At 44.1% G+C, this 72,089-nt stretch overlaps 1 protein-coding gene across 1 annotated transcript; it reads left to right on the top strand.

Annotated features, from left to right (window-relative positions):
• Nucleotides 1-28,175: 28,175 nt before the first annotated feature.
• Nucleotides 28,176-71,823, top strand: LOC142564631 (uncharacterized). Its single transcript, XM_075675700.1, has 5 exons — nucleotides 28,176-28,320; nucleotides 48,575-48,753; nucleotides 54,696-54,775; nucleotides 57,816-57,914; nucleotides 71,642-71,823. Exons 1-5 carry the CDS (start codon nucleotides 28,198-28,200, stop codon nucleotides 71,797-71,799), a joined length of 639 nt encoding a protein of 212 aa, XP_075531815.1. The 5' UTR covers nucleotides 28,176-28,197; the 3' UTR covers nucleotides 71,800-71,823.
• Nucleotides 71,824-72,089: the final 266 nt, after the last annotated feature.

Below are 72,089 nucleotides of genomic sequence, written 5' to 3'. Positions count from 1 at the left end.
TATGGAAGCTAGTCAAATGTTGGAATTTTCGTATTATTATTCGATAATAGAATAAGTACATCATTTTCTAACGTTTAAAAGCGTGGACACTTTACAACAGCTCCCAGACGCGGTGAGTGAGACGCAACACAGTGCCACACGTATGAGCGTGCGGCTTCTGCGGCATCGGTGGGGTGGTTCTGCTTAGTACACTCTAGTTTCGTATTACTATGGAAGCCACAACTTTTTTCCTCTATGAGTATTTGCGTTTGCAGAAGAACAAGCTACTGTTGAGTGGGCATGTATAAGCAGCTGGCACAATTTGTCGCGATGAAGAGTTAGACGACTGTGGTGATTCAGTGGGTACTCTCCTTATGCTGAAGCGTCGTCTTTCTCCCGACCTAGATTGCGTGCAGCTTCTCTTTTTAACGAATTGTGTAAGCTGAAGAAAAACAAAATGGTTATGAAGGTCCTAAGCCACAGGTGCTGGTGGGCACGCACTACTAAACCTAACTAAATCTTGTGCAAGACATTGCTCCACAGAGCTGCCAACTACCACAGAGCTAACAAAACAGGAAATCGCCTATTTTGACGACGCTTTGTTTCGTCACGCATTGCCCCTATCAAATGGCGCCGATCGCTGCGACTTAGCGACGGCGCGACCAGTTTGTCGAAATCCAGTCGTGGAGTGTCCACGACGTCGTGGTGGTCGCTGAGCGACGGAATTCGCTGTGTCGCTGACTGAAAATGGCGCCATGCGAAACAGCCTATTGACGTTCAGTGTCGCTTAACTTGCGTATAAAGAAGAATATAGGTGCCCATGCACCATTATACACCCTAAAGAAAAGCGGCTCCGCCGGCTTTCGAAGAAGCGTCGACCAAAAATCTAACGGGAACAGTCTGTGAATGGTGATGCGCGGTGGTGGCTTGTGTAAGTTCGATATTGACTGCGGCGAAAGCTTGATCAACGGCCTTGCCCCAAGGAAGGGTGGCAGACTCAGATTTCGAAACGAAATTGAGTGCTCCATGAGGCTGCACGAACGACTTGTTAGATTAGTCGTTCTACCATCTGAGATAATTGAACGCTAGCAAGCTGTGAGGCGAGAGCAAATTATTCGACAACTTTAAATCTCGGAGCGCAGTGGCAATGAATATGTCTATCGATGAGTTTCTTTGAAATCGGCAACGTGAGGGAAGTTTTATGAAAAGAAAAAGCGTAACCGAAAAATTAAATATAACCGCCATGCACGTATGTACAAACAATTCGTTTTGTTGTAGAGAAAGAAAGTCATACCTTGATTCGCTGTGTTTTTAAGCAAGTAAGGAAGCTAGTCTATGTATTTTCGGAACTATTATTGAGTTCATACTATCCGTATAACAGAATAATATGATTCATGAGAAGATCACGAACGTGACTTTGCCATTTGCGAAATATTGAGACGCATTCTTCAGACAAAAAATAACTTTTCTCTTTATGATCGGTCTCTCAAATATAAACAACCGCAAGACCGTTGTTCAGCTTCTCTAAAAAAAACGCAACACCTTTTTTATAGGTTACACAACTTAGTTTATGAAAAGTCGGTAATACTGAATTGGACAGCGAAATTTGCCGCTGCGAAGCATGTAGAAACGCAGCTGTCACAATCGGTATCAGGGCAGGAGTAAAGGACAGAATCGAGCAAGTAATTCAAAAGCCTGCTTGTAGCCTCTCTAAATCATTCGGCAAAACCTTCGCGGTCTTAACATACTTCAGTGTTGGGCTGCTGAGCATGAACGAGGTCGCGAGATCGAATCCCGTCCACGGCGGCCGCGTTTCGATGGGGGCGAAATGCGAAAACACCCGTGTACTTAGATTTAGGTGCAGGTTAAGGAACCCCAGGTGGTCGAAATCTCCGGAGTCCTCCACTACGGCGTGCCTCATAATCAGAAAGTGGTTTTGGCACGTAAAACCCAATAATTTCTTTAACATACTTCAAGATTTCAGTGCCTACGTGGCGTCTTTTGAGGCTTCGGAATCTGTGCACATATTTTGACTCTCACTTCGATGATAAACCAGTAAAATTTGCAAAAATTGCAGCAAAATTGCGAACCAGATGATACGGCGCGTTGGTTATGAAGCAGTATGAGCCGCAAGAAATGGATATGGCCTGATGTTCGAAGAACTACGACATGCAAAGTAAAACACGAAAAGAAAGTAGAGTGCACTGACCTTAGTTACTGTGCATGATGTATTTTTTATGCTATTTTATAATTTATACATTATAAATGTCAACAAAACAAAGCAGTGTTTGCAGACTGCAAGACTACTGCGCTGTACCCTTTAGCTAACTTGTTTTAAGAATATTCCATAAGAATAAACACCCAAATAGCAGAACGATCAACCTAAACAAAGCACAATCGTTGTTCAAATACTACGAATATTTCGATATACCAAGAAGGTCCCAGGATTAACAGTGGCAGATTCTGGTGACGTTGACCGAGAAATTCAAAAGAGGCAACAAATCACTCTGTGATTCGACTAACAGGGACACCGGGTAAAATGTTATGGAGAACATGACACCGCTTTTCGGCGTAATTGACCCATGGCCAGCAGCATTTAAGGCAAAAGAAAGGCTTCGGGCAATGATACCAAGCCTGAATATTTTACGAGTTCACTGGGCCAAAGACAACAGTGAATACCGTTTGACTTCGAAGGGATCCAGAGGCTGCAGCTTTATAATTTATTGCCATATTCAACTTAGAGACGTTGCGAAACTGATTCTTATATGCAGGTGTACTTCTCAGCGTCTCGGCTGCAGTTCCAAGAGGCGTACAGAACTTCACCTAGCTAATGCGTGTTGTCGCTACATCATTAGCGTTGGCATGATGCCAAACTTCTCGATATTTTTCACGGAAAAATTTTAACTGTCAATAGTAAAATAACACCAGCGACGCTTCGCGAAAAAATTTTAAACAAAGCAAATGTGTTTCTTCTAATATTTTCTTAAATATGCTCAATATCAAGCAAAGCCCAAAATGTTATCATAAGGTGAACATAGGTAAACAAAAAACACGCAGAATCTCCTGTGGGAGTTATCTAAGTGATGCGTAATCATTTGCTGCTAATCACCTGCTCTTTCGACATCGAATGCTGTGTTTGGTGTAATGGCGACAAACACTTCGATTGAAACGGAGCAATGCGGTTGTAACACCGAAATGTTAGCGGAGAATAGCATGAGCCGACAAAGAATTGTCCAGTAGTAGCAATGTTCACTCGAGTAATTGATAACTACCAGAGGATGTTAACGGGGGATGAAATGACGGGAGAAATTTTATAGTTGAAGCAATTATACATAAGATATATTATGTACACTGTCTCTTGTTACTTTTGCTTTTCTAAATCTTGAAATTGGACGATGATGCGTTTGGATGACGCCGCTGCTTCGTGGAAGATGAGCACTGGCCCAAGTGTGCTGCAGTACCTGACCTAATTCGTCAGTGTCACGTTTGGCAGAGCTCCTAAGTGGACGTGGTTAAGGCGCTCCCTCCACTCGACGCGAACAATTATCAACCCGTATAAAGAGTTCTCCGGCGGCGGCAGCCTATGGCACGGCCGCCCCGACCCTATGTTAAAAGCGAACAGCGTTGGGGACAGTGCGCTGAGTGCAGATAGCTTCATGAGCGCTGGGTTCACACCGCTTATTTCACTTTCAAGTGAGAGGCAGCACGAAGGTCAATTTGCTCGCTGCTTCGGGCCCTATTTTGAAACCGATCGCCCTACGTGATGGACAGTGAGAGATGGATTTCCACGATAAGCAGGAATAGAAATGCCTACTCATTTCAAATACTCCATGCCTAATATGTCCCTTCTGCTGCTTATCTTCCCGTCACTATTATCACTAAGAACTTTGTGCATTCTCAATGAACTAAGGGGGGTGGGTGGTAACAAACCAGTGGCAGCGTGGGGAAGCAGTTGCATTAAAGGAAAAATGGAGCAGTTCAAACGTGCCCTGTTGCAGTTCCATATACAGCGAAGCTTACGTGGCAGTGTTCACGCACACCTGGTGTTCTGGCTCAAGGATACCCCGAACGAAGACCTCTGCGATGCAATGCACCATGCACCTTTGAAGGCAACCACCGTTATAGAGGCTTAAAGAGGCAAGCTGCCTTTCTGCGCCATTAGTTTCGATAACCCCACATCCCTTAGGAGGCACAGATGCGACGATCCACGCGGCTGCTAGGCGGTGCAACACATGCGCAACGTGAGACCTCCACCTCCGGTGCCCTCTTGCCTGTTTCATGACAGTTTTATGCATCATGGCCCCCTTGCCCTCTGTATTAGTTGCTAAAGGGCCGCATGCGCAGGCCGGATTCTGTCCTCTACGTTCCACTAGTGCGTGTGAAGCAGTGGCAGACATCACTCCTAGATGGCGGCGCAGTGCCACAGACGAATGTGAGCTATTCGTCGAGAACGCACGAACAACAGCTGCAGGCGGTAGCCATGCATGGCAATAGAGGTGTAGGGGGGGTTCGCAAAGAAAGCTGCGCTTTAACTGTACGGCAGGTTACTGGAAATAAAGAGGCTGATCGCTTCGCTTCAACTTGGGCTCACACTGGGAGTGACTGCCCAGAAATGTCTTGTATGATTGACAACGCCAGTGTGTTAATCCGCCGATACATCCTGAAGCAGAACACAGACCGCAGTGCTGCAAATGGCTCGTTACCTCCCCGTGTTCGTGATAGTGTCTTGCCTCGTAGTATTAGAGCATTGATAATGACATTAAGTGTTGCCTCTTCGTTGGTACGTGAACGCTTGTATCGTCAAGGACGTGTGGACAGTTGGTCGTGTACTTCTTGTGGCTCCTGTGAGGCACTTGAACACATTACATTGGAGTGTCCCACATTCATCACACAACGTGCACTGCTAATTAAGGAATATGAACTGTATATGGATCCAGGATCATGCCTCTTTTTAGTATTTCGCCAACATGCGTATGACACCTTTTCTTGCCCTCACCTCGCACCTGAACATGGTAGCACACTATAACACATTAGTTCAGGCCTATCGCTGCCTTTCCTTCAGTGAAATCTCTCTACTTTGTCACCCACAAGAAGCAGAAAAGGTACAGTGGTAACAAAACCAGCTTAAAAATTGTAACTTGACCATCAAATATCGTCGTGGTTAATACTACAAGGACACAGTTTTGGCAGAGATAGACGCTGCGAAACGCCAAAGCCAAGCAAGAAACAATTGAAAAACTTCGTAAATATCCTCTGCCAGTGCTTCGGTGCACGTCTGATATATTCGTGGACTTGTAATCGTCAATGCATCCTTGACATTCTTTGTAACTTTCAACGTTGCCGGTTCGCGCATGTTTTATGGTAATATGAATGGTGGAGTTATTAAAGGCGCCTGACTTTCAGTACACGTGGCCATAGTGAAGGGCTGAATATGAAGCGGTCTATGATGGAGAAAATATTGGCAGCCATGTCTCTGGACGTTGGATGCACTGCAATATGCAAACTACAACGCGGAAACCAGAAGAAATGACTAGGTTTATTAACGAACTATTCAATTTGTCCTTTTCCAGCCTTTTTACTTCCAGATGTGCAGCCTTACAAGGGGTCGGCCAAATAGAAAAATCGCCGTCGGCAGGGGCCAGTATGCAGCAATGTGCATTCAATGAAGGTACATGAATCCAATGAAGGTACATGAAGATCTCCGGCACTTAAACATTAAAAATAATAATAGCAAGGCTCAGAGCGCTCTAATACATTAAACATGATAGCTTTTCGGCACACATGCTAGGTTTTTTTTCCAAGAGGTGACTCGGTGTTGAAATGATCACGCAGAAGGTGGTCACGCGAGAGTAGGACATTTCGACGTTTTCATACTCCTTCCTGTGTGCCCGGTAGACTGCTTTGCTGGTGAGTAGATAGCCGGGCAAGTGGTTCCACCTTTAAAGTAAAGCGAACAACGTAAGCAGCATGACACAAGGCGGAAGCACAAGTCTGGTCTTAGTTTTTTCTTCTCTGTCGTTTCCACTGCTCACTTTCACGAAAACCTACTTTGATGCTACATTGGGCCTCGTAACGAGTATCAGCATAGGAGGCCACCGAGCGAGCCGAAGCAACTGTGAACACATCGCGATGTCCTCCTGCATATTGACCACTTATTGGAGCATTGACGTCACCGCACAGGATCCTGCCGGGAAACTGAACAGGAACTAGTTCTAGAAACGCTAATGTATTAGTATATATAATGCTCATTTCCTTGCAAGTATTTTCTCATGATCTTTGGAAGTTGTGGGTCTTATTTAGAGGAAAAAATGAGAATTAGAAAATAAAATGTTAGGTAGACATTTAAAGTTGTTCCAGCAAGAGCGTGGCATTGGTGTAATAGATATGGCCGTCACCCAGGACGGAGGAAAAAGCACGATAATACGAATATGTATAATAGCAAGAAAGGTATATAACAGAAAAATTCCACGAGATTTAGAGACGAGACGCTGGCTAGACGTTAAAAAGCTCAAGCAAAGGGCAAGGTTTGAATGTCTTCAGCGCATGGGGCGATGAATGTTCCGTTAAATATGTGCGAAAAAAAAACAAGGACACATTGACGACAGCACTGGCGTCAATGCCCCCAGTTTTTTTTCTTTGTCTCTGTAGTAGCTAACGTGTTTGAACAAATGGCAACTTTTTCAGAATGAAGTTGTAATAAAAATGGATTGGTGTGGAGCTGGAAACCCGCTTAGAGGCTACGGTGAAAGTGGCGTCGGTTTTATGAGTCATCACGCTCACAACTGTAGTACAGAAACCCAAAGAAACGCTTCGGACTATGACACTAGGCCTCACATATTTCTGACGTTTTCATCGGAGATGAAATCAGTATGAGTATTCGTCGACTGCGACACCTCAAGATTTCTGGGGGACACCATAATGCAGTCAATAGTCGGAGTCCGCAGCCGTTTGAAGCGTTTAATGTAACTGTTACAAACAAGATTGTTATATTTCTTTTGTTTTTAATTATCAATGCTTTAGTTTCCAAGTACAAGAACAGTTTATAAAACTGGAATTTATCGGAATATCTTTCCTGTCCGCCGTGTGGAATGCTATCAAACACCGATATTTTCCGCAGCAATGCAATGTTTAAAAAATATATAATTTTACAACAGGAATCAAGAACTCTTCAGGAGCGAAGCACCGAAAAAATAATAATAAAAGAAATGTACACCTGTTCTGAGAATTTAGATTAGAATGCCCAGTACCAAAGGATACGTTATGTCCCTTCATATCAGCACAGTTTTAGAAAAACGCATCCGTTTTGTTATTTCTCCAGATTTCAAGTGAAGCTGATCGCTTCGGCCATTGAGATATTTGGGAGCGAGAGCTCGTGGGAGGGTGTCGACAAATAGCTCACCACCGTGGGTGCCTCATTGCACAGCTTCACCACAATACTATGATGATGATTCTCCTAAGCGGGCCCACCGTTGTTGACCTGCTACACGTTTCTTTGTGACTATATCTACTTTATCTGTGAGACTAATATAGTACGAATAAGACAACCTGTTTAATGGAGAGGATATCAGTTTTCTGCTATTAATTTATTTTTCTCGACTTAACAGCACTCTAATTGGTCAGTCTCGTTTACACATCAGGCTGCCGGGAACGACGACGTCACATGCTCAGGGCAAAATGCATGATGCAGCCTAATCTATGCGCAGGTTACGTTTTCGCATTATCCTTGCCGAGGACTTCAGGGTTAACGTAGAATTAAGCATGTGATAAGTACGTTATTGCCAACACTGTTCATTCATTCACAAGGGTTAACGTTCAAGAACAACAATCCGCCTATGGGAGACTCTGTACTGTTGCACTCGGGACCAATTTGGACCACCGGTTTGTAATTTAAGAACACGAGTTTTCGGCACACAGACAGAGCTTAGCACTAGACCGCTGGCGCTTCGGCCTCAGGAAGAGCTTATTTCCTTGGCCAACATACTCATTGCAAGGATGAGCGTTACCGGCCCTTGAGAGATTTCTAGAAACGAGCATAATTTTCATAAACATGGATTTAAAAATGACAATTGGATTACAAGATTTTTTAGCAGACTGTGGTTAATTCAATGCTTGCATTCATTTGAATCTGATCCGAGCTTTTGTGTTCCCTGGTTTTAGTTTAATTAAGTTAGCGGACATTATGCTTACATTGATGCATCTATGAGACTGGACTTTTTGTTTTTATGAGATGGACTTGACTTTCAGTTATAGTGTGGAATCAGTGTACTTATGTGACTGGACTTCACCTAATTATGATTTTGTTATTTTTTATCATGATTTATGATTTTTTAAATTTCTATTGGAAAAGGAGCAGGCGGTGCCAATTAAAGGTGTCATCTTCTAAGTGAAATATAAGAAAAAAAAATTGCCGACGATTACGTTACTTCCTAATGCGAAATTTGAGCGCAGCAAATAAGCTGTTTCACCTTTTCGATAGATTGAGGCAAAGAAATCGAGCAACACATGTATGCGCTATCACAGAATTTTTTTTTTATTTTTCACACGTATTCCTTTAACAAAGACTCCACTAACAGTTCTTGACAGTCATGAAGGAAGCTTTGTGGTCGGAGAAATAGACTGATATATGTTCGACTTGGTACACCAATGCTTGATTCTCAAAGACGAGATCTATACAAGTGCCTCGCGAGGTTGTCACAGCCGTGGGACGCGTTACGAGCGTGGGGAACGGGATGTTCTCCCGCATAAGTGTTAGGAAATTGCTGTTTGTCTTTATGTCAAGCCGCCACCGATCTGGCTCTCTGATTGCCACCGCACAGGGCGAACGGCAGCGGCAATTTCGGCTCGGGCGGTGCACATATACAGATCCGCCGCCACCGATCTGGCTCTCTGATTGCCACCGCACAGGGGTTGCATTGGAGGAGGAGCGAAGAAAGGAAGTAAGTTCGAGCTGGCGCTTTGACAACCGGAGACTCGCAGGAAGAGGGGGGAGGGGGGCGGCGTGTACACCCAGCGGCAAACGATGGGGGCAGAAGCGCGCGCAGCAAGCGGACAACACGATAAAGGGAGGAGGGAAGAGATAGCAGCGACTGACTGATGCCGCTGACGCCGATAGTGAGTCAACCCCAGCTGCGGAGTTGGTTTCAGGGACAACGCCGCCGATGCCGACACAAACAATATGATACCCTCGCTTCCGCAGCGCTAAGAACCAGGTCTAGCCGTGGGAAGGTGGTCACGTATTCGTCGACGTGTCGGGGCCTACGTGAAATAACCGGCGCATCGGCAACTGAAGAGCACCCTATCCGCCACACAAGAACAGGGGGGGGGGGACCCTTTCCTCCTCTTTCTGCATGGCGGCGACGGTGTTCTATGCAGTCACGTTATCTTGACTCTCTAGCGGCGTCAGCGGCATCCAGCGGTATCAGTCGGTCGCTGCTAGCGCTGGGGGGATGAAAGGGGGGCGGAGCTGGTTACGAGGCCGACGACAACGCCGACGACGACGCGAAACCCAGGAACGGACGCCAAAGAGCTGCGCTCTAAAACACACGAGTGTTCTTGCATTTTACTTTTGTTGACACGTTTAACATCTTTTACGATAAGTAGTTCTTAAGTAACTTATGTGGCATATGCTTTTATAATTACTATTTCATTGGTCCCGCTATGAAGAGCAGTGAGACAACAATAAATACCATCGGGACGGCTATCTCGCCTGTGCGCCAATCACCTCAGAACTTTATGCAGTTGTAGCTACACGTGACTCTAAGCATACTCCTTCAAAGGGACAGTGAATTGTTGAAAAGAAAACTTAAAATGGGGGAGGACATTAAATTGTCCGCAACGTTTAAATTGATGGGTAAATGAGTTACTCATTTAAGAATAACAATTGAATTGTACATTTTCTACAAACTTGTGCCAACCGTGATTCGCCACAGAAAAGTTTAGGTCACAACATGAAGGGATTCAAACGGTCATGGCACCAAATATTAAAGCATAATTTTTGCATTGAGTCAACATGCACAAATGTATGCTTCCCACAGCTGGCTGGCAAAATTGGGGTGAAATAGAACATTTGTATTTGAGATTGTATTCTTGAGATTCACGCTTTAGTCTACGAACTTAAACTAATGCAGACTAAATAAACGCATAATGGTAAGTCAGCGCGAGCCTTACAAAACAAAGTTTGGTGTATCGGCGCCCGAGGGAGTAAAAAATATATTTTTACACCACAGTGTGCTACTCGATGTGTTCCAGCCGCTTTTTGATTGTGCTGATATCCGGATATCTTTGCACATACGATGCAGTGCTTGCTATTGCAGCTGTGTTAAATCGAAAATTGATTCGGTGCAAAGTGGCAAGATGAGTTTCCAGCTTCATCATTGATTTGTAGTCATGACGTCATCACGCAGTAGTCATAGTTGAATTTTCATGACCCAGGCGTCGTCACGCTCACACACTCGTCTTCGCATTGTGATGATGTCATCATGGCTGCGTTCGCGTACCATCTTCATCATTTCTGAATCATCATGTCATTGTCGTCCGCGCAGCAAAGTCACACCGCTTTCGTAGTTCCATTCCCGTACCAGTGTCGTCGTACACACGTCGTCATGCTGGCATGCTCATGACCGATCATGGCAAGTGAGTGTCATAGCAAAGTAGGCCGACACCGGAAAAAGTGCATGCATCATATGGCTGAGCTAGTGGAAGTTTCAGAATGAACACTACAGATTTTAAATAAAGGCGACGTCAGCAATACGGTGTGTCGAACATTGCTTGTAATGCTAATCACATTGCCGTCGACGGTGATGTTGAGATAGGTTACGGAGGAATTTCTTTTATTCCATCGTGGTCAGCGAAAATACACATAAAGCACCTCCAAAGGCGATAGAAAGCCAAAGCCACCGTTGCTATGCATAAGTCATGTTCTCTCTGACATAAAGGTGGTGCAACTTATTGAAAAGGGCGCTTGTGGAATCTCGGAGGCCACTGTTCGCCGCTGTGCTGTATAGGCGTCCAGCACGTCAAAAGCGGTGTGCTATGTCCTGAGTACCCGCAAAGAGCGCAGCTGTGAACATGATCTGGTCGGGCTGTCCGCGGTGACTATGACTACGACCACTGCGACTTCCACGGAAAGGATGACACCGACTTACCTAACACTGCTGAACCCCCAAGTGCCCACGGCTTTTCATGGCGACACATTTGAAGACGTGGAAGACTGGCTGGCGGAGTTTGATCGCATGTCTGCGTTTAACGAGTGGGACAACAACGCCAAGCTCCGGAACGTGTACTTCAGCCTACAGGATGGTGGTCGCACGTGGTTTATCATTCGCGGTTTATCATTCGTGGTGTTACGCGAACGCTTGATTGAGTGGGAAAATCCTACTACTGGCCGAAACTTGCCGAGTGTGTTAAGCGGTACGTTCAAGCCTGCCGTGAATGCCAGCGCCGAAAGTCTCCAGCTGTGAAGCTTGCGGGATTGCTGAATCCGATTGAACCACCTGGCAAACCTTTCGACCAGGTGGCCACGGATCTTCTCAGCCCGTTTCCACTGTCATCTTCTGGCAAAAGGTGGACAATCGTCGCTACAGCTTATTTAACGCGGTATGCTGAGACAAAGGCGCTACCTCGAAGCACAGCTTCCTAGGTTGCGCAGTTTTTCATAGAGAGCATCGTCCTACGGTATGGCGGCCCATCGCACCTCATCACAGACCGAGGCAAAGCCTTTACAGCACAGCTCATTGATGACGTTTTGAAACTCAGATGTACGACCTATCAAATGACAACTGTTTATCATCCGCAGACAAACGGCTTGACTGAACGACTCAACAAAACGATGACTGACATGCTGTCTATGTACGTAGACGTACAGGACAAGACGTGGGACGAGGTACTCATTTACGTAACGTTTGCCTATAACACTGCTACGCAAGAAACAACACACTTCACGGCATTTTACCTCGTTTACGGCCGTGAAGTGCAGACTGTTAGAAGCAATGCTGCCGTGCGAGAACATTGATCATCTCGAGCTCGCCCAAGATTCCGAACTTTTCGTGCAACACGCGGAAGAAGCCCGTCAGCTTGCCCGTGTGCACATAAAGAAACAGATAATTGATGCGCACCGTAACAATCTCCGCCATCGACAAGTCGAGTTCCAATCTGGTCTGGTCTCCCATGCGCCGAAAAGGACTATCCGAGAAGCTTTTCAGCCGCTAGTTCAGACCTTACAGTGTTGCAGCGAATTAGTGAGGTGAATAACAAAGTCCATCCTGATAGAAGCAGGCTCCCCGATGTCGGCAACCACAATCTGAGATTGTGCGTGTTGTGCGGTTGAAACTGTACTATAGCCCCTAATATTCGACGTTTTCAGCAGCTTAGGTAAGTTTTTGTTGTTGCTCGACTATCAGTGCCTTGTGCCTATATCGCACACCAAACTGATTGTTACTATAGCCTATGTGTTCGTCCTAGGCCATCTCAGCGCTCTCACATCAAGCCTATGTATGTTTTCCTTCTTTTTGTGAAGAGGGGGTAATCCCACATGGTGAGGCACAGCAAGGGGCAGAAGAGGAGGAGAACGACGTTCGTCTCGGCATCGGGCGTCGCCGCTTACGTTTCCTAATGTGCAAACCCCTGGATCTTCATTCAGCGTGTATACTACAGCAGGGTATAGCGACAATATCATTTATGGAGGGCTAACAATGATGGTTTTGTTCGCACGTACTTACAGGAAGTATATAAAAGTAGAATATGACAGCTGCAGATCAATGGGCCATTCATTCGATTCGACATAGAGGCTTTCAATCGGACTCGTCCTAACGGCACCGATAGCGAGGTGGATACTAAGATCATGCACAGGGTCCAGCATCTTGAGAGCAGTGGGTGTGTCAGAGCGACAGACTACAGCATCCTAGTCTGACCGTGATCGTGCGACGCTCCCGTAGAGGTTCACGGGGCATTTCCCGTCGCTTCGCCATGTTGTGTGCGCCAGCATTTTCAGGATGTTCATTGTTTTCAGGCATTTACCTTTCAGATATTTGATATGAGGAATTAAGGTTAGTTTTGAATCGAGTATTATGCCTAAGAATTTATGTTCAGCGTTGTGTGATATGTGTTGTCCATGCAGCATAACATCAGGACGTCGTATAAAGCCTCTTCTTCTTGAAAAACATACACAGGAACTTTTGAGGGGGTTTTATCTTAAAGCCATTTTCACTTGCCCATTTTGAGGCTTTGTTCAGTCCGAGTTGGACTTGGCGCTCGCAGACTGCAAGGTTACGAGACTTAAATCCTAGCTGCACATCATCGACATATATTGAATAAAACAGTGAGGATGGAATGGCTTTCTGAAAGGAATTCATTTTCACAATGTAGAGGGTGCAGCTAAGTACGCCCCCTTGTGGCACACCAGTATCTTGTGTGAAACACCTGGCTAGGGCATTGCCCAGTCTAACATGGAATGTGCGGTTAAACAAGTAGTTTTCTATCATGTTTAACATATTACAGCGTACGCCCATCGCAGATAGGCCTCGGAGGCCTCCAAATCGCTATGTAGTGTCATAGGCTTTCTCCAAGTCAAGAAATACAACGAGAAAAAATTGTTCGTGTATAGAAGTATCTTTAATGTATGCCTCAATGCGAACAAGGTCGGATATTGTTGACCTACGTTCCCTGAAACCGCATTGAAGAGGGTCAAGCAGACGGTTGCTTTCCAGGAAATAGATTAGGTGCCGATTTACCATTTGTTTTCATATAGCCTACACATACAGTTTGTTAGCGCTATTGGCCTATAACTACTGCCCAAGTGGAGTCCTAACCTTGCTTAGGAAATGGGATGAGAATGGCCTCTTTCCGCGAGGATGGAATATGCCCAGATACCCTCATGGCCTTTTAAAGAGAAGAAAGTGTGTTCTATGTTTCTGGGTGCAGATTCTTGATAATTGCATATATTATGCTGTCATCACCTGGTGCTGAGTTGCTGCAGGAACTGAGAGAAGCCTTAAGTTCAGCGAGACTAAACGGACGTTTGTAAGGTTCATCTGTTTGGCACTTTCGTTCAAGGCGCTTTTGCTCTATGCGTACCTTGAACTTTAGGAAAGTTGGCGCATAGTGTGATGCACTAGAAATATTTTCGAAATGCTTGCCCAGGAAATCTGCCTGATCTTTCATGGTGTCACCCTGAGCGTTTACTAAAGGAAGCAGTTGTGTTTCCCTGCCCTTTAATTTGTTCACCCTGTTCCACACTTTGTACGCTCCACACCTTTCACACCCTTGTACGTATTGATCCGACATATGTACATTTCCCAACTTTCTCGGTTAGCACGTCGACGTGTTCTCAAACCCTGTGATTTTGCCTTGAAATTAATGAGGTTCTCCACAGTTGGAGGGTCACGAAGCATGCTCAAAACATTATTTTGTTTTTTCTGTGCCTCTTCGCATTCGTCGTTCCACCAAGGTAAACGGAGCTTATTAGCAAGTCCGTTAGCTTGATTTATGCATTTTCAGCAGCGTAAATAATAAAACCTGTCAAGTATACCACAGCATCATCTATGTTTATAGAAACCAAATCATCGCACTGCAAATACGTAATCTTTTTAAACAGTTCCCAATTCGAGGAGTCGGTTATCCATCGGGGAACCTGCGAAAGGCAATCAGCTCGTTTCAATCAGCAGCAGCAGAACAGGGAAGTGGTCATTTCCGTGAGAGCTTTTAGGACCTTCCAATCAAGGTTCGGCATTACAGATGCTATGGTTAAGTCTATTAATGAATATGTGTTATGTGTGGTGCTATAAAAGGTGGGTCCTTGTTCATTCAGCAGAACCGCCTCGGTACATAAAAGAAAGTCTTCTGCAGTAGGCCCTCTTGCATCGCAGCGTGAGTCACCCCACAGCGTTTTATGGGCGTTCACATGAGCGCTTAAAATGAATGGCTCACGGAACTGACTTACAAGAGTTCAAGTTCCTTAAGTTGCAAACGGTGTTATGGGGGTACGTAGAGTGAACAGACAACAATAAGCCTGTCGAGTAGAATTGCCTTAAGTGCTACTGTCTCTAAATTAGTTGAAGGTGGAGATTTTGGCAAGGAACTGACGTCTGAGCTACAATAATCACGCCGCCAGACGCGGCATGGCCATCATCGTGATCTTTGCGTAATAATCTGTATTGTGTTACGGAATTTGCATTTGATGTTTTCAAGTATGTTTCCTGAACGCAGAATTGCCTAGGGTTAAATTATGGCGTTATTTACTTAATCTCATTCAAGTTGTTTAGAATGCCACGGTCATTCCATTCAATAATTTTCACAGCCATTTTGTTAGAATGAGAAATTTTATGTGTTCAGGTGTGTAGTCGTCTGACTCCGTTAGGGTTTTTGTTTGTTTTGGCGTGCTCGAGAGAGCCACGCCGGTTTTTCGGTACCAAACATGGCGGTGTTGTGTCCATTGCCTCCTGGGACGCACGGGATGCTCGCGCATGCGGGCTGCTACATCGTTGGTGAGACCTCGCCTGGTGAGGCGTGGTCTTCAGGCCCAACATCACTGGGGTTGCCGGCCTCTGTGTCTGAATGGGTGGAGCAGATTTGGCTGCTGGCACCACAGAAGTGCGGGGCGCCACAGCCAACGGCTCAGTGTGCGCAGGCCGGGCAGGTGGCGGAGGTCGTGCGGCACTGAACCTGATGCGCCGCATAGGCAGACGTTGTGCTATGGAATGGTGAGCACATTTTACGCGCTTTAGGGAAACAAACAAAGCGGGGTCCTCATGTACTATTAGAGTAATAACTTTCTTTTCTTTTTTCATGTTGGGACAAAATCGAGAGTAAGCTGGATTGTTTGAGGCGTGCCCTTGGACTCCATATTTCGCCCATGTTAGTCTACCACGGCAGCTCTGCCAGCCGTGGCCAAATCGTTGACATTGGAAGCATCTTCCGGGATTAGGGATGTATGGCCAGACAGCTATTTTTGTGTATCCAGTTTCTATGGTTTGTGGCAGATTGCAAGTGGCGAAGGTGAGGATCAGTTGCCTTGTAGTAATTTCTTTATTTTCTCCTCTGATAGTAATGCGCTCTAAGTTGGTTACATTTTGCTCTTTCCAGCCCTCTAATACTTCTGTTTCGGACAAGTCGATGAGATCTGCATCAGATACTACTTCGAGTGCTGTGTTGATAGACCGATGAGCTGAAACGGTAACAGGAATATCTCGAAATGCCACAAGTTTGTTTAGTTTGCTGTGCTGTTCTTTATCACGGATCTCAAGCAGGAAGTCCCCGCTCGCCATTTTGCTGACCTTATAAGCTGGGTCAAGTACATAAGTCGAGCCTTTTGCAACAGGAAATGGGGATACGGTCATAGCTGCTTTTTCAGTTTTTTTTCGCTGTGCGCAAATTAAAATTCGGGGGAAATTTCGTTTAAAAGCGACTAGAGTTTCACCGGTGCGTCCCCTCTTTTGTGGGTGACGATGAAGGTGCTCCCGTAATAGATTGGTTTATTTCGGCAGCTATGGTGGCCAGGCATCACAGAGCCAAAGTAGGGGACGCTACAGCACTTAACGTGTAAGGCTACAGACGGCCACCGTGCATTGCTGCTATAACCTAAGATAGTATACCGAAGAGACGTCACATACACAAGCTTAAACCAAGCCGCCTACAAAAATGTAGAACTAACAGAAAAGAAGACAGGACAGCTGAGAAAGCATACAGAAAAGAAAAAAAAAGTTCGGGGAAAGGGACAGGAAGAGGCGAGCAGCCCATTTCCCCTGGGTGGGTCAGCCAAGGGGGGCCGTTTACGTGAAGCGGAGGCCGAAGAGGTGTGTTGCCACAGTCGAGGGGCCTTAAAGGTCCAAACAATCAGCTTCGGATAAACCCCGAGGATCCCCTTTTCCACGTGCAGGGCTACACGCGGGAGGATCCAACCCTCTTGTTCTCGGGTACGTGTTGTCGCAACAAACCAAACGCCTGCTGACGCCGACGCCTCTGCGGGGGGACCCCATAGACGTTTTGGCTGCCTGCGCTTCTTTAATTTTCCCGCATATATATATATATATATATATATATATATATATATATATATATATATATATATATATATATATATATATATATATATATATATATATATATATATATATATTATTTCCACAGTGTCACTGGAAGCAGAAAGGTAAGCAGTGCGAATGCGCGCACAGCCCAGAAGGGCTGTTATAGACATGAAAAGGGCCGAATCACAGTGTTTGCCTCGATCAGTAGTCACCGTTGATGGCAAGCCAAATTGCCTAATCCAGGTAGATACAAGTGTAAAAGCAACTGTCTCCGCCGTTATGTCAGGCATCGTAGCTGCTTCAGGCCATCGTGTGCACCTATCAATACGCATTAAAATGCGTATAACTGCGGCACGGTGGCAAAGCGCCAACGATGTCTAAATGAATGCTGTCGAAACGTACATCGGAGAGAGGGAATTTGCCCAATGGAGGCTTGATGTGTCGTTGCACCTTGATACTATGAAACCCTGTACAAGTGAGGAGCCAGCCACGCATTTAAGCTCGTAAGCGTGTCCAAACGTAACATTCGGTGATAAGGTGCCACGTTGCCCGTACGCCTGGATGGCAGATGGAGTGCCGTATATCAAAAACAGCACGACGAACAGCATGGACATAAACGCGGGTATTGTTTGCTGAAATGTCGCATCAGAGTGTAACGTCCTGGTCGGGAATGCTTATATTGTCCAAGCGGATGGATGTAGAATGTCGGAGTCGTGGAACTTCATCGTCGGATCCTTGAGACGCCGCTAGTGAAAACAAGAAAAGGTGCGCAGAACTTGTCTTCGCGTTGATGGCAATACCACCGAGAGCGTCCGTTGCCCTGTTAAGGCTGCCTTTGACGTAGCTTATGTCAGTTGTGAGTTCTTTGACTTTAACTTTGACTTTATGGAAATTTAGACAATATACGATTGTCCAGGTGAAGAGGGCTAAAGGTGACACACGTAGTTACCCGACTAGGCCATTCACGCAGGCATAGTTTCGACATGGTTAGTGACAAAGTAGGAACGAATTCTTACAGGAAGGCTACAAAAATGTACATACAGCAATATACATACGAAAAGTACACCATACATTCAAATCGATCTAATTATAAATTTATAATAACTGCAAACATCTTCATTTCACAGAAAAACAAAGCAAGGAATATGCCTTCGGAACAGCCCTTATAAGCACAGAAATAGTGAACGTTCAACCTAAATAATATGTAATCGGTGTTGAAATATTATAAATATTTCGATTCTGGATTCTGGATGACGTGTACCGAGAAAATAAAAAGAGGCAATAAATAGATAACTCTATGCTTCGACGAACAGGGACATCGGTATGGAAAACCAGACGCTGGTTTTCTGCGTCATGGACCCCGCGCCAGCAGCATTTCTGGACGTAGATATGATTAGGGCAATGATACCAAGTCTGAATATTTGATGGCGAGTTCACTGGGGGGGGGGGCAAAGACAAATATGAATACTATTTGACAGCGAAGGCATCTGAAGGCTGCGGCTGTATAGTTTATTGACATATTGAACTTCTTAGCGACGTTCCAAACCTGATTCTTAAATACTGGTGTATTTCTCAGCGTCTGCACTGCCGTTCCGAGAGGCGTACAGAACTTTACGAAACTAAAGCGTATTGTCGCTACGTCATTACCGTTGGCATGGTGCCAATGTTGTCGATGTTTCGCATAGAAAAATTTTAACTGTAAATACTAAGAATGCACAAGCGAAGCTTCTAGAAAAACTTTAAACAATGTGAATGTTTTTTCTAATATTTTCTCAATATTCCTCAATATCAATCAAAGCCTAAAATATTGTCATTAGGTCTACATAGTTAAATATAATACATGCGGAACCTCCTGTGGGAGTTATCTAACTCATGCTTAATCATCTGCTGCTAATCACCTCCTGTTCCGACGTCGTATGCTGCTGGGTTTGGTATAATTGTAACCACCACTTCGAAACCATCGTGAAACGGAGCAATTCGTTTGTTAGCTGAGAAATGTTAACCGAAATGTTAGCTGAGACCAGCATGAGGCGACAGAGAATTGTCCAGTAGTAGCATTGTTCATTCATGTAATTGATACGTGAATGAACATGTGGACGTGGAATGAAATGACGAGAGAAATCTTGTAAATGAAGCAATTATACATAAGGTATATTATTTACACTGTCGCTGGTTATTTTTGCTTTTCTCTATCTTGAAATTGGATTATGCTGTGTTGCGATGACGCAGCTGCTTCGTGGAAGATGAGCGCTGGCCCAACCGTGCTGCAGTAGCTGACCTAATTGGCCAGTATCACGTTTGGCAGAGCTCCTATGTAGACGTGGTTAATGGCGCTCCCTCCCTTCGGAGCGAACAATCATCAACCCGTATCAAGAGTTCTCCGGCGGCGGCAGCTTATGGCACGGCCGCGCCGGCCCTATGTTCAAAACGAAATGCGTTGGGGACTGTGCGCTGAGTGATGATAGCTTCATGTGCGCTGTGTTCACACCGCTCATTTCGCTCTCAAGTGAGAGGCAGCACGAAGGTCAATTTGCTCGATGCTTCAGGCCCTATCTTGAAAGCGATCGCCTTACGTGACGGACGTGAAAGATGAATTTCTTTGATGGGTAGGAATAGTAATGCCTCCGCATGTCAAGAACTCTATGCCTAATATTTTCCTATTGCTGCGTTTCTTCTTGTCACTATTATCACATGGAGCTTTGTGCATTATCAAGAAACTAAGGTGGTGGGTGATAAAAAACCAAAAGGCAGCATGGGGAAGCAGTCGCATTAAAGGAAAAAAAAAGAGAGCAGATCAAACGCGCTCTGTTCCATTTCTATATACAGAGAAGCTTAGGAGGCCGTGTTCACGCCCACCTTCTCTTCTAGTTCAAGTATTTGCCGAACAAAGACCTCTGCGATGCAATGCACAATGCACCTTAGAGCGCAACCAGCGTTATAGGGGCTTAAAGAGGCAAGCTGCCTTTCTGCACCTTTTTGTTTGGGGTACCCCATCTCCCCTAGAGGCACAGAGGCGACGATCCACGCTGTTGCCAGGCGGTGCAACGCATGAGCAATGGAAGTACTCAACTTCCGGCGCTCTCTCACACTTCTCATCACAGTTTTACGCATCACGGCCCCCTCGCCCTCTGTATCATCTACCAAAGACCCGCATGCGCAGGCCGGCTTCCTCCCTCTACGTTCCGCCATGGCGTGTGAAGTACTGTTAGACATCGCTTAGTGTTAGACAACAGCTGAAGGCAGCAGCCACGGATGGCAAAAGATGAGCAGCGGGTTCGCAATAAAAGCTTCGCTATAACTGTAGGGCAGGTTGCTGGAAATGAAGAGGCTGAACACGTCGCTTCAACTTGCGCTCACAACAGGAGTGAGTGCCCGGAAATGTCTAGTATCATTGACAACGCTCGTGTGTTAATCCGCCGATAAGCAGCACCCAGATCACGGTGCTGCAAATGGCTCGTTGCCTCCCCCTGTTCGTGGTAGTGGCTTGCCTCGTATATTATAGCACTGATAATGTCATTAAGAGTTGACTTTGTTGGTGCGTGAACGCTTATATGGTCAATGACGTGTGGACAGTCGGTGGTGTACATCTTGTGGCTCCTGTGAGACACTTGAACACCTTACATTGGAGTGTCCTGCATTCGTCACACAACATGCACTGCTAATTAAGGAGTATGAACTGGTATACGGTTCCAGGATCGTGCATCTTTGTAATATCTCGCCAACATCCTCATGACACCTTTTCTTGCCCTCACCTCACACCTGAACACGGTAGCACACTATAAGAAATTAGTCAAGGCCTATCGCTGCCTTTCCTTCACTGAAATCTCTCTACTTTGTCGTCTACAAGAAGCAAAAAGGTACAGTGGTTGCAGAACCAGCTTGAAAATTGTAACTTGACCATCAAACTTCTTCGTGGTTAATGCTATAAGGACGCAGTTTTGGCTGAGATAAACGCTGGCGAAACGCCACAGCCGAACGAGAAACAATTCAAAATCTTTGTATATATCCTTTGCCGCTGCTTCGGTACACATCTGATATATTTCTGGATTTGTAGTGGTCAATGCAGGCTTGACATTCTTTGAAAATTTGGACGCTGCCGGTTCACGTATGCTTTACGGTAACATGAATGGTGGAGGTATTAAAGGCGCTTGATTGGCAGTACCTTTTGCCATAGTGAAGCGCTCATTATGAAGCGGTTTGTGATGGAGGAAATATTTGCAGCTGTGTCTCTCCACGTTCGATGCACTACAAAATGCAAACTACAACATAGGAACCTGAAAAAATGACTATATTTGTTAATGAAGTATTCGATTTGTCTTTATTGAGCCTTTTCAATTTCCGGTGTGAAGCCTTAGAAAAAGCCGATCATATAGAGAAATTGCAGACAGCAGGAACCAATATGCAGAAATGTACTTTCAAACTCAATGTAGGTACTTGAACGTGTCCGGCACTTAACAACTAAAAAAATAATAGCAAGACTCTGAACGGTCTAATAATGTAAACACGATAGCTTTTCGGCACATACGCTAGGCTTTTTTTCCAAGAAATGACTCGGGGTTGAAATTATGACGCAGAAAGTGGTCACGCGGGGGTAGTACATTTTGACGTTTTCATACTCCTTCCTATGTGGCCGGTAGACTGCTAAAACAGCATGACACAAGGCTCATGGACAAGCCTGATCTTAGTCGTTTCTTCCTTGTCGTTTCCACTACTCACTTTCATGCAAAATCTGCTTTTATGCTACATCGGGCATCGCAACGAGTTGCAGCATAGGAGGCCACCGAGTAAGCCGAAGCAACTGTGAACACATCGCGATGTCCTCCTCCATATTGACCACTTATTGGAGCATTGACGTCACCGCACAGGATCCTGCTGGGAATATAAACAGCAACTCGTTGTATAAACGCTAATGCATTAGTAGATATAACGCTCATTGCCTTGCAAGCATTTTCTCATGACCTTTGGAAGTCGTGGGTCTTAATTTAGCGGAATAAATTAGAATTAGAATATAACGTAGGTATACATTTAATGTTGTTCCAGGAAGAGCGTGGTAATGATGTAATAGATATGGCCGTTACCCAGGATGGAGGAAAAAGCACGATAATACGAATATGTATAGTAGCAAGAAAGATATATAACAGAAAAAATCCACGAGATTTAGAGACGAGACGCTGGCCAGACGTTAAAAAGCTCAAGCAAAGGGCAAGGTTTGAATGTCTTCAGTGCATGGGGCGATGAATGTTCCGTTAAGTAGGCGCGAAAAAAAAAACAAGGACACATTGACGACAGCACTGGCGCCAATGCCCCCAGTTTTTTTCATTGTCTCTGTAGTAGCTAACGTGTTTGAACAAATGGCAACTTTTTCAGAATGAAGTTGTAATAAAAATGGATTGGTCTGGAGCTGAAAACCCGCTTAGAGGCTAGGGTGAATGTGCCGTCGGTTTTATGAGTCATCACGCTCACAACTGTAGTAGAGAAACCCAAAGAAACGCTTCGGACTATGACACTAGGCCTCACATATTTCTGACGTTTTCATCGGAGATGAAATCAGTATAAATATTCGTCGACTGCGACACCTCAACATTTCTGGGGGACACCATAATGCAGTCAACACTCGAAGTCCGCAGCCGTTTGAAGCGTTTAATGTAACTGTTACAAAGAAGATTGTTATATTTCTTTTGTTTTTCATTATCAATGCTTTAGTTTCCAAGTACAAGAACAGTTTTTAAAACTGGAATTTATCAGAATATCTTTCTTGTCCGCCGTGTGCAATGCTATTTAACACCGATATTTTCCCCAGCAATGCAATGTTTAAAAAATATATAATTTTACAACAGGAATCAAGAAATCTTCAGGAGCGAAGCACCGAAAAAAGAATAATAAAAGAAATGTGCACCTATTCTGAGAGTTCAGTATAGTATGCTTAGTACCAAACGATACCTTAATTGCCATTATGTGCGCATAGTTATGTAAAAACGCAACTGTTTTCTTATTGCTCCAGACTTCACGTTACGTTTATCCCTTCTGCCATAGCCGTGTATGAGGGTTAGAGCTGGTGGGAGGGGGTTGAGAAATAGCTATGCACTGTGGGTGCCTGATGGCAGAACTTCACCACAACACCATCATCATGATTCTGGTGTTAAGCGCACCCACCGTTAGTTCACCTGCTACACGTTTCTCTGTGACTACATCCACTGTATCTGTGAGACTAATCGAATACGAATGACACAACCTGTTTAATGGAGAGGTTACAGGCTGTCTACCCCCACGAAAACGGGAAAAACCGGGAATTCTTAGGGGTTTTGAGTAGTCTGGAAAAACTCAGGGACAACTCAGGGAATTTGTGCCTCTATCAGAGAAAATTAGCGGTAATTTTGTTGCAAGGGTCGAAAGTCGCGGTAATGCTGGCTCGCGTAATAGACAGGAATCGTAATGAATCGTCTTTGACGCCCTGTCGTCGGCTGGAGGAGTTTCCAGTGTACAGTAAAGACCGACTTTCCGGATGCTCGATAATGTGGACGGCTTCGCGGCACCACCGAGTACCCCTTCTAGTCAATGTATCGGAAAGTATGAAATTTCGGACGCAAGAACCCTTCGCCGTCCGATATTCCGGACTTTCTGCCGCGACCGCAGGTCCAAAACGTCATTAATCAAAGTCACCACCGCTGCCGTTTTGATTACCTCGAACCGGCACTCTCGCACGCAGTTGCGCTGGCAGCCGTAGCCACCACTGTGGCAACGCTAGGCCTAGCTACTTCGACGTTAGTTATTGAGCTTCTTGACGTTGGGTGCCATGTTTGCCATTGACAGAGTTCACTGCTGTCAGCAATGGCCCCGACGGCGCCTTTGTGGTCCTCGCAATTGGCTATGAAACTCGGAAAGCATGATGCGTTACAGAACACCGGTTCCTAAAGTCAGCTTCCTCTCAATACAAAAGTGTTCCGTGGTCAAGCATACGCAAACGTATTGCGGTGAATCTTTACAAGTGTCGGAAGGGGCAATTGTCACGGTTCACCATATGCATTCCTTAATTATGCACGCGTGCATCCGGGATCTCCTGGTACAGTGTGAGTACCGATAGGCCTAATACATGTACCGGCAGGCATTCTGAGCGTTTTCAAATGTGCCTGTGGCGGTTTCAACCCTAAGGGCCGTAAATGACATGCATTTATTTTTTCCAACTGGCCGATTTTTTGGACGTTTTCACGGCCCCTAGGGAGTACGAAAAATCAGATGTGGACTGTGCAACGGACCGAGAAGATGCTTCAAATGGTCCGTGGGGCGAAGGAGGGACGGAAGGAGGGCAAGAACAGAAAGAACGTATGCATTGAGGAATTAAAGGGAAAGGAAGCGTGCTTCCACCCTTTTGAAGGAGCTTAGCCTAAAAAAAGTGTTGGCTGATGCCGGGACGCAGGTGTCCATCATCCAAACCAAAATAAACTTTTTAAAACAGTGAAACACAACACTGAGGCATCGTGCGCAGGCTGAGAGTATGTCAGGACAGCTGAGGTTGTCTTACGAGCTCTTGAGAGAATCTCAATTGTGACAAAGTTACCGCCTCATACCACAGAGCTTGCTAGCAGTGGATAGAAATAGCTCATATTCGAAAATATTTGCTTCTGTATGCATCTCCTTTTTATTCGTATTTGAGGATATCCGACTCGATTTCCAATTTTTTGAAGGCATTTTATTTGCTGTGCATTTTACTAACCCCTCCTTTCTATTATCTTCTTGAATAACATGAAGACTACTCCTTAGTGTTCAAACTGGATTTAGTCGTTTTTTTTTAATTTTTCATATGTTAATTAGAGAGTGACAGCATCAGGCGACGTGCTTTCAGCCCGTCTTGACATAAAACATAGTTCTGTGTCACTCAGGGAATTTCGCAAAGTCACTCAGGGAAAACCTGGAAAACTCCGGGAATTTGGAAATGTCAACTTGGTAGACACCCTTGGTTATCGGTTTGCTGCGATTTGTCTATTTTTCTCGACTTAACAGCACTCTCCTTTATTACTGTCATTTATGCATCTGGCTGCCGGGAATGACTACGTCATTCACTCTGTGCACAATGCATGATGTAGCTTAATCTATGTGGAGTTTACCTTTTCGCAGTATCCATGCCGAAGACTTCAGTGTTAACATAGAATTAAGCATGTCATAAGTATGCTATTGCCAACATTGGTGATTCATTCAACGGGGTTAACGTCCAAAAGCAATGTTCCGGCTATGAGAGACACTGTAGTGTTGGACTCGGGATTAATTTTGACCACCGTCTTGTGATTTAAGAACACGACTATTCGGCACACACAGAGACATAGCTTAGTACATGATTCAGTGGCATGAGACTGCAGGCCCTTCAACCTCAAGAAGGTCTTAGGTCCTTTGTCAACGTACTCATTGCAAAGAGGAGCGTTACTGACCCTTCAGAGATTTTGGAAGCCAGCATTATTCTCGGAAGCTTTTGAGGAAATTGTTTTAAAATGATAATGTCATTCTGAGGTTCTTTTCCTAGACTGCGGCCAATTCAATGCTTGGATTCATTTGAATCTCATCCGTGCTTTTTTGTGCGCTGGTTTTAGTTTAGTTATGCTACCGAACATTGTACTTACTTTAGTGCACCTATGTGACTGGACTTTGTGTTGTTATCATTAGGAGTTGACTTTCTGTTATTGTGTGGAGCCAGAGTATGGTGGGACTTGACTTCACGTAATTATGGTTTTATTATTTTTGATCATGATTTATTTTTGAAGATTTCCGTTGGAAAAGGAGTAGCCGGTGCCAATTAAAGGTGACATCTCCTAAGTGCCATATAATAAATAAAAAAACAAGAGTGTTTTTGCATTTTGCCCCTGTTGATACGTTTACCATAAATTACGGTAAGTAGCTTATAAGTGACTTATGTGCGACATGCTGGATAATGTCTATGTGATTCTTGCGGAAATGATAGTGCAATGGAAAAAGATGGACAACGTTGGCAGAGCAATCTGACTGTCTGACAGTCACCTCAGAACTTTTTGCATTCGTAGCTTCAGGTGACCCTATGCGTACTTCATATAAATGGAGAGGGAATTGTTGAAAATAAATTGCAACCTAAAGTGGAGATCAATTTGTCCAGGACGTTTATAGCAGATGGCTAAAACCTGTACTTATTGAAGACTCACTATTGAATTGTACATTTTCTGCAAATTTGTGCTAACCTTGATCCGACATCGAATCGTTTAGGCGATAACTTGAAGGGGTTGAAAAAGGCAGGGCAACACGCATACACGCTCGATTTATGCATTGAGTGAACGTGCAGAAATGTACGCTTCTCACAGCTTGCTGGAAAAATTGGGGTGCAATAGAAAATTTATATTTAATTTTTTTTCTATCGCAGCCAAGCCACATAGCAGTCAGGCAACAGAGGGAGTTTCGAAACTCACGCCTTAGTCGACGAACTTAGGCTAATGCAAGCTAAGGCAAACGCATAATTGTAAGTCCGAACGAGCCTTACAGAACAGAGTTTGGTGGATCAGCGCCCGAGTTAGTGAAAAACAAATTTATTTTTACACCCCAGTGTGCTACTCGATCTGTGCCAGCCCCATCTTCATTCTAGTGATGTACGGATATCTTTGCACATAGGACGCAGTGCTTACTAATGCGGCTACTTCAGAAAGCAAATGGATCCCGTGCATAGTGATCAGATGAATTTCGTGCTTTATCATTCATTTGTGGTCATCACGTCACCACGCAGTAGTAATTATGTAGTCTTCGTAACACAGTCGTCGTCATGGTCGTACATTCATATTTGCAGTGTCATGATGTCATCGTCGAAGCGGTGTCATTATACCATCGTCATCATTTTTGAATCGTTATCTCATTGTCGTCCGGTCGGCGAAGGAACACCGCTTTCGTCGTTCCATCGCCACGCCTGTCTCGTCATCATGCTGGGATGCTCATGACCGATCGTGGCAAGTGAGTGTCATAACAGAGTAGGACGATACAACAGACAGCGTATGTCGCATATTGCCGAGTCAGTGGAAGTTTGAGAATCCTTACTACAGATTCTAAATAAAGGCGACGTCACCTCATTGCTTGTTATACTAACTGCATTGCCGTCGACAATGTTCGTGATATAGGCTACGCAGGAATTTTTCATTAAATCGGAGTCAGCGAAAATACGCATACGGCACCTCCGAAGGTGATAGAAGGCCAATGCCGCCGTTTCCATGCGTAAGTCAACTTATTGAAAAGCGCGCCCGTGGAATCTCAGAGGCTACGGTTAGCCGCTCTGCAGTACAGGCGTCGACCGCGTCAAGAGCGGTGTGATGCGTCTTGAGTACCCACCAAGAGTGCAGCTGGGAACGCCATCTAGGCGTGCTCTTCGTGGTGGCTATCGGCGAGTGTTAACACCCTAATTGTTCTTACACCATGAGACACCGAGAGCGTGTGTTAAAAAAGACAGATCCAGCGAATCAAGCCAGTGAATCGGACGATTTGACGTGCAGCGTGAACAAATGTGTTCACACAGTGTTTGCTTGAAACCGTGTTTGACTACCTGCGGTTCATTAAATCGCCCCTATATATAAATAGGTTCACGGGCGCTTTTGCATTTAACCGCCCTTGAATTGTGGCCACTGCGGCCGGGTATAGAGCCCGACACCTCAAGGTAAGGAACGCAACATCACAAGGACTAAACCCACATAGTGGGTGATAGATATTCAACAAAGTATTTAAAGAACATTTGTGCGAGAAAATAACCATGATGCATCATTCGAAAATTCAACAGTAGGGCGCACTGAATTCGATTCAAGAATTGCACGGAAAATCAAGGATGGAAATAAGCATCCGTGAATATTTGGCAATAAATACTGCAGCGGTGATAATAAAAGAAAAAAAGAAAGAAAAAGAAAAAGAACTGATGACCTCATGATGGACCGAAACACCTGAAGTGCCTGAAACATTTTTTTTACACATATTACCAAGACTGAAAAAAATGAATACTCCAGTTCATAAGCGTGGCTTATAGTCAGCAAAGGTCACTGAGAAAAAAAAATGAGAAAAGCAGATAAGGTGGCGTTAGGAGTGGGGTTATTTGTCAGATTTGTCTTTTTGTTTTAGCAATGACATTCAATTCATGTACGTGTGCATAGAGGTACACTGATATAAGCTTTCTCTGATACGCACCGATCATTCGACGAGGAAGCGCTGCGTCGTGGAGATGTACTTGTTGAAAGCATATATTATCGTTGCAGCAGCATCCCTATGTGTGATAGCGAACGCCGAGGGTAAATTTGCCAGAGGAGGGGAGGCTGCCAACCGTACATGCCTCCGTATTGTAGAGGTAAGCCGACACATTTTTATGCGCTTTCAGGTAATTGTACCGCGAAAAAAGTGCCGTTAACTCCTACATAACGGCTGTGTGCGCTCACATGTATATATGCCCCCCCCCTTTTGGTCTCACTGAGACTGGCAGTATTGCAAATAAATAAAATAAATAAATAATGCACACAAAAGGAACGTTATGCATTGATATATCCCTCACCTTTCATTTTAGGTAAAAAGAGACAATTATTGAAAACCAAAACAAAAATGCGTCTTGGCACAAAATTCATGCCATTTGGCAGAAACCCTATCAGTCGCATACACTACACTATCTCATGATCAGTTCCATGTTATAACATCCAGACCTTCGGGACCTGTAGGAAACTTGTTTTAAGAGCTTGGGCGCTATAACGAAAAGCTATTCCAAACTTTTATATTCCAATTCTGTGATCAGCCCTACGAAATTGGTAAAAATTTTTTGGACCACCTCCACTTCACCTGTCTGTCAAGCGATGTCACGAAAACCGCGATCGCTACCAACTAATATGCCTTGTACACACCGATTATGCATGATTTGACCGAATGAAAGAAAAATGGTTTCATCTGATTTCACGCCTTTTCGCCATTAGCACTCGCCTATTGGTCAAGAGATTTCGGGCTGCACCCACTTCACCTGCCGTCACGCGACGTCACAAAACCGCAATATCTCACCGCGTCAAAGTGACGTGTACGCGTTAAAGATGCATTAATATGCCGAATAAAACTGAATTTTTTTCTGAATAGCCGCAGGCTGCCCCGTTCCGAAAGGAATAAAAGATGTCTGCCACCGATCGCTCAGGTACTGGCTACTCGCACCGGCTGGAGAGCATGGGTATATTCGCGTATAATAAAACTTTTCCGTGACCGTGTAAAATTTTCGAGCACTTTCGGCACGTTTACGACCTCGTTCTGCCAACTCTTCTTTGCTGAGAATTCGTTTTAGCGTCATTCTTAAGCTTCCGTTGCATGCCGCCGTGATTTTCCATTAGCCGCTGCAAGCTAAGTAAGGGAAAGCGGACCAATCGCAGACGCCGGCAGCACCCTCTTCGTGCGGTTATCAATTTTCAGTGCAATGGCTCAGCGCCATCGAATACCTCTCCACTTGAGCATGCCGCTCGACTCTTGTGAGTCAATTAGATAAGACAAGCCGCTCAGTGTAGGCAATTTTATTCTTTTTCCAAGCAAATAAAAATGACTTTAAATCAACGAGGAGAGCGTTTGATTGGTCTGTTGAATGAATGAATGAATGAATGAATGAATGAATGAATGAATGAATGAATGAATGAGGTTTTATTATTAATAGACAAGATATCAAGACAACAAGATATAGACAACACTGCGGGTGACCGGCAGGGTTGACAGCAGCTCCTCGGCACGGCGCTGCTGTCAGTTGGTGAAACGTCCATGGCGTAGGAGCAACGAAGTGTGTTTCGTTTTCTATGAAGCAAAGGAAGAATGCCCGTCGAAATCAATTGGGAAATGCGGCCCATGTAAGGGGAAAGCGTCTCGCTTTGAGAAGTTCGAGGTGGCAATATTGTGAGTTCGCAAAATGCCGTGAAGACTTGCATGACAGCCAGAATTCAGGGAGGCCGCGTGCGTAGTTGACTCGCGGCATCTCAAATCTAGTGCTGCGATAGGACGAACGTCAGAAACGGTGGGTGCCTATGTACAAAGATAGTGCAAGGAATGCATATTTGTAATGACTACCACTATGTACCTTCTGTGGGCTAGTACAAAATAGGGGCAAATATTTGATGATTTACCCTCATATATATATATATATATATATATATATATATATATATATATATATATATATATATATATATATATAGAGAGAGAGAGAGAGAGAGAGAGAGAGAGAACTGAAATGAATATTCAAAATGCGGACGCGTCGCATGATCATGTTCTTTACGAGCGATTTCGCATCTGACAAAATTACAGTAATATCTCAGGCATTCAGAAAACTTTGACCCGAACGGGTCCATTTTACTTATTGTATTCAGCAAGAAACAGTAGTGAAAAGTATTTGCTCTGCAATTATAACCTGAGAATTTTTATAGTTACTACAACAAGCGGACATGAGATCTGGTTTCAAAAAGTAAGTATAATGATTAATACCTTTCTGACTAATATATATATATATATATATATATATATATATATACATATATATATATATATATATATATATATATACGCCACTTAGCTTGTACCATAATTGGACCTAGCGGATCTGATTCAAAAGGGTTCTTTGTTTCCGTAATGCCGTATATGGAGGGTAATTGCTGCCGTAAAGGTTTGCTGCTTAGTTTCGCAGTTTTTCTCGTCTAACAACAGGATACTGTGTATAGGTGTACTACATAGCGCAGATAATATACATTATTCACCTGACATGCAAAAAGTGGAGTTTCCTCAATTACCCACGGTGGTTGATCAATATGCATCTGAAATAGGTGCACTACTCAGCAAGCATTCTCTAGGTCAGGGCCAACTTATTTTTTTCCAAATGAGTCATACGAGTATTGTTCAATGAAGTTTTTTTCTCTATGTGAAAAGGCGGACGCCATAGCAGAATAGTCTTGAACATTCTCTTGCCCCTGAGGTTTTTTACCATGCACATACCTCTGAGTACACCAGCAGCTTAGCATTTATGTATTATGTAACAGATGCCCTCTTCGTTAGAATGTAACGCGCGACATTGATCTTAGGAGTGCGGTGCCATAGCAATTCAGCTGTCGCGGAATTTTATGTGGCCGAAATGTTTTGTCAGACTCTGCACACGCCAGGGATACTTCCTGCTCTCGAAAGTGTCGGCGACCGTTGTTATGCACACCTTATTTCTCGGTAACGGAAAAGCTAGGCGGATTCCATGGCATTGTTGGAATCTAAGTTAAGCGGTTACTTAAACCCTATTCAGCAACGAAGCGCACAGCTGCGGTTATTGTCGTCCAATACAACGCAAAATCTCGCGCAATGTTCCTTTTATTGCATTGCATTCTTCACAAGCTATGCCGCAATTTAGACAAGAAATGGGGCTGGTCCACACTGGGAGGCGCCGACGCAGCGATGTAACGAGGGTGAAGGCGCTGTATGATGCTTGTCAAGGGAAGGAAGGTGATGAGTCCTGTGTGCAAGGACACGTAAGAAACATATCTAAATATACTTAGGCATTCATAGCGCGTGTGTTACGAAGGATAGTAAAGAAAACGTATAATAAAATAAATAAAAAGCAAAATCTCAAATAAATCCGGGAGGATGGCTACATTAATATTATCATAGTCCTGAGGAGGTACAGCAGCGAAGTGTCATAGACGGCTTTTCGCTGCGCAGGGGTCTGACTTGGAAGGACCCAGACGTTTAATTGTACCCGTCCTGTGCAATTGCGGTGAACCATTCGCAGCGCGCCATCTTATATGAAGGTGTCCTGACCTTTACTAACTGTGGAACATCCATCCCACTGATACACAGCTCAGTCGTTTATTGACCCAATACGCGCCTTTCCCGCATTTATGACCACAATTTTTCATAACTAGTGAGAAGTATTAGCGCCAAATGACTCATACAGCGTAAAAGGGAAGGAATAAACGCGTCTACTGTGCAGCCTGATCACGACAATGCATATTGATTAAACTTTCGCAACTGGAAAATCTGGGGCACTGCTGCTCTCAACCACACCATCGTGGTTATTTGTGAGAAAGGAAAGTTGATTACCGTTATCGCGCAATGGGAAAGAGGTGTTGTAGCGAAGAAGACAGGTGTATCGTCAATGCCTCACTGGAGGATTTAGCTCGCGCGCTCGGCGCCTGGCGCTTGACCAACAGACCTGCCTGTTTATACTTCTGTCTTCGCAAATAAACAACGTTACATATTTGCTGGAAATTGCTAGGCTTTCCCCAACTCTGGAACACCGCCGTCAGAAGCTAGTGCCCATGATGGCTGATGACAAAAGCGAAACACCACTGCTAGTACTGCCAACCTTTTTATGTCAGGCCTTGCTGCATCAACGGGATCTAGCAATATTCAGTGGCTCAGAAGAAAACGGCGTCGAAGATTGAATCTCTTGTTACTAACGTGCGAGTGCCCAGAATAAATGGGACGGTACTCACAAGCTGAGCAACGTGGTCTTCTACCTCACGGGCGTCGCGGACGTGTGGTTCCCCAACCACGAATCTGACCTTCGCAATTAATCAGACTTCAAGACGAGTTCCACGCAAGTTTTCTGTCGCCTCAGGGTGCGAAAACTTCGGGCCGAAGAGCACTTGCGCAACCTTTTCTAACAGCCCGGTAAGAACTTCAATAACTATATAGAAGACATCGTCGACCTTCGTAAGCGTGTCAATGTATCAATTACCAAACCCAATAAGAGCCGTCGTATTTCAAAGGGCATAACAGACGACGCCTTTCAAGTGCTCCTATAGAAAAAATGACAAATTGTCGTCAAAGCCACTCATTTTGTTGAGAGTTATGATGAACTCCACAGATAATCTTTGCTGACCAGGCGTTCTTCCACCCAGGATGCTTCGATTTCAAGCTTAACCTCAGTTCCCAGCGACGGTCCCGTGCTCTGCGAGATCAGAGCTTATTCAAGCTGAAGTCGCTCGGCAGCTGTGTACCTCATTATCGTGTCAAGCCCTACGTGATCGTCAACTCCAACCCTTGGCCTTGAAAAAGACAAATCGACTTGTCGAAACGTTGGCTCCGGCTTGTAACTTGTTATCGTTTTTCTCATCATATTAAATTTACATCTCCCGCCTCATGAGTAATACAGTAATGCAGTACCTGAAGCTATTCCGTATTCGCGTGCGCCGCCGCTGGTGCCTGTACCTATATTTTACGCTCAAGTTGTAGCAGGGGCCTACATCCGACGTTCTCATCACCCCTACCTTTCTGTACACCCACGGCGACTGCATCATGCGTGACCCCTGAGGTTACCAGCCAACACTGGACCATGGCGCACAGCTGAGATTCGCCAAATATGTTTCTATGGTTGCATTGCTTGTCCCGTGGCACGCTCCTGTAGACGTCACTCATGGCTTCCTCGAGCGGACAACCTGCGTACTACTACTCCCCTCCAATTCCGTTCTGTTCGTCGCCTGCTGAATCACATCCGACTTCTCCACGCACCGTCGAACCTCACCGTACCGCCTCTTCCCATGATCGCCGCTCGCCATCTCAACGACGCCGTCCGCTTTGCTCAATGCGCCATCGTTCCACTCCTACTGAACAGGCAAACTAGTCGCCACAGTCTCTGAGGCAAGAACTGCGTCTTTGTCGAACCGCACAAGGCCTCGATCTTCCCCGACGAACGTTGTCGCACATGTTTCAATTGTTGCACTTGCTGTAGCTGACACAAGAGCTACCGTGTCTGTAAAAACAGGAAAACTTGGTCCCTTGTTAAAAAAATGACACTTTTGTCTGCACTGTGGCTCCATACAGCAAGCGCACATCACATTATCCCTGTTGCTGCACTCACTACCCGCGTTAGTATTCAAGAACTCACATACGCTGTAAAGTTTGCTGTTCTGTCTGCATGCTCATACATCCTCATCTTGGGGTGGGACTTCCTTTCCAATCACAAGGCCGTTACTAAGTGTTGTCGCACCAAAGGCGAATTTTCGCTATTCCCTTATGCCCAGTGAAGTGATCCTGATGTTTCCGTTGAAAAACTGGTCGTTGCTAATGACACTACGATACGTCCGCACTCTGCTTGGATTGCGCCTGCCTGCTGCAATGGTGCTACAGATGCCATTGCCCTTTTTGCACCTTCGCATAATTTTGTTCCTTAACGATGTTTTGTTCCCTTCGCTATCTCTACTGTCATCGCAGGCTTTACTCATATGCGCTTCTCCAACTATCGTGCCTAGCCCCTCACTGCGTCGTGATGAGGGCCTTGGACATCTTAAGTCCATGGACTCGGTGACCATCTTCGATGCACTTCTCGAGGGTGCCTGTTTAGACATCAGCTTAATGGCTTGTCGCGCTAGTTCGTCTCTGTCTACGCAGGTCGTCTTCGGCAGCTCTATGGATGCCCTATTGGGCCCTACTAAACCTTTCAAGCTCTTCAACCTGCTTCGCAAATACTAATCTACATTGAACTGACAACACGCGCCTTTGAGTCGCACATCGACGGTGTATTCCGACACCTATTCGGGCACCCACGCTCTGCAGCGCCTGCGACCGTGACGCGTATCACCTATGGAGCGCCGTTTTATAGATGACCAAGTGAGCGATATGCTTCATCCTGGAGTTGTTCAACGTTATAACAGTCCTTTGGCATCCCCTGTAGTGCTCGCAAACAGGAAAAGATGGATCCATCTAGTTTTGCGCGGACTACCACTGTATTAACAGAATAACGCGTAGAGATGTGTATATTTTGCCGCGCATCAACGATGACCCCAAGTCTTTGCAAGGCGTGCAGTACTTCTCAATCCACTTACGTTCTCGCTACTGGCAAGTGTCCATGGCTGCATTCCATCGCCCAAAAACAGCTTTCTTTACACCAGGTGGCCCGTATAAATTATTGAGGTCTGACCGTGTCAACAACATAGTGGTTGCTCGTTTAAGGTGCCCATAAATGCACCCCCTCCCCCTCTACCGTCTGCTTCACTTGTCTCTAACGATCATTCTATAAAAGAGCTTGAGTTCTGCCAGAGTCTTTCAATGCTTCGTTCTACTAAGCAGTGTCTTGTCACTACCAAGGCCCTCAATGCCAGGCAGCCGTGGAGAGGTTCCTAGCTGCGGTGCATCTCCACCTACTTAACAAGGGCTGTTTGTTGCTGGAGTGCCTATTCAATTCAATTTATTTCCAGAATTACAAGTGTTCTGGTGGATACCAAAGGCTAAAAGCTGTTGGAAAACAGCTTGACTAGGCCGATGGTCCATTACAAGGCATACATGGTGGTTGCATCAAAATTGTAAAATTGTTAGACACTCAGAATAAGATCACTTACATAAATGCACAATAACAAGACCGAAAATAATATAATGACTAAGAGAAAAAACATAATTGATACATCAGAAAAATGGAAGCATGTGTGTAAGGATTACTAACAAGCTAATACAAGTCGCTCTGATATAAAGAGTAGATAATACAGACTAATAAAAAAAAACATTCGATACATAGAAGATAGAAATACATGTGTATAGGTTACGAAATCAGTAACACGTACAGTTGTCACAGAAAGAACGATAAACAATCACTGATCACATGTTTACAAAATGCATTCGCAGTTCCTTCGATGAAGAGGTATATGTACCTTTGTATTTATTTAAAATATGTGGTAGGTTATGTTTTAATGACTGTAGGCTATATTTATTACGAAACCACGGGACATACCATGTATCACTATTTCTTGTATTGGAAGAATTGAATTTTGGTGCCAAAGATGCAGTAGACACAAGAAAATTTTTGAATGCCGCATTTGAGAAATAAAATGAATTTAGAAGGCGAAACGTGTAGAAATATTCTATTTTTATAATTTTATGCTTTAAGAATGCTGGCCGCGTTGTCTCCAGATAACCCATATTGTCTATGTGTCTAATCATTTTCTTTTGCAAAGACAGGATTTTCATAATGTTTGTCTTTCCTGTAGTCGCCCACACTAAGCTACAGTAATTTAAATGGGAAAAAAATAAGGCATAATAAATGTTCAGTTTTGCTTTGGTTGGAAGAAGACGCCGACATCGAGACAGAACGCCTGTGATAGCAGACATTTTTGTGCAGATATTTTCAATATGTTTATCCCAAGTAAGGTGCGAAGAAAAAGTGACGCCTAATATTTTATGTTCATCCACAATTTGCAGTTCTTTACCCGCACACACTAAGGTTTGATTACTAGTAATGACTTTATTTTTTGCGCGAAATAACATTACTTTAGTTTTCGTAGGGTTTATTTTTAGGCAATTAGCGACTGACCATTCAGACAGCTTATTGAGTAGATAGTTACATTTTTCCATTAATTCTTGTGAATTCGGACCAGAAATGAGAAGATTAGTGTCATCGGCATACACGATAAATTTTACAGTTGTGTCAATATTAGCAATGTCGTTAATGTAAAGGTTAAAAAGCATAGGACCTAGTACGCTTCCTTGTGGCACGCCATTTAGTAAAGGAAGAAAACTTGACTTGTCGTGTTTTATACATACTGATTGTTTTCGATTAGTAAGGTAAGATTCAAATAATGCTAAAGGAGTACCTCTAATGCCATTCTGTGATAATTTCCTTAGCAAAATTTTATGATTTATACAATCGAATGCCTTGCTGAAATCAATGAATAGTGCCAATGTGAAGAGATTTCTTTCTATGTTTTTTAGTACATGCTCCTTGAGTGTGAGCAAAGCAGTTTCTGTTGACCTACCTTTACGAAAGCCGAACAGAGCACTAGATAGAATGTTTTGTCGGTCGAAAAAGTTTGATAAGCGAGCAAAAATAATCTTTTCTAATCCTTTGGAAAATACTGGAATGATTGAGATGGGTCTGTAATTTGACACGTCATTTCTGTTGCCTCCTTTAAAAAGTACAGTTACCCTACTCATTTTCATCTTTTCTGGAAACACCCCAGACTGTAAAGCTAGATTAAAAATATGCGTTAAAGCGGGAGTGATGTATTCCAAAACATACTTGATAGGTTTTATTTGGATATCATCAATGTCAAGAGCTTTACTATTTTTAAGGTTCATGATAGTGCTAAATACCTCAAATTCACTAGTGGGATTGAAAAATAAGCTGTTAGAAACGGAAAGAAACGATGACGTATCAGGCCGTGTTTGCTGTGGCACGGTTATACTTGCAAAGTACTTATTGAAATGGTTTGCGAGTGCTAAACCTGAAATTTCGTTGTTACCATAGATTATCTTGTCTGGTGAGGTAGCATGCTTTTCGCGGCCAAGAACCTTATTGATAATGCTCCACAAGGTTTCAGGATGTTTACCAGTGGCGTTTGCAAACAGATGCTCATGATAAGCATTCTTAGCGCGTTTAAGTTCCGTATTTAGTTTGTTTCTCTGTTTTTTAAACAGTGTCAGCGTTTCAGGCGAGCGTGTTGTAAGAAATCTATGGTACAGTTTATCTTTCTGTTTTATCATTTTAAAAAGTTGCTGTGTAATCCAGGGTTTTCTTATTTTTTTGGATTGCTTAATCTTTTTGAAGGGAAAATGTGCGCTGTAGATTTGTATAAACGCTGACATAAACTTGGAATACGCGACATTTACATCACTTATTTCGTATAGGAAAGACCAGTCATAATTGCAAACTGTGCGTTTAAAAAGATCCATATTTCTATCAGTTATATCTTGTATAGTAAACACATTTGACTCTGAACCACTTTTTCTCACATTGAAACGATATGTCATAAACACAGGACAATGATCACTAACGTCCGACGTTACTGTTCCAGTATGTTCTACGACAGTGTCAATATTCGTGATAAGAATGTCGAGACATGTAGACGAGGACAACGTAACACGAGTTGGTGTGCTAATTAAGTTTACAAATCCCGCACAGCTAAGTCTATTAGTAAAATCCCGTGTAGCAGCAGTATCTTCAAAAAAATTTATGTTAGTGTCTCCCCCGCAGAGAAGTCGAAATTCGTTAGCAGATACATATTCCAGTAAATTATCAAAGAAATTTAGAAAGCCAAAAATATTTCAATTTGGTGGGCGATATACGACCGAAATAATATCGGAGTAATGTTTAAGCGTTAAAATTTCATAGTCGTTTGTTGTTTTACAAAACTCTGATACTACTTCACAGTTCCATCCCGACGAGACATATATTGCTACACCCCCTCCTCGCCTATCAGTTTGATTTAAAACGCAATGAGAATAGCCATCAATGTACAGCAGAGTACTGCTGTCATGATACCACGTTTCGGTTAGCATAATGATATCGAACTTGAAAGAAAACTGATTTAAAAAATTACTGATAATTTCTTGTTTGTTGACTGCAGATCGAGCATTCAAGTGTAGAACGGTAATGCTAGAGTTAGATTGCAATTGTAAACGATGCGGTAAGATGAAATCGTGATATTCCATGGCAATTTTTAGTGAGCGTTCCCAGTCACGTCAGAAACAGCAGACGTAATGCTAGCAAGATCACGTTCTTCCGATATTTGCACAGCATCGGACGTATCGCTTTTCCTTGCATAGATTTTCCCATTGCTGGTCCACACAGATTTCCATTTATGCTCATACTTCCTTTTCACTGCCATGCCAAGCAGCCTCTTTAGCGCTGGGCACAAATGCTCGTTCACATAAACGGGGCATGTGGATTCCAGTCGTAGGTCTCTGTTTGTGATTCTTGTCTTCTTTGCTTTTTTCAAGGTGGCGTCACGTTTAGCTCTAGATTTAAACTGAACGACAATGTTTGTTTTATCCGGGTTGCGTGTTGGAACACGGTGACAACACTCAACGTCAGATAAACTGATTGGCTCATGGATTGCAGTGCCTATATCAGATAAAATAGTAGCAAGGTCCTCATTTTCTTTCTTTACAACGCCCTGTATTTCCAGATTAGCGTTTCGTGAGTACTGCTCCGAATGCGTGAGTCGCCTTTCAAGTTCACCTGCTTTTCTTTCCAGAGCAGCATATTTAGCGCGCAGAGAACATCGATATGTAGCAGACGTCAGCAGGCAGAACGTTTTTAAGTGTATTGCCGCTGCTAGTCTTTATTTCACTGCAAGCTATGGAGGTGAGCATGAAGAACACGTTGAATGCCTAATTTTGAAAAAATGGCTTTTGTGAACACAGAAAGCACCCCTGCTTCGGACTCTCTATATCATCGATGGATGAGTGTTGTCAAAGGACGACAAATGTCGTATGAGAGGAACCACAAATAGTTCTGACCGACCGCAAGTCATTGATTTAGAGTTACAACTTAACATCTCTATGTGCAAACGATTTCAGGGAGGGTGGCAGGTCACCAAACGCTAGAGAAAACTGCGTCATATCATACTATCGCTTATTGCACAAATAATTTCCTTCATCATCATCATCATCATCATCAGCCTAGTTACGCCCACTGCAGGGCAAAGGCCTCTCCCATACTTCTCCAACTACCCCGGTCATGTACTAATTGTGGCCATGTTGTCCCTGCAAACGTCTTAATGTCATCCGCCCACCTAACTTTCTGCCGCCCCCTGCTACGCATCCCTTCCCTTGGAATCCAGTCCGTAACCCTTAGTGACCATCGGTTATCTTCCCTCCTCATTACATGTCCGGCCCATGCCCATTTCTTTTTCTTGATTTCAACTAAGATGTCGTTTACCCGCGTTTGTTGCCTCACCCAATCTGCTCTTTTCTTATCCCTTAACGTCACACCCATCATTCTTCTTTCCATAGCTCGTTGCGTCGTCCTCAATTTCAGCAGAACCCTTTTCGTAAGTCTCCAGGTTTCTGCCCCATATGTGAGTACTGGTAACACACAGCTGTTATACACTTTCCTTTTGAGGGATAGTGGCAACCTGCTGTTCATGATTTGAGAATGCCTCCCAAACGCACCCCAGCCCATTCTTATTCTTCTGGTTATTTCAGTCTCATGATCCGGATCCGTGGTCACTACCTGCCCTAAGTAGATGTAGTCCCTTACCCCTTCCAGTGCTTCGCTACCTATCGTAAACTGCTGTTCTCTTCCGAGCCTGTTAAACATTACTTTAGTTTTCTGCAGATTAATTTTCAGACCCACCCTTCTGCTTTGCCTCTCCAGGTCAGTGAGCATGCATTGCAATTGGTCTCCTGAGTTACTAAGCAAGGCAATATCATCAGCGAATCGCAAGTTGCTAAGGTATTCTCCATCAACTTTTATCCCCAATTCTTCCCACTCCAGGCCTCTGAATACCTCCTGTAAACATGCTGTGAATAGCATTGGAGATATCGTATCTCCCTGTCTGACGCCTTTCTTTATAGGGATTTTGTTGCTTTCTTTGTGGAGGACTACGGTGGCTGTGGAGCCGCTATAGATATCTTCCAGTATCTTTACATATGGCTCATCTACACCCTGATTCCGTAATGCCTCCATGACTGCTGAGGTTTCGACTGAATCAAACGCTTTCTCGTAATCTATGAAAGCTATATATAAGGGTTGGTTATATTCTGCACATTTCTCTATCACTTGGTTGATAGTGTGAATATGGTCTATTGTTGAGTAGCCTTTACGGAATCCTGCCTGGTCCTTTGGTTGACAGAAGTCTAAGGTGTTCCTGATTCTATTTGCGATTACCTTAGTAAATACTTTGTAGGCAACGGACAGTAAGCTGATCGGTCTATAATTTTTCAAGTCTTTGGCGTCCCCTTTCTTATGGATTAGGATTATGTTAGCGTTCTTCCAAGATTCCAGTACGCTCGAGGTTATGAGGCATTGCGTATACAGGGTGGCCAGTTTCTCTAGAACAATCTGACCACCATCCTTCAACAAATCTGCTGTTACCTGATCCACCCCGGCTGCCTTCCCCCTTTGCATAGCTCCTAAGGCTTTCTTTACTTCTTTTGGCGTTACCTGTGGGATTTCGAATTCCTCTAGGCTATTCTCTCTTCCACTATCGTCGTGGGTGCCACTGGTACTGTATAAATCTCTATAGAACTCCTCAGCCACTTGAACTATCTCATCCATATTAGTAACGATATTGCCGGCTTTGTCTCTTAACGCACACATCTGATTCTTGCCTATTCCTAGTTTCTTCTTCACTGTTTTTAGGCTTCCTCCGTTCCTGAGAGCCTGTTCAATTCTATCCATATTATAGTTCCTGATGTCCGCTGTCTTACGCTTGTTGATTAACTTAGAAAGTTCTGCCAGTTGTATTCTAGCTGTAGGGTTAGAGGCTTTCATACATTGGCGTTTCTTGATCAGATCTTTCGTCTCCTGCGATAGCTTACTGGTTTCCTGTCTAACGGAGTTACCACCGACTTCTATTGCGCACTCCTTAATGGTTCCCATGAGATAGTCGTTCATTGCTTCAACACTAAGGTCCTCTTCCTGAGTTAAAGCCGAATACCTGTTCTGTAGCTTGATCCGGAATTCCTCTAGTTTCCCTCTTACCGCTAATTCATTGATTGGCTTCTTGTGTACCAGTTTCTTCCGTTCCCTCCTCAAGTCTAGGCTAATTCGAGTTCTTACCATCCTATGGTCACTGCAGCGTACCTTGCCGAGTACGTCTACATCTTGTATGATGCCAGGGTTCGCGCAGAGTATGAAGTCGATTTCATTTCTAGTCTCACCATTCGGGCTCCTCCACGTCCACTTTCGACTAACCCGCTTGCGGAAAAAGGTGTTCATTATCCGCATATTATTCTGTTCTGCAAACTCTACTAATAATTCTCCTCTGCTATTCCTAGTGCCTATGCCATATTCCCCCACTGACTTGTCTCCAGCCTGCTTCTTGCCTACCCTGGCATTGAAGTCGCCCATCAGTATAGTGTATTTTGTTTTGACTTTACCCATCGCCGATTCCACGTCTTCATAAAAGCTTTCGACTTCCTGGTCATCATGACTGCATGTAGGGGCATAGACTTGTACCACCTTCAATTTGTACCTCTTATTAAGTTTCACAACAAGACCTGCCACCCTCTCGTTAATGCTATAGAATTCCTGTATGTTACCAGCTATTTCCTTATTAATCAGGAATCCGACTCCTAGTTCTCGCCTCTCCGCTAAGCCCCGGTAACACAGTACATGCCCGCTTTTTAGCACTGTATATGCTTCTTTTGTCCTCCTAACCTCACTGAGCCCTATTATATCCCATTTACTACCCTCTAATTCCTCCAATAATACTGCTAGACTCGCCTCACTAGATAGCGTTCTAACGTTAAACGTTGCCAGGTTCAGATTCCAATGGCGGCCTGTCCGGAGCCAGGTATTCTTAGCACCCTCTGCAGCGTTACAGATCTGACCGCCGCCGTGGTCAGTTGCTTCGCGGCTGCTGGGGACTGAGGGCCGGGGTTTGATTGTTGTATTCATATAGGAGGTTGTGGCCAAGTACTGCACCAGGGTGGCCAATCCTGCTCTGGTGAGAGAGTGCGTTACCGGTTCTGGTCACCGGGATCAGGCCGCACTCCAGGCCTGTTTGTGCAATTTCTCAACACACGGTTTTTTATTCTTTTTTTTTGTATTTCCCGGAGGAGAATTGCGCGGCACCGGGATTTGAATCACGGTCCCCTTGCACTGGAGATGGATACTCTACCGTCCCCGCAGGAGTTAAATTAAAATTTGAATTATGGTGTTTTGCGTGACAAAAACCACTTTCTGATTATGCACGCCGTAGTGGAGGACTCCGAAAATTTCGACCACCTGGGGTTCTTTAACGTGCACCTAATTCTAAGTACACGGGTGTTTTCGCATTTCGCCCCCATTGAAATGCGGCCGCCGTGGCCGGGGTCCGATCCCGCGACCTCCTGCTCAGCAGTCTAACACCATGACCACTGAGCAACCACGGCGGGTCCCGCAGGAGTTGTACGCCTCATTTAACCTACAGTGGCGCCCTATTTGATCAGTCAAGGTGGACCAATCTGAGCTCGGTTATACCGCATGGATGGCACTCGGCTAGAGAACCTGGTATTTATGACCTGCACATGTGTGGCCACACATAATTGAGGATATAGAATTTTTTTTTTTAGGAGGGTTTCCGTATTGTGATAAAAGGAAGGAAAATACCTTTAAAAAAAAGGAACATAACATGTGATTTGAACTCGTGATCCTTCAATGTTGCCCGGAAAGGTAGCTCAGTCGGTTGGTTCGTCAAGCCAGCGGTTACTTTCAAGCGCTATAGCTCCTGCTCCGAGCCTCATACTTATGTGGAAAGGGGCTGGTGTTGTCCGCGACAGTCGATTTTCAGTCGATATTCTGAGTGGTTGGAAGGCATAATTTCTTGGAAAAATGGCCGCCAGAGGAGCAGCGTGAACTCGAGCGGCTTTAGAGACTTTAGAGTTTCGTTAACAAACTATAACACGGCAATCAGCACTCGAATATAATTATAACCCTAATAATAATTGTAAATATTCATCTCATCTATAGTATCTAAAGCGCGCGTTGTTTCTTGCCTCTGCGTGTAGTAGTTAAGAGAGCCAGTTTAAGGGCGGAGAAGAGGGAAGGAAAAGAAAGCAAACTTGCAGCGCCGTGATTTTAAGGCGCAACCGTGGTAGAGAAACGGAAAGGCGATATAAGCATGCGTGGCCATGATACGCACACGACAAACTGCCTTACAATATTTAGACTTGAAGGGAAGCTTCGTTAACAAACTATAACACGGCAATGAGCACTCGAATACGACGAGAGAAATAATTGAGACGTGGAAAATTCCCTTGAAATAAATCTGGTTTGCGAGACAAATGCTTGTATGTATTGAATCTCTTAAAAGATGAGGGGGGAAATATGCGCTCACCGAGAGGGCATCGTCCGCACGAGACCACCGCCAGGCTCCTTACGGGGATGTGGAGAGCTTCGCGGCCGGAACGAAGCCCCCCTCTCCGCCGGCCAGGCGTGGAAAACGCGCTTTCCGATCGCTCAAGGTTGCGTAGGAATGGTATAGTTCTAGCGTCTAGGAAAAGTTTTAACAGGTGCGAGGACGGCACTCATAGCGTGGGAAGCTAGCCGCCGGAATAGCTATCTTCGAGAGCTATTCTATATTATATTATATTATACTTCGAGAGCTATGACTGATGCTTTTCTATATATATGTATTCATCTCATCTATGCGATCGCATGTGCGTGCTGTTTCTTTGTCTCTGCGTGTAGTAGTTAAGAGAGTCAGTTTAAGGGCGGAGAAGAGGGAAGGAAAGGAAAGCAAACTTGCAGCGCCGTGGTTTTAAAGCGCAACCGTGGTAGAGAAACGGAAAGGCGATATAAGCATGCGTGGCCATGATACGCACACGACAAACTGCCTTAAGGTATTTAGAATTGAGGGGTAGTTTCGTTAACAAACTATAACACGGCAATCAGCACTCGAATATAACTATAACCCTAATAATAATTGTAAATATTCATCTCATCTATAGTATCTAAAGCGCGCGTTGTTTCTTGCCTCTGCGTGTAGTAGTTAAGAGAGCCAGTTTAAGGGCGGAGAAGAGGGAAGGAAAAGAAAGCAAACTTGCAGCGCCGTGGTTTTAAGGCGCAACCGTGGTAGAGAAACGGAAAGGCGATATAAGCATGCGTGGCCATGATACGCACACGACAAACTGCCTTACAATATTTAGACTTGAAGGGAAGCTTCGTTAACAAACTATAACACGGCAATGAGCACTCGAATACGACGAGAGAAATAATTGAGACGTGGAAAATTCCCTTGAAATAAATCTGGTTTGCGAGACAAATGCTTGTATGTATTGAATCTCTTAAAAGACGAGGGGGGAAATATGCGCTCACCGAGAGGGCATCGTCCGCACGAGACCACCGCCAGGCTCCTTACGGGGATGTGGAGAGCTTCGCGGCCGGAACGAAGCCCCCCTCTCCGCCGGCCAGGCGTGGAAAACGCGCTTTCCGATCGCTCAAGGTTGCGCAGGAATGGTATAGTTCTAGCGTCTAGGAAAAGTTTTAACAGGTGCGAGGACGGCACTCATAGCATGGGAAGCTAGCCGCCGGAATAGCTATCTTCGAGAGCTATTCTATATTATATTATATTATACTTCGAGAGCTATGACTGATGCTTTTCTATATATATGTATTCATCTCATCTATGCGATCGCATGTACGTGCTGTTTCTTTGTCTCTGCGTGTAGTAGTTAAGAGAGTCAGTTTAAGGGCGGAGAAGAGGGAAGGAAAGGAAAGCAAACTTGCAGCGCCGTGGTTTTAAAGCGCAACCGTGGTAGAGAAACGGAAAGGCGATATAAGCATGCGTGGCCATGATACGCACACGACAAACTGCCTTAAGGTATTTAGAATTGAGGGGTAGTTTCGTTAACAAACTATAACACGGCAATCAGCACTCGAATATAATTATAACCCTAATAATAATTGTAAATATTCATCTCATCTATAGTATCTAAAGCGCGCGTTGTTTCTTGCCTCTGCGTGTAGTAGTTAAGAGAGCCAGTTTAAGGGCGGAGAAGAGGGAAGGAAAAGAAAGCAAACTTGCAGCGCCGTGGTTTTAAGGCGCAACCGTGGTAGAGAAACGGAAAGGCGATATAAGCATGCGTGGCCATGATACGCACACGACAAACTGCCTTACAATATTTAGACTTGAAGGGAAGCTTCGTTAACAAACTATAACACGGCAATGAGCACTCGAATACGACGAGAGAAATAATTGAGACGTTGAAAATTCCCTTGAAATAAATCTGGTTTGCGAGACAAATGCTTGTATGTATTGAATCTCTTAAAAGATGAGGGGGGAAATATGCACTGTATTTTAAATATCGAAGGATGTAACCGGCGCCCAACGGAGGAAGCACGATTCAATGATGGCCGTTTTAGTAATCAAAGAAGACTGCACTAGAGCAGACACCTGTGTATCCTAAGCACTACACTGACGTAACTACGTTAGTGTAAAAAATAAAATTATGGGGTTTTCAGTGCCATAAGCATGATCTTATAATGAGGCACACCGTTGTGCAAGATTCCAGAAAGTTGGACCACCTGGGCACCACAAGTGGTCAAAATTTCTTACCTGCACCCAAATCTAAGCAAACGGATGTTTTCGCATTTTCCCGCCATAGAAATGCGGCCGCCATGGCAAAGATTTGATCGCGGGAGCTCCTCCTTAGCAGTTCAACACCATAGCCACTAAGCGATCAGGGCACGTACAACGTAAGTGTTGTCTGTCGTTGTAATGCCCATAGACCCAAGGCGGAAACAAAATGACTCATTCAGCAGCGGAACATACCAAGAGGCTTCTAAGACGCATACCAAATTGCCGTAGCGGCACATACCCAAGTTGGGTTCAAAAAGATTAACTAAAAAGGGGGTCATACTAACTAGGTATGCAGACGCAAAGTGGTACATAACCAAGTCTCGGACAGCGAGGCTTTTTGAAGAGCAGCACATGCCCATTTTCAGATGTCCTGTCGCCCCTGAGGCTCATACCCTGTGGCCAAAATGGCACATAATGAAACAAGCGCAGTGGCCCCAGTTCCACAAACTCAGTGGCACACACTCAGTTGTGTCAGGGGCGCATACCAAGTTGCAGGTGCAAACGGCCCCAAGGGCACATATCCAATCACACACACCCAGTAGCACATACCCAGTTGCACGTAGCCATGACGGGGTCAATAAGGTTCATTGAATAGCGGCCCAAAGCCACTGGCTATGCCTACACTCAGTGGCACATACGCATGTTGGCGTGAAACGTTGCTTGAAGATCCGCACATAGCTAGTGGCAGTGGCAGATGCCCAGTAATCCTTGTCACTCTATCCAGTGGCATATAGCAAGAGGCACATACTCGGCAGCTCCAGTTGTGCATACCCAGTGGCCCATACTCAGTAGCGTCACGGAAATATGTCCAGTGGCGCGATCCCAGCGGCCTCAAGTTCACATCTTCAGTGGCTCGTACCCAGGGACACGTACCAGTGGACGCAGTACAGCATAGTCGATTTGGTATGGTATGGTATAGCAAAACTTTATTGAAGTCCTGCAGATCGTGCGTCTTCACGAAGCGAGCGCTCCCACGTCGAAACTGGAAGGCCGATTTGGTGTCAAAGAGTTTACCTGAAAAGTGGGCATCCACCCATTATCCATGCACACAAGTGACACATAGACAAATTGGCGTGAGATAGTTTCTTTGAAGACAGACGCATACTGCGTAGATACCCGGTCGTCCCAGGGAACATACTGAGTGGACACAACGGCACATTCACCCATACTAGGTGCCAGTTAGGCATCGTAATGCAGTTGACAGAGTGTGACACGTACGCAATTTCCCAAGGGCACAAACTGAGTGGCACATACGCTATCGCCCCTTTGGCAGATATTTTCAGACAGCACTATCTTTGGAATCCAACCGTAAGAATGGCCACGTGGACGAAAAAAAGAACTGGTTTGATTCGGAAAAGAATGACCGAGAAATGTCATTGGAGGGAGCTTGGAACTCTTCTTGCATACTGTAAAAAAATCTCGCTAATCTGTAGACGAGGCTCCTGTAAACATTTGAGGCAAACATTGTTGCACTGGTTGCTGCAGGGAATTTAAAATCTCGCAGGAAATCGCCAAAACATCGCTTGCTCTCGTTTTCGCAAAGTCGTCGTCGGAGCAAAGCGCTTGAAGAGCTGTTGACTGATTTCGGGGTCGCGACTGCATTCTCAGTAATACTAGTATTGATAATTTTGGAGTAAATAAAGGAAAAAAGAATACGTGTGTCTGCGACCACAAGAAGACCGAAAAATATTTCGCCTTTGCACTGCCAGTATACACACGACAGCTGCGCGTAGCTGCTTGGCGTTCTGGATAGCAGCGGTGTGCTGTGCAGCGTAGATGCTGCGGCCGTCACGGGATGCTGTGACGAGCCCTCTTGGCTGTGAGATGCCCAATTTTCGGGTGAAGCCTTACCCCCTTGCCACTTCTGCTGCGTAGCTTCCAGCGTCCTAGCATAGACGGAAGTAGAGAGGGAGAACGGCTGATCCATGTGATTTCTACGCAGAAGTCCGCTTATGCTCGAAGGATGTGATATTTTGTTTCGGCTTGAGATTTGTCAGGCGGGGTTCTTTAACAGTAAGATCATGTTATGAATAATTTGACGAATGTTTTCACAGCCTCTATAGTGCGCGCGCCGTCAAATGTTCGGCATCGAGCATCTTTGCCATATGGTATTCCTTTTGTTGTGCTAATCGACAATGCATTAGGAAAGGGGATTTCAGTAGGTATGTTGCAACCAATGAAGTCGGTATGCTGCTGCTATTAGCGGCGATGAAGAAGAGAAAAAAGAACTGAAAAAACTGTGTGCAACAGCACTGCTGCCGAGCTACTACGGGGTGATTTCAGTCATTGTTTCCCTGTAGGAGTGGCAATAGAGGACCACTGCACGACACACAATTTAAATCCTCTAGGTGCCATATGAACAAATAGAAAAAGAAAAAGTAATATAAGACAAGCTTTTGCAAAGAACAGGTTTGGAGCAGTTATGCGGTTGAAGTTCTCTCGCTAATTTGGAATGTAGCTGGTATGTTTTTGGTCACCCAGAAAAGCAACAGGAACATCACGGAACCTGATATTGTTTATTATGTTATCGAATGGTGAAATCTTACTTTTGCAGCAAAAGATAAATCGTACGTCGTATTTAGCCGTTCGGTTGATGCTGTTTGTTTCTGTCGCGCGCAGGTTTTCAACACCACTCAGAGGTTATGGCTGTATCAGCAAAATTACTCGAACGATATCTTCCTGCCAGATGGCATGACTTTAAGTAGACCCCTGAAAGAAGAATGCATATTTTTAAAAAAGCATAATATTACCCAGGACGACTACTACTATTGGCGAAAGTCAAACATAGCGAACCAATGGTAAGTTGGAATAGGTGTTACTGTCATGAAGTAAAACAAGCAGCTCTGTCATAACAGAAATCTTCGCTCACAACATATTCTGCAGTGTCTTCGGTATTTTCGTATTTTTGTTGAGCCCGTCACATATGTCCAAGTGGCATGAATCCAGTCTTCATTGGTAATGTATAAAGAAGAGCTTTAAAGAAGGCGTTTATGTATAAGTATCACCATGGCTCACAATAGAGCCATGCAAACTAAGCCTGCGTACATGCAAGGTTTAGTTCTGTAGTGAATGAAATAAAAATAACAAGAAATTGCAAAAGGTGAACTGCTGTGACGACAAGCCTATTATTTTTTCCTGCGACGTGGGTGACTCCGCGGTGATCTGGTGTTGCTGTGAAGACGTGCTGACTATACCATTTGAGTCACACTTGGTGACTGGGCACACCGCCACATAAATTGGAAGGATGTGGAGCTGCCAGCAATACAACTGTGATCTGTTCATGACAACAGACCGGCACTCATGACCCAGGCAGCTTGCTGCCTGTTGCCGCTCAGCGATTTAGATAGTGCCACTGAGATTGCCTGCTGAATCAACTCAATGCGAGGGAAGTTCTTGGTTGCCTAAAATAAATCGCGTAAAACTTGAAAAAAGAACAGCTTCGGAATACATATTCCCGGCGGGAACTCATTTTACCGCCCAAATAAACAGAATGCAGGTTGCTTTCGCAAGGTGCTATGTGTCGGAACCATGTACGGTAGCACAAGGCATGTGTTGAAGGGTGGCTGTCAGACGTAGCCGCAGGGTAACCTCTGACTCGGTATGTAACCGCACCTGCCGACTTCTAGCTGAAAGCGTCAAAAACTGAGCGCCTGCCACGGACGTCTGAAGCCGAGCTAGTCGGCCAGGCCATATGTTTGAAGGCAACAGCGCTAAAAATCGGATGAGTGGGGAAGGCACACAGAGCGCTGAACATCCAACCGTGTTTACTTACACCAAGTTAGGAAGTTAGGAACTTGGTGTATTTGGTGACCAAGTTCCTAACTTGGTCACCAAATATAAATGGCTGGTCATGAAATGGTGCCCATTCACACGCAGAAAAGTGCAAGGCCGATTTTTGATCTTATTTAGAATGTATGCCTTATGAATGTATGTCTGAATGAATGTACTCGAACGCGGAACTTTGTCGTAAATGTAAATTGCGTAATTAGTGGTACAATGAAATCAACTGGAAATCAATACTCTATCTACGTGTTGGTCACGCGCGTATGCTGCCTTTTATTATTCCGTTCAAAGATTGAATGCCTACCGCTCAATTCGATGGCTGAGACTATGTCACTCGAATGATGTAAGGGCTGTGAGAGCGTTGGACTGTTAGTTGCCTTCTTGTGGCCGCACGAGGTGAATTTCTGGGCAAGAAATTTACCTCAACTGTGAGGACGTATATAGAAGACGGGGATAGTAGTATATTTGCATAAATTACGTATGTCGGATATAAAACCGCTAATCACTGGCCTTACTGAAAAGTCAAAATGCGTCTTGCTGAAATCCATTGTTTTACAACGAAAGCCATTTTGTCACTTTGTCGGGACGGTGACGACTGACTGCACCAAATGGCGATTCACAAAAGTAACTCTTTATTGGTCGGGCCTGAACCCATAAAAGCAAGTAACATTCGGGCAAACCGATAGCAACAGCTATAATGACGTCAATCGTCGAAATATGATCCAAGGATCAGTCGCGGCGGATACTTATACAAGACTCACGTATGATTCCCGGGTAACAGCTGGTGCTTGCATGTCTTCCAGAATGTAAAATACTTGCGAGACGCATATGCAATCTGACTTGCAGGTTCTGGGGCAGCATGGAATCTAGATGGAATGGGATACAACAATCGAAAAAGTCTGATACACACAGGAGTGCCTTGCATCTAGCGTTAACAATGATTAGCAGGCGAAAGATTGGCCAACGGCAAAAGGAGAGGCAATGCACGCAAGTGAATATTTAGACCACAGTCTAAAAAGCCTTCAGCATGCTTCGTGAATAAGATAGACCATCAATGAACTGTAAAGAATAAAGCTTCACGATGACGGGCTGGCACTTTCCAAAGAGCATTGTTTCGCCCCCATGTGATTGCTTTATGTTTAATGCGTTCTTCAGGGCTCCGCATATCTGTCTGCATAGTGCTTCCACGCTTCGGAAGGACTGTAAGCACAGCCTTTAAAGAGTTCTCTTCGTGACCACTAATCCTTGAAGCGTCTGCGATGTCGGTGAACATTGGTTCCGATAACTCGCCTCTGCGGTAGGGATTTTAACGCAGTGTACTCAGACCACCAGAGAGTGTTTTAAAAGCATTCTTCGTTTCAACACGAAACCTAAAGCTACAGGAACTGTAGGAACTGGGGGGGAAGACAACAGCTCAGTATGGGCTATTGACTTTAGTGGCAGGCGAAGAAAGCCGATGGGACTTAAGCGGCATTGGGGTGCGGCAGAAGGTTCTAGGAGAATCTGCGACTCAAGTCGAAGGGTACTGGAAGAGCAGTCAATAAGAGCAGGATGCGCGGAGAGTAAATCGAGGCCGAAAATGAGGTCGTGGGGGCAATGAGCAATTACGGTGAAGAGGACAGCCGTGTGTCGGCCGGCGAGGCTGAAACGTGCCAGACACATGCCGATGATAGGCACAGTACCGCCATCCACAACGCGGACGACGCGTGGCGACGCTGGAGTGAGGAGCTTGTTCAGTCGTCGTCGGAAGGCGGCACTCATAATAGAAAAATGTACTCCTGCATCGCTGAGTGCCGTGACACGTTAGCCGTCAACGTCAACGACAAGAAGGTTTTGGTTCGTCGCTAACGTGAGCAGAGCATTTGAGGGCAGGGTCGACAACGCAGCTTCACCTCCAGAAGCTGCAGCGCCTAGTTTTCCGGCTGGATCCGGGAGGCGATAGGCGGCGAATAGAAGCGACGGGGTTGCGGTGAACGAGACTGATGCCGTCGAGGTGAGGGCGAGCGGCTGTAGCCCAAACGCCTGGGGTGGCGCCGAGATAAAAGACGACATTGGCGAGCATAATCGTTGGGTCCCACCTGTTATTAGCACTGGCGTGTTCATACAGCTTCATACATTCGTCAACGTCCTGTCCCTCTAGGCCAGAGAACACATCAGGGTTGCGATGTGGTGCAACGGTGATGATTGGAGGAGTCGGACAAGCCGAAGCTGTTGCAGAGGCAGACTCGTCACCGGCAGGCATGGTGACAAGGTCGATTTGCTCACCATTCCAAGTTCCGTGGCGAGGACGGGGAGTGCTAACCTCAACCAGGATGTTACGTCTGAGAAGACACAGATGAAAGAGGCTATTTGCAGGCTATTACACTGGCGCCAGACAGCCAGACCTACCCTCGCTCGCGCTAAAAGCAGCGAGCAACTTCGTCGTCATTCTCGCAGCGGCCAGTCTTTTGAACATCGCTCGATAATATCGTAATATTATTTTGTTTGCCTTCCAAAGCATCGATGGTTTTTAGGGGGCGGGAAAGTTCGTTGGCCTGAATGACGCAATTTAGCTTGGAATTGATGTGGTCAATAGGGGACAGTGGAATGAAACGGGAACAGAAAATTGACATTTCTTTTTCCGCCTTTAATAAAGTAAGCTGAAGTTCGTGAAAGCAGCGATGATTTTTAGTGGACCACTACTTACTCTACCTCAACGTGGCAGTGTGTAACCATCAAATATTTATTTATGATTCGTTTATCACCCGCTTCTCTTATTTTCTTACGCTTAGCTATTTCTACAATTGATCTCTACACAAACTGCAGAGGGACTTTTTCTATTACTGTAGCCCCTTGCTAAAGAGCAATATCGGAATTTTTTATTTCCTAGGTGAAGCCACGAATGTGCCATGTTTCGTGTCGACCCTGCTTCGCAATGTCTTTACCAAGTATAGCAGTTCCTTATATTATTTCACACCGTCTTCAGCGAGACGAGGTCTTGCACGAGCTGTACATCGCCATATAAGAAAAAGTGGAGAGACACTGTAGCGTACGGTAAAGAGGATGAAGGCGAAAGCCTGTGCGATCACGAGCTATTCATTAGGTTACTTGACATCCTCATTCGAAAGCATTGTTACTTCCTATTGCTTGCTGCCCAAAAGGTCGTAGGTTCGATTGCCTTATTAAACTCTATATTAATTAACCGTGCCCTAAATAACTTCGCTTTAATTAACACCGAAGGCGGTGGCAACGACTCCTATGATGTATAGTGCCATTAAGTTTGCCTTAATTATCTGTACCTTAATTGACGCCAAAGTTCGTGGGATCGAATGCCTGCAATAACTCCATATTTATGAAGTTTAGCTTAATTAACTTTCCCTTGATAATCTCCAAAGGTTGTGGGTTTGACTTCGTCCAGAGTTCGTTGGTTCAAGTGCCTTAAATAACTATGAAGTAATTGACTGTGTCTTAATATACACCAAAGGTCGAGTGTTCGACTCCCACCAAAGGTCGTGGGTTGGAGTGGCTTAATAACTGTATGCCAAATAAATATGGCTCGATTAACAAGAAATGTCGTGGGTTCGACTTCCTCTGATTTTAATGCCATTGAAAGTTGGTGCGATACGCCGGATGGTCAATGTTGCGATAATGCGGGAGAACGAACTGATTTTTTCACCCATGAGCCACTTAACGCTTTTATCTGAACAACAAATTGAGGGGTGTATCCATACTCGCAAGCGCAGCAAAACAATGCTTGGGCATAGAAGTGACAGCAAAAACAAAATTATAATGTTATAGAACAGCTATAGAACTAGACTCCCCTAACCAAAAAACAAGTATTAGCATAAATGTACTACATCCTTGCTATTTTTACATAGAGAGAGGTAGGGTCTTTATTAGAAAAACAGAGAAACCGGCGAGTATACTTCTGCTGGTGCGCTACTAAGTATAGGGATGAGTAATATGATTAAAATTCCCCAGAGGAGAGGGAAAAAATAAAAACAAAAAATAAATATGAAATGTGCAAGCGGGCCTGATACTAATATTCACAGGTGAAGTGACAGGTAAACTTTGTCTCCTGTACATGAAATCCTGCAAATCTTTAAAGCTCTGAGAATAGACCAATTTCTGACAGGTATTAGAAGAGGAAATCCAAAACCCGCCGCTTTTCGGAAGGGCCGGGAATTGGACCGACGATTCTGGGTAGCGTCTACGGATCGTGGCAAATCATTTCTATTTGTCGCTCAAAAACGTGTCTCTCGTTGTGTCTCTCGTCGTGTATTCAAGTAGTATGTGCTCCACTGTCTCTAAGCTACCACGGTTATCACAGAAAGATTAGTGCGGTATTACCTGTGCGATTAGCTGCACCCTATGCCACGTTCAGTCGAAGACGATGGTGCGATGACTATAAGGGTCGAGGAAGTGGTCGTGAAATTTTCGATCTCAGTTCTGGATCAATATGGCACAGAAAGCTATCTTGGTGAAGCGGTATATTCCATAGGCGGACTTTTTCTTGATAGGCATAAAATGCCTATCGAATTTATTGCCCCGTTTCATTTTTATTGTCGCAATTTATGCGACAATGCATAAAATGAGTTGTCGGGATGAGTTTGTCGATCCCAATAGCCGGGCTGAATTTAAAGCGACGTGACCTTATAAGAAACGTTCCCATGCACGGAGAAAAGGTGGACTAGTTCGTTGTGACGCTTGACAACCTAACCTGGGAAATTACACCTGAGCATTCTGCATTGTTTCTTTCCGTCTATGCCTACCAGTATAACAAATAGCATTGGATTTGTTGCCTATATACTTTGTGCGCAATAGGAAGTAACTATAAAGTGAGAGTCAGAAATTAGAAAGAGCACTGGTAATAGCGTAAAAATAGACAGCCAGGAATTAATCCGTAAACGGTACTGCCCTCTTATTTGCCATTAAAATTATTCATCTGCCTATGCCGTGTTCCTTTATTGCATTCTAGGGCTAGGAGCCCCCTTCACGGAAGATTTTTTTCAGATGTCCAAGGTGGACTTGGCTCCATGAATGTTTCCGTCCTTTCAGGTGAGAATGGCAATACATACACCAGATGAGAGCCAGCGACGATGCCACAATTGCGTTGTTGTCAGCTTGGTTGATGAATGCGCATGACAGCTGTGTTTGTTTTTGATCCTCTGATGTTCGACGTACAATCCGTAGTGCAACGGAGGTGAAGTGTGCGTTGCACACACGACGGCCCCTGATGTGGCACTGCGGATTGTGTCTTGGGCACTGAATTGTTCACTGGCATGATTGCCAGCATTCAACGCTGTGCACATGAAGAGTTCATTGTTTTACCTCGTGAACCAAACAGGAAAGTTCAAAATAAATAACTCTATTCCGCTAGCCATAACATATTCGCTATGTCTGATATACCTATAGCGATAATGGTCAATTCTTATATGCTCAAGGAATCTGCGCAACAGACAAGAACATTTACGGGTGATACCGAGCAAGGACATGGTGTCAGATTTTTATCTCAGTATTTGTGAGCCACTTGTAGGATACCGTGTTCACCTTTACGTCCCATTTTATAGAGGCCAATCACGCTTATCGTTCATAGTTTATCTTTATATTTTCTACGAAAAGAGAGAAACAAGTACAATGATATTATAGGAAAAACATAACCAATAGGCCAGGTCTACTTTGACCGGTTCATTAGAAGAACAAATACGCTTAACGCAAAAAAAGACGGCTTGGCCTCTCGAGGCTAGGACGAACTATATGTGTATGTATATTTCAATGCAATCATGCAAATGAAATAATTCGCTGGGGTGGTTGCTGCCATTTAAAGTAGGCCGCGAACTCAGCAATGTATTTTGCTTGCGTTAGGTTTCAAAGCAGCACGTTGTGTATAAAGGCTAGTGAAACACAGCGCCTGCGACATCATCGTTTTCGGCATCGGCCCGTAGTTGCCGTAGCTGATCAGTATCTTTGGTGTTGCGCTGCGTAGCACGAGATCGCGGGATCAAATCCCGGCTGCGGCAGTTTCTATGGGGCCGAAATCGGAAAACGCCCACGTAACGTGCAATGGGAGCAAGTTATAAAACCGCAGGTCGCCGAAATTAATGCGGAGTCCATCACTATGGCGCGCCACATAATGAGATCATGGTTTCTGCATGTAAAACATCATAATTTATTTATTTCTCGCATACACCCCTGTCCTTTATTAGCAGCAGTTAACGCTACGTAGAAGCTGCACGACATTGTACTGCCTCCAAGACTGGCCCATGGATGTCGTAACAGAAGAGGCTGTAACATTTTTCCACCGTATAACAAAAAATCAGTCGTCGTGCCGTCACCGTCATAATACCGTCATTGTGGTGCCATTGCTCCCATCGTCATGCGTGCATTAGTGTCTCAGACACAATTACTTTCCTTAAACAAACATTCTGATAGGCTAACGCTTTACAGAAACCTAAAATATGCTCAACGAAGACCAGCTCCGAGTTTAATGCGTATTTGACCCTATGCATGATTGTAGCTGGTAATATTTGCCGTAATCGTAATAACCACGATTTGTTTCCTGTTAGAAGGTCACTCTAAGATTTTTGTCTTCGGCACTTTTGATTGTAGTAATACTCCATTTATGTTTCACGAATAATATTGATCGAAATAATCGAAATCGATGACATGAATGAAAATCCTTCGCACAGGGTTGATTCCCGGAGTCCGCGGGTTATGAATGCTATTTGTTTTCTATATCAGTCCCGAAAACAGAATAGAGTTGTAACACTTCCTACAATTCTTCATAAGAATATACGAGCACAACCAGAACAATGTAAAAGCGGGAGTCAACATTTCCTATATACTGTGCCGAAGGACAATTATGTCGCCTTGAAAAAGATAAGTCCACCTGTCCAAACGCTGGCTCCAGTTTTAACCTCGTTCTCCTTTTGCTAATCGTCTTGAATTTGCATCTCCCACCTTCCCCGTGTTTTCCTTGGATTCGTAAGGTTATATATAACTAAGTAAGGATTATTTCCATCCGATACTTCTTATCAATTTTCTGTTCGATGAGGTGTCGACTGCTCAAATCGGCAGGAGAAAATTTACGCCAAGCTTATATCTGTTTTCAATGATGGCGCTGTTCATTTATTTACTTTTGAATATGCAATCGCAGGAAGCTTATAGCAAGGCAGTATATAGAACATTGTTTAATAGAATAAGACGCAAAGGGCGCGAAATGAGCACTGCAAGGAAAATGAATGAATAACAGAATTGTTTGCGAAGAAAAATTAAAGGCGCTACCGTAAACTGGTTGGATATCCTTATAAGTGATAACACGCGACATATCCGTGTTAATATACCATTTGACTAACTGATGGGAGAACCCAGGCTGACATACTTGATTTCTATTGGAAAGTGAACGTAATCAATTTCGTTTTATGGTTTCACTAAATCCCATACGCACGAAGGAATTATGGATATAGCACAGTACTTTCTTCGGTATACTTTCATGTTTGTTTATGTCGGTCCCTTTTGTACAGTGCGAACAATACCTGATGCCCGATAAAATAGCCCTATAGCACAAGACACGGCTCCAGTATTCGTCACAGAAGCGTTTTAAAGAGGTTTTACTAACTATTATTGGTTCGCCTTTCAGGTTTATTCACAGTGGGAGTAAAAAGTCATCTAGGATTCATTAGCCTGATTCTTTTCGAAAGGAAATGTATATTTCTGTTTATTATTACGTATTTTATGTTTATACATTTATCACGAAAGATCAGTATTGAGACATGGGTGATGGCTAGTTGAAGCTTTAGTCCTGCAGATAGGGTAAAACTGTTTAATGATAAACTTCTGTAGAGTAATGGAGACCTGCATGACACCTTCAAGTGAACAGGGCCAAATAAGTTTTCTCGCTTGAGAATTATACTACATACCTAAGGTCTTAGTTTTTATACCCTGAATTGAGTGTTTTATCTACTAGCACGGTCTAGAAACTTTTGTCTACTACACTACTTGAGAAGATGGCCGTGTACAGCAAAAGAGCCTGCTGCTGTCATAGTACAGAAGTTCGGAGCGGGAAAAATTGCTGAAATATTAATATATTCTTTTTTAGGAAATGATACAACCCCATTCGAAGTTATGAAGCTCATGTATTCGGAAAGAAATTGCAGCGTGTTCTTCGTAACACCACTGGAAGAGGACGCTGAGACAGGTATGATGACGGAGTTCATAGTTCAACATGTTTTTAGTGGGCTGCATGGTGTTTAAAAGAATGTTATCTTGAGTTGAGATAACCTTTGCATATTTGAGTATTGGTAGGTTTCGGTACGTAAACCCATTTGCTTCTTTTTCAAAGAATATCCACGAAAAAGCTATAATCGCGGTGGATGCATAGCAAATGATTATTTTCTGGTAGAATGAAGCTTCGCACTTTAGTTACCGTAAATGTTGAATTGCGTATTCAATGAGGTTCAATATTTGGTACTCCTACTTATGACGGCAATGCAGTTGAAATTTAAGATAAGTCAAACGTGAGATTCCTCAGCACTCATTCGACACTATCCTGGAGAGTGCTAAGCTCCAGGGAAACTTTGTAGCATCCAGGACCTATCTTGTCTCAAAAAAGTAATCGTTATCTAGGTTGAACATTTTTCCTTCAATCAATCAATCAATCAATGAATGAATTTTATTATTACATAAATATAATATACAGATATAAGTATACAGAAGGAGGTCCCATAGTTAAAACTGAATTGGGACCTCTTGTTCATTGTTACCATAACAGTTCATTTAGCAAGCAACAACAGCTCAATTGGTACAATTCCAGTAATAATAAATAATGACATACAAATCTAAGTAGATGAAGTAATTAATACACCATATAACGGCAGTAAGCAATATTTCGAAACTAGATAAAACGAAAGTAAAAGAGGAAGATATAGAAAGAAAATTAAAGAAAATAAATTATTTATTGATGGAGTACATAACAATGGCCGGTCTAAAACCAAAATCGGATTATACAATGCATAGTGTCACTTACATGTCACATAACAGAACATTTGTCAGTTCATCATAAAGTCGACGGGGTTTCAGGGGTTTTATTTTAAATGGTAATGTATTCCATGATGGTATGGCTGCAAAGTGAATTGTCTGTTTCCCATAATTAGTGCGCACTTTGGGCAGAATGAAGTTATTATGCAGCGCAAAACGAGTTGAGTTAGTGTTTGTTAGAGACGATATAGGAATTAGGGATAATGATATTTCTTCATTTACTATTTTGAAAAGAAGGGTGGCGAGGCTGTACTTGACAAGGGCTGCAATGTCTAGAATGGTATTTGTTGTAGAAACTGTTTAGCATTGGCGATGTGTGGATTCGACGTGATTATTCTAATTGCATCGTTTTGGATGGTTTGTATCGGATTGAGATGAGTAGTGTACGTGTTACCCCAGGGGGTTATGCAGTAGGTATTTTGAGAGTGTACAAACGCGAAATAGAGTAAGAGCAACACAGTTCGTGAAAGAAATGGACGCGCCCTGATGAGAATGCGTATTCCGTGTGATAACTTCTTTTTAATATGCGTTATATGGCGATGAAATTTTAGGTTACAGTCAAAAATAACACCTAAGCACGTGCATTCTTCACTTGCTTCTAATAAATGGTCACCAATGGAAATGGGCGAATGCATAGTGATGATTTATTCAGGGATGAGAATAAAATAAATTTAGTTTTAGTAGGATTACTGGTAAGTCTATTCATTTTGCACCATTCTAACAAGTTATAAAGATAACTATTAGGCTTGGTTATTACCGTTGACAGACATTCGCAAGAATTAGTAATTGTTTATCATCGGCATATAGTATACATTTAGAAGATGTGAGGCAGTTAGGTAGATCATTAATATAAAGTAAAAGAGTAACGGGCCCAATATGGATCCTGGTGGTACACCTAAATTAGTCATTTTAGGTTTAGAATGAGCATCGGAAACACTAACAACCTTGTATCTGTCTCGTAAGTAGCTGCGTAGTTGTAGTAAAAGAGGACCCGTGATACCAATTGAATCTAGTTTAAGATAAAGGATTTCGTGGTCAATGCTGTCAAATGCCTTTGAAAAGTCTACAAATAAGGATGCTGCGAATTTGCCGTTGTGAATGGCTTTCTTTAATTGATCAGTAAGAGATGCAAGTGCTAGTTCAGTAGAGTAACCGGATCGAAATCCAAAATGGTCAGGTGAAAGAATATTAAATCTGGTTATGTACTTGATCAATCGTTTTTCGATTATTTTCACGATGACCTTGTTAAAAAAGGGTAAAACACAGATTGGCCTGTAGTTAGACAGTGATGGGCGATCGCTTTCTTAAAAACTGGAAAAACCCTACCACGTTTAGGCTCGCGAGGAAATGTGCCTGTTTTAAACATGAGGTTAATAATTTCAGACAATACAAATAATATTGATTTAGAAATTATTTTAGCATGACCAAGATTAATGTTGTCCAGTCAAGCACTAGTTATCTTTAAATCGTTGATTACTGATACCACCTCATCAGGAGTGGTTGGAAACATATAAAATGAATGTGGAAGGCGCCTTGATACGTAAAAGTTGCGTTGAGTTAGAGCGGAGTTATTAGCAAAAAAGAAATTACTGAAAGCTTCCGCAATCTTAAGAGGTTCGAAATAAGTATTAAAATCGTGGGATATTTTATTTATGCTATTCGCTCCTTGTTTGCTATTCAAGAAGGAGTTCATTTTTTGCCATTTTTTCTTTACGTCCGAACCACATCTAAGTATTTTTCTTTCATAATATTTTGTTTTAGCTATTTTAGGCATGCAGAAAGTCTTGCAAAATTTCTTGTACCGCGCATGTAGGCTTAAGTTGAATGGTTGCCTTTTAGGTTTTTTATATAGGTTTTCTCGTGTGCGCATGGCCTTCAGCAAACTATAGGTGACCCAGGGATATTGAGGTGAAGTCACTTTCTTTCAGCATTTACTTATCTGAGAGTAGGTATGATAGCATGATATCAACTTTGTTATAAATCGCGAGAAGGCTACCTGCGGATCATTGCGAAAGACCGGTCAGTGTGAGATACCGCTGCTGAGAATAATTTTTTATCAAAAACAAGTTTGGTGTAGGAATTTGAATAGGAACAATGTGCAGATGTAGTGCGCAGAAATAGGGGAAAGTGGCCAGTAATGTCACTTTCACGTACTCCTGCATCAGGTGGATTCAAAAGATTAAAACCCCGAAGATGTTAGAACCCCCAAGAACTGAACGAGTAGGGATATTAATAAGACATTCGTAGCCGAAACATTGCAAACAAGACGAATAATTCACAGAGCTCGGGGATGACTCCATTAAATTTATGTTCATATCACCCATTATTATGACTTTTTTTGTCTCAGCAGATAACTTTGCCATTATTTTTTCGAGAGAAATAGAAAAGTCTGGAATTGAAGAGGAAGGTGAACGGTAAACGCAACCAAAGATGAAGTTTCGATCATCGTTGTTAAGAAAGTTAGGATCGAATTCCAATCATACTGATTCGCAGATTTGAATATTTAACGTGAGGTCGAGTCTTCTTTTGTACGGGATTCCGGATGAGATATAGACAGCCGCACCGCCGTAGTTGCTGGACTGTCTGTGTGTATATTCTGATTTATAAGAAGGGAAACAGTACAAGTTTTCATCATCTTCGCTAAGCCAGGTCTCTGATGCTGCAATGATTGAAAACGCGAAAGTGTTGAAAGCAGAGTCTGGAAGTCATCGAGATGTTTACGGAGGCTGCGCGCAATGAAATGAATAAGAGAGCGATTACTTTTCTCAAGGAAGTAATTTAACTCGCTCGTTGTGTAATATGACGCCATGATGGAAGATAAGGGTTTAAGGGAGCTACAAACTTTATGCCGATTAGTTAATGACCATTAGGTCTGAATCATCAGCAATGCGGTACACTCTGGTTTTCTCGGCTTTTCTAGCCTTGATTTGGCAGTTGCTGATCCAGAGAAATTGCCATTTGTATTGTTTTTTCAAAGCCAGCGCCTTTGAAAAGAGCGCTTTATCTCGTGCTGTCAAGTGCTCATTGACGTAGACCGCACTGTCAATAGAAGCTTTCACCCCGATGTCACTTAGGTGAAGCTTAGCCTTATGTGCTTTGCTGACAAATTCATCCTTCTTTGTGCGGGAACAGAATCTAGCCACGATGCTTTTCTTGTCTTGCACTTTTGTAGGGACCCGATGAGCGACATCGATGTCAGCAGCCATTACCGGGCACCCAATTTTACTGCCAATGGTTTGCATGACTGCGATGCAGTCCTCCCCTTGGGTACAGGGGACACTCCTGACCTCAACATTGTTCATTCTAGTGTATTGTTCCATCTCAGCCACCATTTCAGATAGTGCTTTGTTCTCTGAGATGAGCTTTTTGTTGTCAGCTGTAAGCTTGAGTTTTTCGTCCTGCATTTCTTCAACGATGTTATTTAAGACACCGATACTTGCTTCCAGGCTTTCAACCTGCTTTTTTAGTTCAACAGCATCAAGCCAAGTGGACTGCAACTTTGACAGAAATTTACCGAGAATGTCCTCAGCGAATTGGGTGCATTCAGTTTCCAGTATAGTGTCAATTGCTTCAGTCCTCTTGGCAAGCTCTGAATTTGCCGGCATTTTGGTTTCGCAACAAAGCACTAACCAAACAGCTTCACACACAAGAGCACAAAAGGAAAAAAGTAACTGTGGCAGCAGCGACCGCGAACAGGTCACACACAAAAATTAGGCAAGATTCAACGCAACTAACCTGCACATTCAGAGAAAAATACGTGAGGCAGTGCTTGCTGCGCCGTCGCTGCCACCAGTGAAGCCTCGGTGATGGTCCTGCTTGTTATGAGTGGTGCTCAACGAAGCCGACGACACCGGTTGGGCTTGCAGGAAGCTGTCATCCACGGATCCGAGTGCTTGATTTCCACGTGCGGTGCGCAGGTAGATAGGAAGCTAGCCAAGATAACTGCACATTCAGAGAAAAATACGTGAGGCAGTGCTTCCTGCGCCGTCGCTGCCACCAGTGAAGCCTCGGTGATGGTCCTGCTTCTTATGAGCGGTGCTCAACGAAGCCGACGATACCTGTTGGGCTTTCAGGAAGCTGTCGTCCACGGATCCGAGTGCTTGATTTCCACGTGCGGTGCGAATGTTGATAGGAAGCTGGCCAAGATAACTGCACATTCAGAGAAAAATGCGTGAGGCAGTGCTTGCTGCGCTGTCTTACTTTACCGTCTTACTTTAGTGCTTACTTTAACTCCGCGCTCCCTGAAATGAAAGGCTATGCGTCGCGTGCGCGCTAAGAGCGCGACGCAGCACTGTTGACACGAAAGCAGAGAGAGCAGAGTTTTAAGTCGTAACGTCAACAAAAGAAAAAATGAAAAATAAGATACTGGCTTTCGATGTGACAGAAAACACCTTAAAACTCTGTCAACCAAAGGACAAGGCAGGATTCCGTAGATGTCAACAATAGAACATATTCACACTATCAATCAGGTGGTAGAGAAATGTGCGGAATATAACCAACCCTCATTTATAGTTTACATTGATTAGGAAAAAGCGTTTGATTCAGTCGAAACCTAAGCAGTCATGGAGGCATTGCGGAATCAGGGTGTAGATGAGCCGTATGTAAAAATACTGCGATATCTATAGCGGCTCCACAGCCACCGTAGTCCTCCATAAAGAAAGCAGCAAAATACCAATAAAGAAAGGCGGCAGGCAGGGACATACGATCTCTCCAATACTATTCACTGCCTGTTTACAGGAGGTACTCAGAGACCTGGATTGAGAAGAATTGGGGATAAAGGTTAATGGAGAATACCTTAGTAACTTGCGATTCGCTGATGATATTGCCTTGCTTAGTAACTCAGGGGACCAATTGCAATGCATGTCCACTGACCTGGAGAGGCAAAGCAGAAGGTTGGGTGCAAACATTAATCTGCAGAAAACTAAAGTAATGTTTAACCGTCTCGGAAGAGAACAGCAGTTTACGATAGGTAGCGAGGAACTGGAAGTGGTAAGAGAATACATCTACTTAGGAAAGGTAGTGACCGTAGATCCGGATCATGAGACTGAAATAATCAGAAAGGGTGTCTACCAAGTTGACATTTACAAATTCCCAGAGTTTTTCAGGTTTGCCCTGAGTGCCTTTGCGAAATTCCTTGAGTGATGCAGAACTATGTTTTACGTCAAGACGAGCTGAAACCATATCGGCCGATGCTATCTAGTAAGCATACGAAAAATTCAAAAAAAACCGACTTAGTCTAATTTGAATACTATGGAGTAGCGCTTATGTTATTCAAAAAGAGAATAGAGGAGAGTAGATAGTAAAATGCACAGCAAATAAAATGTATTCGAAAAAAATTGCAAATCGAGTCGGACATCCTCAAATAAGAATAGAGAAGGTGATGCATACAGAAACAAATATTTTCGAATATGAGCTATTTCTGTCAAGTGATAGCAAACTCAGCGGTATAAGGCCCGAACTTCGTTGCAGTTGAGATTCTCTCTGAACAGCCTGTAAGTCAACCTCAACTGTCGTGACGTACTCTCAGCCCACGCACGACGCCTCAGTGTTCTCTGTCACTGCTTCAAAGAGTTTATTTTGGTTTGGATGAGGGCCACTTGCATCTCGGCATCAGCCAACACTTTGTTCTTTGAGCTCAAGCTCCTTCAAAACAGCGGCAGCACGCTTGCTTTCCCGCTCATTCCGCAATGCATAGGTCCTTTCTGTTCTTGTCCTCCTTCCGCCACTCGTTCGCCCCACTGACCATTTGAAGCCTCTTCTTGGTCAGCTGTACAGTCCACGGATGAGTTTTCGAACTACTTAGGAGCCACGAAATCATCCGAAAAATTGGCCAGTTGGATAAAAATAAACGCTTGTCTTTTACTGCCATTAAGGGCTCAAACCGCCACAGGCACATTCGAAAATGCTCTGAAGGCCAGTCGGTTCACGTATTAGGTATATCAGTGCTTGTACTGTGACAGAAAATACCTGGTGCACGCGTGTATAATTAAGAAATACCTACAGTGTCCCGTGCAATAGCCCTTTCCCGCGCTTGTTGTGCTTCACTGCAATACTTTGCGTAAGCTTCACCAAGGTACATTTCTGTACAGGGGCAAAGCTGCCTTTCGGAAACGGGCATTATGCAATGCGCCATTCTTTCCAAGCTTCTAATCCAATAGCAAGGACCGCAAAGGCGGAGTCCGTGCGAGTGCTCACAGCAGCGAATTCTTTCAATAAAAAACACGGTACCCAACGGCAAGAAGCTTAATAGCAATAGCGAACGTCGAAGCAGCTAGATCTAGCATTGCCGCACAGTGGTGGCTACGGCTGCCATCGGATCTGTGTGTGAGAGCACCGGTTTGAGGCGGAGAGGTAATCAAAATGGCAGCAGCGGTGGCTTTGATTAAAGCCATTTCGTACATGAGGTGACGGCAAACTCTCCGGAAAATCGGACGGCGAAGAGTTCTTGCGTCCGAAAGTTCAGACGTTTTGATATATTGACCCTGTAGGATACGTGGTGGGGCCTCTAAGCCACCCAAATTATCGGGAATCCGGGAAGTCGGTCGTTAATTGTACATTGGCAACTCCTCCAAGCGACGACAGGACGTCAAAGACGATTTATTACGATACCTGTCTCTTACTCGAGCCAGAATTACCGCGACTTTCAACCCTTTCAATAAAATTACAGCTAATTTTCCCTGATAGAGGCACAAATTCCCTGAGTTCTCCCTGAGTTTTTCCAGACTACTGAAAATCCCTGAGAATTCCCGGTTTTCCCGGTTGGTAGACACCCTGGAAGAATAAGGATGGGCTGGAGTGCCTTTCGCAGGCATTCTCAGATCATGAACAGCAGTTTGTCATTATCTCTCAACTGAAAAGTCTATAACAGCTGTGTCTTACCAGTACTCATGTACGAGGCAGAAACGTGGGTGCTTACGAAAAGGTTTCTACTTAAATTGAGGACGACGCAACGAGCTATGGAAAGAAGAATGATAGGTGTAACATTAAGAGATCAGAAAAGAGTAGATTGGGTGAGGGAACAAACGCGAGTTAATGACATCTTAGTTGAAATTAAGAAAAAGAAATGGGGATGGGCAGGACATGTAAAGAGCAGGGAAGATAACCGATAGTCATTAAGGGTTACGAACTGGATTCTAAGGGAAGGGAAGCGCAGCACGGGACGGCCGAAAGTTAGGTGGGCGGATGAGATTAATAAGTTTGCAGGGACAACATGGCCACAATTAGTAGATGGCCGGGGTAGTTGGAGAAGTATGAGAGAGGCCTTGGCCCTGCAGTGGTGTAACCAGGTTGATGGTGATGATGCCTACTGGTTGCCTTGGTGCCTTGCCTCCCACTTCAGTTGCTGCCCCTGACAACAGCCTCGTTCCGGTTTCTTTCCTTACATGTATGTCATCATCATCATCATCATCGCTGTGTTCTAAGGCTGAATATTTGGTTGCAATACCCGCCTAAATTTGCCTCTTTTTGCCCTTACTGCGTCTAAGTTGCCCTGTTTCTTCTTGACCAATTTTACTCTTTCTTTGTTCAAATTGAGGTGAATCTTAGCTCTAACTAAACTATGGTCACTGCACTATACCCGACCTATCACTTCTACATGCTGCACTTCTGGGATCGGCAGAAAGTATGAAATGAATTGCATTTCCTGTTTCACCATTAGAGCTTTTCGAGGTCCACTTTCTGTTGCTACCTTTCCTGAAAAAGGTATTCATCACTCTCAGCTCATTCCTTTCTGCGAATACTACCAGCATCTCTCCTCTAGCGTTTCGAGAATCGATGGCGTAGTTGACAATTGCTTGTTCACCCGCCTGCATTTCCCCCACTTTTGCATTGGAGACACCCATTACTACTGCATACCGAATTTGCACTTTTCTCTTCGTTAAGTCAGCATCTTCATAAAACTGATCTACTTCCTCATCGTCGTGACTGGATGTTAGAGCGTAGGCTCGTACTACCTTTATTCTATACCTCAGATTATGTTTGATTACGACTGCTGCTACCCTTTGATTAAAGCTGTAGAATTCGTCAACGTAGCCCGCTATGTCCTTATGAATTAGGAATCCTACCCCGTATTGCTTCTTATCAGGGAGACCTCTATAGCAGAGGACATGGCGATTATTTAGCAATGTACAAGCCTCACCAGTTTTTATGATCTCACTAAGACCGATAATATCGCGACAATGAAGGGGCGTTATTTTGAATTTCGTGGTCATCAAAACGTGGCGGCCGATGCCGGGATTTAATCACGCGACCTGCTGCTTAGCAGTGCAATGCAATAGCCTAAATTACCACTGTGGTACACAAGGAAAATAGATAGTGATTACTGTTTAGGACGACGTACTGTTTCTTTTCTAGCAGGGCTAGCGACGCGGCATAACATCAGAATGAAATTAAATATGTTGTCTCGCTTTATAGCGACCTTGAAGAACACCGTCGCTAAACTGTGAATGAGGAACTTAATTTTTATCGGGCGAAATATTCCCCACAAGAGCAGGGGACCCTCGAAGCACGAGACACTCCTAAAGAAGCTTAGACACTTTGGATTCTCTTTGGTCCGCAAACAATAATCATCATCTGTATGGCCCGCATTTCCTTTCTTTAACGCTGCCAGCCCGGTACTTCCTTGTTGCGAATGGCTAGCGCGCTATCAGCTGGAGGCAGCGTTCTCGACAGGAAACTAGTGAGCGCCTAGTTTTCAACAGAGGAAACGCAAGCAAGACAGATGACGATTGTTTGGGGTCAAGATAAGCCACAAAAAGCGTAAACTTTTTAGAGTGTAGCGGTGAACCCAGTCGGCGGTCATAGAAATCTGATCAGCGGGTCAAGCGCGTCGACATTTATATAGAATACGTGAAAGGTATCAGTGTTATTGTTGGTGACCACGTAGTTTCCAGAAACTGCTACACAACTTGTGCCGAGCATGCAATCTGATTATTCAAGTTTAGTCGAGGACATATACGACGCATAGAATGAACGATAACATTCGTGCGTGTTCTAAATCATGTCGGCGCGTTTTGCCCTGAAGGATAACCTTAAGTGATTAGCGGGTAAAATGTAGTCCTTGAGAAAAGGATAAATGAGTACCTGTATCAATATGCATATATGTAAGCCCATTTCATGCATATAGTGCCATAGCGACGTGTAAGATATCCTATCTATAAACCATGATTCACACTAGTCAGGTTGGTCGCATTTCAACTTAGCACCTTGGAGTGTCCGCGGAGTGTCCCAGAAGGTGCAAACTTTTTTTTAGAGTGCATGTTTTCCGCTTGCTAGTTATCGGTTTCGCCTTATTATCACGATTATCATGCTATCGCTTACGAGTTAGACACTTTGCATGCACTGGAAACGTCAAGAACGTCGTCGATAGTTTGATAGAGAAATGGACGCGTCTTGTGTCTTAATACGAACACTGCCGTACATTCTTGAATCGATGGTAGTGCAAATGACGCATGCAAGGGGGACATATAGAAGCAGACTTTTCCATTTGGTGATAGCCATCCGTGTTTGGGCTATGTCGTTCATTACCGTATTACTGTCTTGCAGTATGTGGGCCTTCTTACACATTTCGCTTTTCACTGCTCATAACTTTGTCCCGTTTTCGTGCCGTAAGCCGCCACAGGCGCGTGAAATCTGAGAGAAGTGCTGATTCTGAATGCTTCGGCGGCGAGGCTCACTATGCGCAGTAGCCATGCCGACTCGGATTTTAACCATCCTATTTAACTAGAAGAAAGCGGCCGCAGCCCTCAGCTCCAGGGACTTACCCCGGAACTCGACGCCCGCTTCATCAGAATATTGGAACGCTTACTCGGCATGGGCACACTTGGAAATTGAAGAATTTGTAAATGGCCTCGTTACCCCTACGGGAAATGCGCCCCGAGAAGCTTACTCACTTTGGTGTGCTGGGACCTGGCGAGTACAAGGTGCGTTCTGTAAAATTTGTTCGAGAAACTTGTACTTCACCTATAGTGGCCGTGCCCAAATTGATTTGCCGGGGAGGCGGTTGGCTTGACCGAGGGAGAGGGTAACACGGAGAGGACCGTCCAGGGGATTACAGCTGAGGCCGGTGAAGCCCAAGCAACTATTCAGGTCCTTTGCATGTCGCGTGGATATTGAGGGAATCATTCCCTCCTTGCTGCAAATATTGTCTTAAATATGTTGTTTTCAAAAGGGGAGCATCCATATACTTGGCAGCAAGCCATAGTCCACTACATGCAAGCGAGCACCAAACGCTGGACCGGGAGGGCACACCGTCTCCACTCTGAGGGAGACTTCAGATTAATAGACTACCTCTCTGTCTTTGCTAAAGGCTATGTACATAAACGTATTGCATTAAAACCTTCTGCGACCTGCATAAGCCTGACACAATACCAGTTCACATGACATTCCACTACATTTGCCATCGATAGGATGGACAGGCGAAGCGTTAAGTTTTCCTGAGAGCTTCCATAAAGAAAAGTCATTCTGCGTGCGACTTGAAACAGTTTTCCGAAAACGTACCATGAAAAGGAACTGACAATCAGCAGTAGAATATTTTATTTGTCACTCTAGTTGCCTAAAAATGAATTGTCTGCTCTTCTGAAAAGCGTGGAGGTTGTCAGACTAGAGCGTAAACTGTGCTAAACCGTCTTTATCTTACGTCGTGCTATTTTGCAGTGTTTTCTTTCAAGTCATGAACCTACCAACCGAAATGCACGCGCATCTTGTCAGAACAAACACATCCGCTATCGGTATTCCCATTACCTAAAAAAAAGGACAGAAGATTGTGGAAATATTTTTTAGAAGATTAATTTTACAGTTTACGTATGACCGTACCAAGTGTTCAGTTACCTATTTTACCTGAGGGACAATGGCAAAAACAGTTTGGCTCTTACTGATTATGCTAGGAGAGGATCAATATGGCGTGAGGAATTCGCGACTTTGCGATGACAGCGTTATCTGTGAGCTCGTCCCGGCGCCGTTTGCATGAGCATCTCTTGGTGCAGCTGCGGCCTATGACTATGCAAAAGTCGATGCTGAACTTGGTCGATCTGCAGTCTTAAGAGCGAAAAAACCTAGCGTGCACAATGCTACTACGGTATTGTGCAATCAGCAACGCATGAAGAATACAGCCTCTTTAACTGCCTAGGCGTCTGTGCAGTGCACGACATATATTGTAGAGTTTACCAATAAACTGCAAACTACCACCACAGAATTCTCTGTAAAAGCCAAAAGAATATTTGCTGATAATGATGTAAGTACAAATAACTGGAACGCACAACACTTGCCTGGTTGCCCTGACGCAAGTATTGCTGAAGTAGATGGTATATTCCTTGCGGCGTCAAACATAATTACATGGGGACCAGGAAAAACTATCATTTTTAGAGTGATTTGAATGCGGTCAGATTCGTAAAGGGCCCGAACAATACACAAGTGAACTAAGTCCCAAACTGACTCCGTACGTCTAAGACGGCCGGTATCAGGATAGTCTTTTACTGGATGACCAGTCATGTGGGGCATGCACAGTAATGGAAAGCTAGGTGGAAAGTCTCTGCTGTAAGCACGATGTATACTCTGTAGGCTTTAGCAGAATATGCAACAACTCTTTATTCCGCAATAAGTTTTACTACGGCGTCGTCCGATTGCAGCCAGTGGTTGGCTCGAACAGCAGAAATCAGTGCCGCAGTTGTCAGTGAATGATGACTGGGAAGTTGGCGCAAATTGCAGGCCGATAGCATAGCACAAGCAAAACAAAATAAGAAAGGAGCTGAAAATAAATTTGCAGTTTTTGGCATCGTCTCTCCTTTGGATAATTGACACCTTCGAAAACTGAGAACTGCTTCTTCTGCTGATTCCAGCTGGTTGGTCATCGAAAATGTTTTCAATATTGACTGTATAATAATCAATCTGGCGATGCTTTTGCTCAACCAATAATTAAAAGCTATAGGTTAACGTGTCCGACGGACGTTTTCCTGTTCCGCTCCATATAAATGTTGCTCCTCCCTTAAATGCAGCGCCATTTAGCCGAAACACAACTTTTAGAAGTTTTCTAGAGCGCAAGGTCCGCTGTGTGGTAGTACAGCCCGTTGCATTCAAATAATATTTGTTATATGTCAACAATCTGGCACTGTGAGCCGCGGATGCATTAAGTTGCGCTCACACTTAATTTTGAGCGATATGCCACTGGCTGGCTCAAAGAGATCACTTCTTTAAATAGTTGCAGGGGTATCATTTTGGTGGCTAAGCTTTCTTTTATTTATTTTGACTTTGTGTTCTGCGACGTCCGCTACTAGTTACTGCCACGTCAACGGCGAGTCGCAACAAATTAACAGCTCCGATTCTGGCCGCCGGCCGCCAGTAGCACATTAGGTGTTCCTCCTCTCTAGGACTCTCACTTGTACTGAACTTGTATTTGGCACCGATGCATATGATTGTTCATTCCTCAATTCCTGCAGCCTGTATAGCGGACGCGTAGGGGACACCTGCCATAACATTTGCACGACAGTGTTCAAGGAAGGGAGGAAGGGTAAAAATGAATAAAAAGGAAATGTATCTACGGAAAAATACACTAAAGACTATATTTTTTTCTTTTTGCTCGACCGTATCCTATACTGTCGCTCGGTTGTCGCAGTAGCTACTTGGCGACAGCACCCACGATGTTTCCGATACAGCAGGTGCATTTCGCGGCAGAGCGTCAACAATGAGCAGGTCAAATTATAGGTGAAATAATAAACAAATATCCTTATGACATGCTTAATGAAAATATACTTGAAGCGTTGGGTTCGGAGCATCATTCTGTACCCATCATATTATTCGGAGGGAAATAAAAATAAGCCACGATATTAAAGTTCGATAAGCGATTACTTAGCCGTTATTGCCATGGTTTTTATTTGGCGTTCTGATTTTTTTCAGTGTGTGAACTCTACGTCCGAAACAAGGCAGTTTCGCGCGGGCCAACAGAAAACTGTACAAATTATTACAACAAGCACTGTAACGCAACGATTGTTGTGTACGACTCAACGTGTCAATCAAAGTCAATGAAAAAAGTTGTCAATAAAAAAGGTCCCTAAATAAAGTACATTACCTCGTCAAGACATGCGAAAATTATCACACGTCTAAAAAAAAATATATTGAGACATGTTACTAGACCGTTATGTTTATGAAATGGGTGATATACAATACGTCTGATTCCTTGGAATTCTTCGATTCTAAGTTAGTGGCAGCACGTTATTGACCCTTCACGATGCGAATAGGGCCTGAGGAGCGCTAATGAGCGGTTGCGGTATTCGAAGTCACGAATTACTTGCACGGCGTTACTCGTGGAATTTGACATCCCACAAGCAACGCCGGAAGAAGTAAA

This window comes from Dermacentor variabilis, chromosome 11 (assembly GCF_050947875.1).
Source record: "Dermacentor variabilis isolate Ectoservices chromosome 11, ASM5094787v1, whole genome shotgun sequence".
NCBI lineage: Eukaryota > Metazoa > Arthropoda > Arachnida > Ixodida > Ixodidae > Dermacentor > Dermacentor variabilis.
This window is presented reverse-complemented; position numbering and strand designations above follow the sequence as displayed.

Excerpts from the sequence above, each read along its gene's own strand:
- LOC142564631 (XM_075675700.1), top strand. The coding sequence starts at position 28,198 with ATGTACTTGTTGAAAGCATATATTATCGTTGCAGCAGCATCCCTATGT. Across the intron at positions 28,321-48,574 it reads CATGCCTCCGTATTGTAGAG|GTTTTCAACACCACTCAGAG; the intron begins GTAAGCCGACAC and ends TGTCGCGCGCAG. Across the intron at positions 48,754-54,695 it reads TCAAACATAGCGAACCAATG|GGCTAGGAGCCCCCTTCACG; the intron begins GTAAGTTGGAAT and ends ATTGCATTCTAG.